Raw genomic sequence first — 72,089 nt, 5'->3', positions numbered from 1 at the left:
CACTGCAAAGGGTGGTGCGAACTGCCAGACACATCATCGGAGGTGAGCTTCCCTTCCTCCAGGACATATATTCCAGGCGGTGTGTGAAAAAAGCTCGTAGGATCATCAGAGACTCCAGCCACCCGAGCCATGGGCTGTTCTCACTGCTACCATCAGGCAGGCGGTATCGCAGCATCAGGACCCGCACCAGCCGACTTCATGATAGCTTCTTCCCCCAAGCAATCACACTTTTGAACTCTTGATCTCCCACGATCAAAGTACATCAGCACTGCACTTTATTACTCTTACTCTTATATCTCACACCGGACTGTCATAAATTATATTATTATTATATTAGATTCTCTCTTAACAACTTACTATCAATCGACAGCCTGAATGTCAATACAGTACAATACAACCTACTGTACATTCTATATATACTAATATATACTTTTTTATTGTATAATGTGTATTCTATATTGTGTGTATTGTATACTGCACAGTGTATGGTATTATGTGTATATTAGACTTTAATTGTGTTGTGTTAATCTGATATTTATTGTAAATTGGTATGTCTCATCACTGTCACGACTGCTATGTTGCTCGGAACTGCACCCAAGAATTTCACACACTATTGCACTTGTGTAAATGGTTGTTTGACAATAAAAGTGATTTGATGTTTGATTTGAAAAGAGAATATAAATATGTTACAGGCAACCTGGTCCTTGAAAATATGTAAAGACAGTAGGATTCTCGGGACTCACGCAGCTAATTCCAATGACAGCTCCAGTCAGCATAAAAGTAAATGACGCAGAAATAAAAATTCCCATTCTAATATCAGACCAAACACCTGTTAGGGAGGGATGCTATATGTATAATGAATTTACAGATATGGTGCTCTCCGGAAGGAATATACATAGACAATAGGGGAATCAAACAAATGACTGTCACAAAATTTCAAGAACCTCAAGAGCCACAAGCAAATATATATTGGCTAGGAGATTTAGGAAAGGAAGTAGAAAAAAACAGTAAACAAATGGGGAAAGTACATTAACCCTCTGGGGTCTGAGGATGTTTTGGGCCCTGGAGAAATTTTGATATGCCTTGACATTAGTGTTTTTTTTTTTTTAGTTGCTTAAAAACATATTAATGGCTAAAGTCTGATAACACTGTATTCAGCACAAACTGGGCTACAATAATACGTGAGCAACATGTATGTACATGTTTGTATTTATGAGAAAATAACGTTTATGCGTGGTTTTTGAAAAACAAAAATTTTAAGTCACTGAAATAAGGCCATACAACACATACTAAACATTTGTTCACAAGACTTTTGAGAACTGGATCTTGTAGCCTAGAGTTTTTGCTACAAAAATGATGTGAAAACCATCCTGATTACTCATTCATACAAAACAATATAGTCATTTAACTTTTGTAAGACACTTTTAGTGTTAGAAAGGCCATATGTGAGGAGGCGTGGATGATCATGAATATTGATGTGATTCACACCTGAGGAGACAAAGACCCCTCCCCTGAGAGAGAATGAATGTGAGGAGAATTAATGATTGAATGTATTGTTTGTAGCTTATTCACAAAATCAAGTTTAAGTTAAAAGAAGTAATCTGACTATACATTTTCTTTACATAAAGAACTTTAGACCTACACTACCATTTAAAAGATTTAGATCTGTAAGATTTTTTAATGTTTTTAAAAGAAGTCTCTTCTGGGGGGTTACGTGACGCCATGAGAAGCAGATGTTTAGCTGCGCATAGCGGCTAGCTATGTGCACTTTGCTGTTTTTTAAAAAAATTATTTTCATGTTATAACCGGTGAGATTCGATACACCCAGTTACATATTTGCTCTTTGAGGTAAACATGGCAAAGAAGTCAAAATCCTCAGACTCTGGAGACATTAAAAGACACTTACGTGTTCAAGCTGAGGCCTCTGACGGGACTGCAAGCTGGGGACTCGATTTGGAAGGAACGTCGGGAGATGAAATCCAGTGTCAACTGTCCAACATCTCGGTGATGCTGAGGAAGGTTGTTGCTGACTTGGAGGATCTTGCTGTAATACGTTGATTGATTACAGTGATGGAAACAAAATTCTCTGAGTTGGTCAGAAGAGTGACAGAAGTTGAGAAACGAATTGATTGTCTGGAATCATCAGAAAGGGAATTATCCACTAATCCACCCGCATCCAAAACAGACTTGTAATTTATTTTGGAAAAACTGGAAGATCTCGAAAATAGGAATCAAAGGAACAATATTCGAATTGTTGGAATTCTTGAACATGAAGAGGGCAGAGATATGGTGAAATATTTTCTTGTTCCCGGATTTTGCCAGTTCGACAAGAGAGAAACGCGATCGTTCAAGGAATGTAAGAAACTCTTACATCAATGGAAGATCGCTTTTACACTGATGTTTCTGGCCAAACTGAGAATAGACACCAAGGACGGCAGCAAAGTATTTTTATGCCCCAAAAAGGCACTGGCCTTCATACAAACTATGGGTGAGTAAACCATTGGGCTTTTCTTGTGTGAGTGGACTCACTGTTCAGGGACTCGACTATCTAAGGAAGCTGGGCGCCATTTTTTGTTTCTTTCTGATTTGGCTCTGCCTAGTGGCTGGAGTTTGTTTTGTGGCATGACACTCCAAGAAACTTTTGCATTGACGGAATATCGCTTTTACACTGAAGTTCCCGGCCAGATTGAGAATGGACACTATGGATGACCGCAAAATATCTACATGCTCACATAAAGGACGTCTTTTATAAAGTTGACGGACTGAGTAAATCATGGTGTATTTTGTTTTATGCAGCCTCCGAGTGAATTTGACTCTTGATCATCCGAGGAACCAGGATGCCTGTTTTGTTTCTTTATGTGCTGGCTCCGCCTAGCGGCTGGAATTTGTTTTGTTGAATAATACTCCTTCGGGTCAGCTGTGGATGAATCTGATCATTCTTTGTGCTTATGCCTCCTGTTGGCTGGAGTTTGTTTTGTGGAGTAATTTTTAAAGGACATTAGAATGATTACGTCATCTGCTGCACTCATAACAGCCAGCTCACTGAACAATTGTCTGTCTGTCTGAGGAAACTGAACGGCTTTATATCAGCTGGAGTTTGTTTTGTGGAGGAACACACCTTCAAGACAGTTCTGTGAATGAATCTACATGTTCTTTGTGTTTATTCTGCCTGTTGGCTGGGGTCTGTTTTACAAAGTATTTTCTTTTATGTAATTTTGCCTCACAAAACCTGTGCAGAAGCACCGGACTTGAGCAATCCGATGGCAAAGTTGTCGCGGGGGTTCTCGTATGCGTACGTGGACTCTTTGAGTTTAGAGGGATTGATGCCGGTTGGCATCATGCTCATACAGTATGCCTCATTCATCAAGAAATCCAAAGCATGAGAACTCATGGAGTTGGAAGAGAATATTAAAAGTGCAGAGGCAGAGCTGAAGTGCCGAATGTCGTCTGATGGCCTCAGAGAATTGACCCGATTGAAGTACAGATATAATACTGTTTTGTCATGGAAAGTGGAGTTTTGGTTGTTCAGGGCAAGACAGTCATACTCTGAGTCAGGGGACAAAGCAGGGAAGCTTCTGGCAAGATATATAAAACAGAGAAAGTCTTTTTCTACCATTCCCTCAGTGAAATCTGCTGGTGGTGAAATATTTACCTCAGCCATTGATATTAATAATGCTTTTAAAGAATTCTATCTTGATCTTTATAGTTCCACATCTTTGCCTAATGATGAAGATATTAGAAAATTTGTGGAACCATTAGAACTCCCTAAATTGGTAATTTTAGCAAAAAAATTCTCTTGATTCTGAAATAATCTTGGAGGAGCTTGACGAGGTATTTAAGGCCTTGCCTTCAGGCAAAGCTCCGGGGCCAGATGGTTTTGCCGCTGAATTTTTTAGATCTTATGCTGCAGAACTGGCTCCACTTTTATTAGAAGTTTATACGGAATCATTAAAGAATGGTAAGCTTCCACCAACCATGACGCAAGCCCGGATCAGTCTGATTCTTAAAAAGGACAAAGATCCAAGCGAGTGTAAGAGTTACCATCCAATTTCCCTGATCCAGCTAGATGTAAAAATATTGTCAAAACTTTTGGCTAATCGATTAATTAAAGTTATGACATCTCTTATACATATAGATCAGGTGGGGTTTATTAGGGGCCGCAGCTCTTCTGACAACATTAGGCATTTCATCAATATCATGTGGTCAGTGGAGAATGATCAGACTCCGTTTGTTGCCATCTCACTTGATGCCGAAAAGGCGTTTGATATGATAGAAAGGGATTAAAGTTTTAAGATTTTGGAAATATACGGGTTTGGGAGTATATTTATTGGTTGGTTTAAGTTACTTTATAGACACCCTGTAGCGGCGGTACAATCAAATGGATTAATTTCAGATTATTTTATTTTGAATAGGGGCACTCGGCAGGGTTGCCCTCTTTCCCCATTATTGTTCTATCTTGCCCTGGAACCATTAGCAGCTGCGATAAGAAAGGAGGAGGATTTTCCAGGGGTGGTGGCGGGAGGTGTGGTGCATAAGCTTTTGCTTTACGCAGGGGATGTTTTATTATTCGTCTCTGACCCTACTAGATCTATGCCTTGCCTCCACAGAATTATTCATTCCTTTTCTAAGTTTTCAGGATACAAAGTCAATTGGTCTAAATCCGAAGCTTTTGCTTAGACAGCATACTGCCCAGTAACGGCTTTCCAGCTGGGCGCTTTCCAGTGGCCCAAACAGGGCATTAAGTATTTGGGCATTTTATTCCCAGCAAAATTGTGTGATTTAGTTAGAGTTCATTTTGACCCCTTAATAAAACGGTTTTCGAGCAGTGTGGACAGTTGGGCTTCATTGCATTTATCTATGATCAGGAAAGTTATTGTTATTAAAATGAACTGTATTCCAAAATTCAATTACTTGCTGCAGTCTCTCCCTATAGATGTCTCCCTCTCTTATTTCAAGCAATCTGATAGCATAGCGAAGTCCTTCATTTGGAATGGTAAGCATCCCAAATTACATTTCAACAAGTTACATAGGCCGATTGACAAAGGTGGGCAAGGCCTACCCAACATTTTATTTTATTATTATGCATTTGGTCTCTGACATTTGGCTCATTGGTCACTTCCACCTGAGAGAGCCCCTCCCTGGTTCTGTATAGAACAGGAAGTTCTTGCCCCTATTTCACCATTGCAGAGCCTTTCTATCAAATTAATTGGAGAAGTTAAGTTACATCCTGTTATCTCGCATTTGAACTAGGCATGGACAAAAGTGTCTAGAGTGTTTAACTCAGACATTTATTTAAATGTTGCCTCGAGCATATGGTTGAACCCAAAATTATGCATCAACAAGTCCCCTTTTTGCTGGTTAGAATGGATTGGGAGGGGGGTTACTACATTCGGTGACCTACAGTATATGAGAGTGGAGTGTTGAGATCCTTTCAAAATTTGGTTCAGCTTTTTGGGATTCCCAGATCTCAGTTCTATAAGTATTTACAGTTGCACCACCTGCTTTGTACTGCTTTTGGAAAAGGTCATGAGGCATCTGTGTATTACTCCCTGTTAATTCAGATTCTGGGGGACAGAACTTCAGCTTCTCTTAAGAGATTGTGGGAGAAAGATCTAAATTTGGTATTGGAGGAGGGAGTGTGGGCAAAGATTGTAAAAAATGTCAAATCTGCATCTAGAGATGCAAGGGTTCACCTTATGCAATTTAAGATTTTACATAGAGTCTATTGGACCCCCTCTGGATTGCATAGGCTTGGTCTTAAAGACACACCCACCTGCTGGCGATGTCAATCAGAAGATGGAGACACAACCCATGTCTTTTGGGGATGTGTTAAGATTCAAGAGTTCTGGTTGAGGATTCAGAGTTTTATATGTGAGGTTTTGGCCTCTCAGATTTTATTCTGCCCCAGACTCTGTATTTTAGGAGATGGGTCAGTCATTAATTTGGAGAATAAACACGTGAAAAACTGGGTCCTAACTAGTATTATGATTGCCAGACAAATTATTTTAAGGAGTTGGAAGTCGGCTGGAGAGCCTCCATTTCAGGAGTGGTGTTCAGAGGTGGCTAGAGTGGCAGCTCTTGAGGAGGGGATATCCAGACTGGGGAGTCTAGACCTTTTTGGGGAGAAATTGGGCAAATATCTGTCTTTTGTTTTTGATGTGTGTGATTAGTTTATTATTTATTTTATTTTGTATTTATTTATTTATATACTTTTTTGTTTGTTTGTTGTGTGTCTGTAATTATGTGACCATAATTGATGGGGGTCGGGTGTGGAATGGGGGTAGTTAGGGTTAAATATTGATTCTGTATATATATATATATATATATATTGCTGTTTCTTTCTAATAGATGAATCAATAAAAATGTTAATCACAAAAAAAAAAAGTCTCTTCTGCCCACCAAGGCTGCATTAATTTGATCCAAAATACAGCAAAAACAGTGATATTGTGAAATATTTTTACAGTTTAAAATAACTTTTCTATTTAATATATTGTAAAATGCAATTTATTCCTGTGATCAAAGCTGAATTTTCAGCAACATTACTGCAGTCTTCAGTGTCACATGATCCTTCAGAAATCATTCTAATATGCTGATTTTCTAATATGGGCATATTTACAGCACATTTTACACATTTACACCCAAACAGATATTTGCAAGCACAAGCTTCGTTGATGATAATGAGGCAGCATAAACACTAGTTAAAATATAATCTAAACATTGATATTATTTTTTATATCAATGTAAGGGGGTTTGAGGAAAGGAGGAGGCGAGAACCGGCTTGACAACTTAAATAATAATTTAATAAACAACTTAAACAAAAACACACATCCATAAACACACAGTACAGCTGCCTGTAATTCTCTCTCTCTCTAACTGTCGTCCCCGGCCGCCTTTATCCCTTGCGTGCCCCATCAGGCTGACTGGGGACCAGGCGTGCGTCATTCCAGCCCGGCCCCGCCCTCCTCGGCTCTACACTCCTCCCGGCGTTGCCTCAGGCCGGGGAGACCCCGGCATGACGTACATCCCCCCTTTCTCTCCGGGGGGCGTGCCTTGCACCCCGACTGCCGGCAGGTCATCCCCGCCTTCCTCGACCTGGGAGGAGACAGGAGGGGAAGAACAACAACAAAACAAAATAGGCGAGGAAAAGGCCAACACGGAGCGACAGAGAGAGAGAGAGGAGAGAGAGAAAAAAAAACTCACCGGTTCTCTGATGCACCGGCGCGTGGTCCTCGATCACTCCTCCACCCTCTCAGGCGGACGGCAGCCGCTCCTCCCCGGGCGGACTGGAGTCAGACCTCCGACCCCCAGCGGACAGAACACCCCTCCATGTTCCCGGCGTCCCGCGGGGACACTCCTCCTACCCTGGCAGCAGCCCTACCACTCCAGGTGGTCGGGGAGTCACTTCCCTCCTCCCCCCACGGACAGCGGTCTTCTCTCGACCCCTCCGCGTTCCCGGGGGACGGCAGGGCACTTCTCCGGCAGCGGCTCCCTCGCTCCAGGCGGTCAGGGAGTCCCGTCCCCACTCGCCTTGTGGACGGCAGCCGTTCCCCGCATCCGGGTGGTCGGGCTACTCCGTCCCCCGTCGGATGGCAGTGGCGCTCCCCTAGGTGGACGGCAGTGTCGAGGACTCTGCAACGGGAATCCCTCCTCCTTCCCGGGTTTCAGCACCAGTGTAAGGGGGTTCAAGGAAAGGAGGAGGCGAGAACCGGCTTGACAACTTAAATAATAATTTAATAAACAACTTAAACAAAAACACACAACCATAAACACACAGTACAGCTGCCTGTAATTCTCTCTCTCTCGAACTGTCGTCCCCGGCCGCCTTTATCTCTCGCGTGCCCCATCAGGCTGATTGGGGACCGGGCGCGTGTCATTCCAGCCCGGCCCCACCCTCCTCGGCTCTACAATCATATTACATATTGTTGGGCCTCATGTATTCAGATAGAAGACAAAGGCAGGCCTAACACAGTTGTAAAAACTTAACTCAGACCCCCACATTCAAGTCATAAATTATACTGATAAAAATCACACCAAAATCAAACAAAAGGAGTCCAAAAAAGACTACAAATCCCATGAAGCCTTGTTGACTAAAGGATCAAACTCTCAACTCCTATTGGATGAAGCACACAACAGAACATCACCTCAAACCATGACATCATCAGGAGTTGAAATACCTCTGAAATGCTTTCGTGATTTGCTTCCAGCAACTTTGCTTGCAGTATGTGGACGCAGTTTATCGCTGCTCTCATGTGCAACCTCGTGGCACAAGGAAGTAACATCCGACTTGAAACTGTGGCCATACAATCTCCATCTCGCTGGACGAGTTGAGATTACTCTGTGTTCAACCGAACACTCTAACGGATCCGAAGGAGACTGCCGAGCAATTCGCATCTTCATCCATTTGCCTACAGAAGTGAAGAGATTAAAGATTTCTCTTCCATCTTCAATCAAGTTGACATTTCTGAGTTCTCTGCCAGCCCGCCGAGAATCAACAGCCGTACTGCCCGCCGACAGAGCGAGGAAACGGCCTCCCGTCATCACCCGAGCCTCAAGGAACCGGGTCAGAGTTAAAGGACGGAGGAAAACACATTCTACCTGTGTCCTCATGCAATTCAAGTAAGAGGTTTACGCCTGGGCAGAGATAGAATAGTATAGTGTGCTATTCTTGTGTTTCAAGGTTTTTGCTTGTACAGTTTACGGACCGCCATGTCATCTCATTATTAATACTCAGGGTATTAATTATCACGAATTTGTTTTGCTGTATTGTGGTCCAACCAAATTGGACTGTTGTGCAATTTCGCCACAGGTAAACTGAGTTCATCCATTAAATAGTCAAAGTATGCGGGACTGTTTACGAGCCATCCACCACGTCTCTGAGCGATGAACCAACAGCTGCTTTCTCTCCCACGATCGCAAAATCGGCTTTAGGGCTGTCACTTCTCTCTCTCTCTCTCATACTAACCGCACACACACACACACACACGCAGGCACGTGACCCCTCACAAACATTCTGGCACACATTTTGGCTCGTAGATAGCTTAAATGCTAAAGCCCAGCTTTGTCCCTAAGCTATCGTACAAGCGGATACACGCGGTAACTGGTAGACGCCAGTCGCCATTGACTGGTTTCTCTCCGCCCCCATTCGTGGTCATATTCCCTGGACGGAAGTCTCGCGTGACATACTCTCCACGAGAGTCACGTCTGCCATTTTGTGCGCGTCCCTCCTTACACACACACACACACACACACACACACACTGTCACACACACACCTTATGTGTTAAAGGATTATTTTTTTATTTCCATATCTAATCATATCACTGTTTAGTTTGTAGTTGTAAATCGGAAGTTTATTGACAGCATTGTATTAATTATAAATTGATATTACTGCATAAATAAACATTGTTTATATTGTAAGGGGGAAGTCACCCACTGGCCCAAGGACGGTGTCCAATGGCGTGGCTGAAGGTCTCTTGCGTGTTCTGTCTTATCGTGCGTGACATTAAATAATACTTTGATTATTTGATTTGAGTTCCATGTTTTTTATTAATCTTATCATTAATTCTTTTCTTTATTTCATCTGACTCCAATTACGAAAAACCTCGTTGATGTATCTATGCTCTGAATTTTAGTAATTCTCTCTTCTAGACTGCATTTGTTACTTCAATGTTATTTGGGTCCTGTGCTGGTCAGACACAGGTCCTTTTAACTACAAATTCATCAGTTTCAGATATTAGTAAGTTTTAGACTAAGTCCATATAGGTTCTCGGCTTTATCCGTTTAGTCTTATTTGGCTAAGTTCTATAATAGATTCTCGGTTCACCATTTAACCCCAGTCAATTAAGTCCTGTTTTACAGGTTTTCGGTCCTACATTTAGTACTCCCATTTAATTCTACTTGGCTAAGTTCTATTATAGATTCTCGGTTTACTGTTTAACCCCAGAAAAATATACTAGAAAACTGTCCTTCAGATGAATCATAATAACAATTTATTTACCAGGTAATAGTAATACATTCAAACAATCCAATTAAAATAATAAATCAAACTCAAAGCTACCAGTGAACCAAACATAATAATATATTTAAAGTGGTATTCCATTCAAACATTTACCAAACATAAGAAATACAAATTGCAATTACCTGGTAGTGAAAAAACTACATGCAAACGACGAAGCATGGGAGATCTGATTTGCAGATTCCTTCAAACATTTATCAATAATAAGAAATACTTGGTAGAGAAAAAACTACATGCAAACAACGAAGCATGGGAGATCTGATTTGCAGATTCCCCGAGCTTCTCTGCCATCCTTCCTTAAGTACCAAACGATTCCATTGTTATTTCAGATGTGTGTGTTTGATGTTATTTAGGATTTGGTTAACAATTTAGGGAGTTGTAGTCAAACTTTGATTGAGTAGGTTGTTTGATGTTGATCTGGTCTCTGTGTGAGACTTGGGAGGGGCATGCCCCGGATAGAATACTGTATTTTATTAAGTTCTTAAATCTTACTTGTGATTTGAATTTGCTGAAAGGGAATGAGACCGTTTTACCAGTTGCACTGAGACCTCTTGAATTATACCAAACATATATGATCAGAAAACCTTTTACATTACAGAACAGGATAAGTCATAACTTAGTTTTTAGTGTCCTTAAAGTGACCTAAGGTGAGAGAGAGAGAGAGCAGATGTGAGGGTGATTTGCGTTTTATGGTCCCCAATCAGTGGGGTGTGTTTTCTCAGGTGGAGATGCTCCTCTGTGTGAGAGTTTTATGACGTTGGTTCTTGCAGAGTTCTTTGACTTTCCCGGAAGTGATGCAGATAATTTTTGTGACAGTCTTACAATATTACAAAGAGAAGAGTTTTGGTTTGTTTTGCATATGCCTGTGTCATGCTGACGGGATGTCAGTGCCTGGATTCAAACCTTCATTCATTGTTTTTTTTCCGGAAAATCGATATTCTTCGAATGTCGACTTTCCTAAGAAAACAATCTAATATTGAGACTGTTTTACTGTTTGGTTATTAGTCCCTGATTTCAGGGTGGTGCCCCGTCAATGTTAATCCTTGTTAATATTCTATTGATTTTTGATAATTGATAATTATCTTTGATGATTGAATTTGAATGATCAATAAGCTAGTGTTCATTTTAATTAATGTTTCATCGATGTTAACAATTAACGATTATCTGTGATAATTGTTGATTTAAAGGATTTAAAAAAGCTAACATTGATTCTCATTGATGTTCTATTGATTTTAATAATTAATAATTATCTTTGATAATTATTTACTATTGCTAATAACCAAACTTGCTCCTAAACATAGCACACTACATTTACTGGAGCCCCATATGAGGTTTTAATGAGTTAGATTCAATTGATTAATTTAAATATTAATTAATAACTACAGAAATGATTATAAATTATTTCTGTAACACTGATCTAAACAACCAGTAAAGCCCTACAATATCATATTTATATCATACAGCATACAATTTAAATACCTGCTTTAGCCGAAACAACATTTAAATGTAACTAAAACTTGCCTATTAGGACATATTTAAAATTTCAATACTCTGAATCCTGGCTGGCAAGTCTGGGAATAGTCCAACTAGTAAAATGTGTACATGTTTATATAAAATAGTATGTCAACTAATGTAAGTAAAGACTTACTCATCGAAAATTCTATCCTCGGCTGGATCAAGTCGCTCTTGAAAATGCAAACGTTCCTCGTCGGACTCCCACTCTTCTTCTGAGGAAAATGTGAACTCTTCGTCACTATCCAGAACCATCTGAAGAGCTTCCTCACCTGTGTAGTGTGCCATCTTCCAAACGCACAGAAAAGTGAATGAACTTGATGTTTTTTAAGGCATTGTTGGGGGCGTTTACCATTTGCATTGATCGCCTCAGCACATTACCGTATGAATAGCGCACTCTGCTGGTGGGTGGGATCACATTAGGGATAATTAGCTGAGCCAGGAGAAACTGTACATTGCTTTGTTTCATACAGATTACATTGCAGGAGAATATTTGTTTTAAATTTGAATTGTTTTATTTAAAAGTAGACATTTTAAGCTTTCTTTAGACACATGTTTCATGTTTGTGTGATAAATATTCGTGGAGTTTCAGTTCATTTTTGTGACGTGTTTCAGAAAGATGCTCACGGAGACAGAGACGGCTGAAAGCGCACCCTGTTTATATTCTTTATTTTACAAAAGCACAAGGTTTTGTTGTTATTGTGAGTGTACACAAATAAAAGTAGACCCTTTATAGTCTCTAATGACTTAGACTTATCTGTATGCCCAAAATGACGGAGTATTTTAAATTGTTTCCACATTTATGAGGAAAAAATCCAGCAGGACGTGCCGGCCCCAGAGGGTTAAAGAACAGCTCTGTGAACCAAGCATGCCAAAAACTGAATTCCATTGTACCATAATATATGATTTAGGAAGGGACTCAAAGCTTGAAAAGAAATGGCTGAATGACACAAAAAGACAAGAAGTTCCATTGGGCTCACAATACATGATTGTAGGGCCAGAAGGAGCAGCACTACAAACTGAGAAATGTAACTTTATTGAAAAATGGTTTCAAGTATTCCAAATTCAGTTCCACATGTTACCTTATATGTAAGTAAGGGAAGTCAGGTAAAAGATTTAGGACCAATGATGAAAAGAGCAGGAAGGAAAAAGTGGGAAGCCACAGAAAATTCTTTAATCTTCGAATCAGGAGATAAAACATACCTAAAAATGTTGTTATATTGCTATGACAGGCATTCCAAGGGTTGTGGTGACTACTAAAGAAAAAGAAAAATTGGATTCAGAAACAGTTGAATTAATGTCAGAAATGGAAAAACATGTACCTGCTGAACTATGGTCTCAGCATGATACAGACGTAGGTTTAGTAAAATCTGCTAATCCAGTTAGAATTAAATTTAGACCAGGAGTGCAGCTACCAAGAAAACAACAATATCCTTTAAAACAGGAAGCTGTAGAAGGAATTAAAAAGACTATTGAGGGACTGATTAAGGCAGGGGTATTTATTGAAACAGTAAGTCATTGCAACACGCCCATATTGCCAGTTGCTAAGGCAGACCAATCAAAATGGCGCTTAGTGCATGATTTGAGAGCAGTTAATGAGGTGGTGGAAGACTGGCCTGCAGAAATTACAAATCCACATACGCTGTTGACTAATGTTCCTCCTGCTGCCAATTATTTTACTGTCATTGACCGGTGATCTGCTTTTTTCAGCATCCCTTTAGCAGAGGAAAGCAGACACCTTTTTTCATTCACCTATCAAGGTAAACAATATACATACACCAGAATGCCCCAGGGATTTAAACATTCACCACATGTGTTCAATCAAGTTTTGAAAACTGATTTGGAAGATCTTAGATTGGATAGCACATTGATACAATATGTGGATGATCTGTTGATTTGTTCAACAACATTAGAACAATGTCACCAAGATTCTATCAAAGTACTTACTAAATTAGCTGAAGGAGGCCACAAGGTCTCAAAAGAGAAACTACAGTACTGCCTACCACAGGTAGAATACTTAGGACGAATCATTGCACATAAGACTAAAGCTATATCACCAAGCCAATTGGAGGGCATAAGTAAAGCACCCCAACCACAAACACTGGGACCTTTTTAGGCATGACAGATTTTAGTGCTGTTTGGATAGAATATTATACTATTAAAACAGCTCCCTTAAGGGCACTGATGAAACAGACAGGGCATCAGAATCTCCGAGCTCGATTAACATGGGATACTGATGCATTGATAGCCTTTGAATCATTGAAAAAAGAACTTCAGACAGCTCCAGCTCTAGCAACCCCAGATTATACTAAACCATTTCATTTGTATATAGCAGACAGAAGAGATGGAATATGCATCTCTTAGGAAACCTGAAGTGTAAGAAAAAAGCAACCAAACAGCTTATTATAGCACCAAATTAGACAATGTAGCACAAGGCTACCCGCCATGCTATCAAGGGCTTGCAGCAGTGTATTTTGCTTATGATAAAGCTTCCACTGTGACAATGGGCTATCCAGTAATAATTTACACTCATCACAAAGTAACAGAGCTATTAGAGCAAGGTAGATTTGTTTTAACTCAAGCCAGGTGTTTGACATATTCAACACTGTTAACTTACCCAGACATTACCATAAAGCGATTGTACAACAAAAAACCCAGCCAATTTCATTCCTCTAGAAGGGGAGAGAACACCTCATGAATGTGTAATAGACTCTCTAGCCTTCACTTGTCTAAGACCAGATCTAGAATCAACGCCAGATCTAGAATCAACGCCAATCATTGATGCAGAAGCAGATTATTTTGTAGATGGGTCATATTTCAAAGACCATCTAGGAAATCATGCTGGGTATGCTATTGTCAAGAGAGAAGACAAAAATGTGGTTCTAATTCTGTTGCAGCATTGTGAACAGCCATGCTCGGCACAATTGGCTGAATTAAAAGCACTGACTGAGGCTTGTCTACTGGCTAAAAATCAAACTGTTAATATTTATACAGATTCTGCATATGCACATGGAGTATACAATCTATTTGGAGCAGTTTGGAAACAAAGATGGTTCAAAAAGATTGATGGGACACCAATTCAGCACAGTGACCAAATAATCAAGCTCATTTCAGCCATGATGCACCCAAAGAAATTGGCTATCATTAAATGTCAAGCACACAAAAAAGGCAAAGATTTTGTCATTCAAGGTAATAATGCTGCAGACTTACATGCTAAAAAGGCCTCAGGATGCCAAGTAGTAGTAATGGCAACTGTATCAGTTTTGCTTCAACCTCAACCCCAATTAGATGACATTGCACATATGCAACATCAAGCTGGCCCTTATGAACATGGGGTATGGCAACAAAGAGGTGCGAGCATAGATGTAAATGGCATATGGTGATCTCATGAAGGACACATGACTGCTCCAACAACACTCCTTACTATTTTAATCTCAGCTGCACATGGTTTTGACCATTGCGCAAGGTGGGAGGTGATTAGAAAAATAAAAATACAGGGATATTGGTCCCCATATCTACAGGCAATGGTAGATGAATTTTTAACTGAATGTGAAATTTGTGCCCAAAACAATGTCAGAAAAGGTACATCTGCAACAATAGGTCACATATCAGTCCCAGAAGGACCATTTAAACACCTAGTAATGTATTAGGTAGACAAGATAAAATCAGTAAGTGGAAAAAGATACATGTTGGTGATAATAGACAGATTCAGTAGATGGGTAGAGGCAGTACCACCAGCAGACCAGGGAGCGCAAACTGTGATACAATTTTTGACCAGATTTCCAATCATTCCAAGATTTGGCATACCATCTCAAATTAGCTCTGATAATAGCTCAGCATTCATTCAAAGAATAGTGAAAACAGTGATACAACAGCTGAGAATAAAACAAAGACTAGGGTGTGTCTACCATCCACAGTCACAGGGAATGGTAGAAAGAGTAAATGGAACTCTCAAAGCTAAGGTCAACAAAATTTGTGCTGATACTAGACTCAATTGGGTAGATGCTCTACCTCTTGCATTGATGACTTACCGCATGCAGACCAATAGAATCACCAATCTAACACCACATGAAATGCTAACAGGCAGACCTATGCCAATACCATATTTGAGAGGTACTTATGAAGGCCCACCGTTAGAACAGTTACAGATGGAGTTAAGGGCTTACATGAGACAATTAACTGCTATACATGTGTAGGGCTTTACTGGTTGTTTAGATCAGTGTTACTACCAGAAATAATTAATAATTATTTCTGTAGTTATTAATTAATATTTAAATTAATTAATTGGATCTAACTCATTAAAACCTCATATGGGACTCCAGTAAATGTAGTGTGCTACGTTTAGGAGCAAGTTTGGTTATTAGCAATAATTAATAATTATCAAAGATAATTATTAATTATTAAAATCAATAGAACATTGATGAGAATCAATGTTAGTTTTTTTTTTAATCCTTTAAATAAACAATTATCAAAGATAATTGTTAATTGTTAGAATCGATGAAACATTAATTAAAATTAACACTAGCTTATTGATCATTCAAATTCAACAATCATCAAAGATAATTATCAATTATCAAAAATCAATAGAATATTAATAAGGATTAACATTGACGGGGTACCACCCTGAAATCAGGGACTAATAACCGAATATTAAAACAGTCTCAATATTAGATTGTTTTCTTAGGAAAATCGGCATCCGAAGAATATCGATTTTCGGGAAAAAAACAATGAATGAAGGTTTGAATCCAAGCACTGACATCCCGTCAGCATGACACAGGTGTATGCAAAACAAACCAAAACACTTCTCTTTGTAATATAAACAAAAGTTTATTTATGCAGTAATATCAATTAATAATTAATACAATGCAGTAAATAAACTTCCGACTTACAACTACAAACTAAACAGTGATATGATTAGATATGGAAATAAAAATAATCCTATAACACATAAGGTGTGTGTGTGTGTGTGTGTGTGTGTGTGTGTGTGTGTGTGTGTGTGTGTGTGTCAGTGTGGTTAGTGAGAGAGAGAGAGAGAGAGAGAGAGATGATTAAGTGACAGCCCGAAAGCTGATTTCGCGATAGCTGGAGAGGAAGCAGCTGTGTTCATCACTCAGAGACGCGGTTTTACGAGCGGGGCTCGTAAAAGTCCTGCGTTATTTGACTCTAATGGATGAACTCAGTTTTTGTCTCACCCGTGGTGGCGAAATTGCACAATCCAATTTGGTTGGACCACAATACAGCAAAACAAATTTGTGATAATTAATACCCTGAGTATTGATAATGAGCGGACATGGCGATCCGTAAACTGTACAAGCAAAAAAACTTGAAACACAAGAATAACACGCTATAATATTCTATCTCTGCCCAGACGTGGACACAGGTAGAATGTGTTTTCCTCCGTCCTATAACTTTGACCCGGTTCCTTGAGGCTCGTGTGATGACGGGAGGCCGTTTCCTTGCTCTGTCGGCGGGCGGTACGGCTGTTGATTCTCGGCGGGCTGGTGGAGAACTCAGAAATGTCGACTTGATTGAAGATGGAAGAGAAATCTTTAATCTCTTCACTTCTGTAGGCAAACGGGTGAAGATGCGAATTGCTCGGCGGTCTCCTTCAGATCCGTTAGAGTGTTTGGTTGAACACAGAGTAATCTCAACTCGTCCAGCGAGATGGAGATTGTATGGCTACAGTTTCAAGTCGGACATTACTTCCTTATGCCACGAGGTTGCACCGGAGAGCAGCAAAAAGCTACGTCCGTATTCGGTGAACGAAGTTGCTGGAAGCGAATTCTGGACGCATTTCAGAATTATTTGAACTCCTGATGATGTCATGTTTGAGGGACGTTCTGTTGTGTGCCTCATCCAATAGGAGTTGAGAATTCAATCCTCCAGTGAGCAAGGCTTCATGGATTTGTAGTCTGTTTTGGACTCCCTTTGTTTGATTTTGGCGCGATTTTTATCAGTAAAATTTACGACTAGGAAGGTGGGGGCTTGAGTTATGTTTTTATGACTGTTAGGCCTGCCTTTGTCTTCTATCTGAATACATGAGGCCCAACATTCCCCCCTTTGTTCTGAAGAGTTGGTTGTTGTCCAGCATCTTTAGAGCAACTGAAGGGCCGAACAGTTCTTGTCGGTTCACAGTAACCTGTGGGTTACGCCATCCATGTATTCCTGATAGGAAAGAAAAATGGTTGCACAGTCCATACAGTTCATTAGAGTTCACAGAGGCTTTATCGTCTGGACAGAGATTGAGGCACATCTGGGCGTAGAACTTCTAGCTAATTCTAAAACTACATTCATCACACATAAACATTTCAAGTTATTGGAAGGCACAGCATTAACCGTAACACAATCCTTTGTTGTTCTTTGGTCATAACACAAAATCAAAGTAGAACCTGACATTGGTTACTAGGAACAAAATGTTAGAAGAAAGGAGGGTTAAAGGTTAAAAGGCTTATCCTTGGAAATGATGGGGTTAACCTGTGGGATGGGCTCAGACTGGTGTGTAAAACGCAGCTGTATGAGAAGTGAGTCCAGTCTGGCCTGTAGGTGTTGAATGTACCTGTACATGGAGTGTGCAATAATTGCGATGATGATCCAACCACTAAGGAGGAGCTAGAGGGCAACCAAACTGATAGGGTGTTCTCGGTAAGATGACGATCTGCTTATGTGACTATGAAATATAGTGGTCAAGCCAGTCGGTTTGAGACTGAACTTCACTAATTCCATCCCTTCAGCCTGAAGCTGCTGTTGAAGGGTGTCATAAACGGTGAGGCTGTGACCTCTAAATGCGTCCATGATCTCAATTTCTGCGTCATTTTTGTCGACGTTGAGATGATGGAGGACAATATCGTCAGTGTGCACGATGCCTCCTTGGGGAACCATTAAGAACACCGTTTGGTTTGGTAGCCTTAGTTTAGTGGCCTTAGCTTAGTGGCTGTATCATGGCAGTCATATGACTTCGGTGGCTGGTGTGTTAACGAGCCAGTGACTGCCTGCTCGCTCTACCTTTGTCTCTGTTCCTTCATCTTTGATGGACATGCTACCATGACACTTGTTCAGGGAGGTAGTTAGTCACCTCTCTAACAAAGGGGTTGCGTTTTGACAAACCCAATGAATGTACTTTGTCTTGGTACACATGTTTAGGTTAGAGATAAGGTAGAGCGAGGGGTCCTCATCATGGAAGGCAAGTGTTGGTGGTGTTTTGAGGTGAATGTGTGCATTACCTCTCTGAAAACCAACATTAAATACAGATTTTAGTCTATATATATATTCTGCCTATGACGGTAGATTGAGGATAAATCCTATTTTGAAGTTCTGAGGATTTACATGGATTGGAATTTCAATGCCAAAACTATATGCCATGTGTATCTGTGAAGGTTCCACAACGGAGATAGTAGCAGATCTAAGGATTTGTTCGACAAGGTCTAGGGAGACCAGGTAAGCTGGAATCCTTCCACCACTCAGACTGTTGACTGAGGAGCTAATTTCCTTGAGGTCCTGCATTAGATCTCTAACGATACACGCATAAGTTGTTTTCTCTGACAAAATCCCTAAAGTGTGCAAAGTGTTATTGATATGAACGGATTGCAAATTTACAGTGACTGTAGTACCCTGAAGGGTTTTATTCGGGCCCTGTAATTGTTCTTATTGGAGTCATCGTCTCTGCTGGATTTTTTTTTTTTTGGACGATGGCGACGTGTGTATCTGAAGCTGGCGAACTGTTTTCTGGACCAAGTGGTCTCGGTATGTCAACCTGAGCCCACATGTGTCCACGACGGCAGTCAATGAGTGGAGCCAATCAGTTCAATAGGTCCTGGTCAACTAACAGTGGTTCTGTATTAATGGGACACATGTAAACAGGGTGTACTAGCGTCACCCCTTGAAAGGTGTCAATCCAGGCCCGTTTTGTGATAGACGACCTATCTTGCGTGTAGCTTGTGATGCTTACGTTGTAGGTCTCTGTCTACAATGGTTTGCCAAGGGAGAGCTTTGCTCTAGCCACCTCTGCGAAGGTGTTGGAACCCATTAGACTATTTCGGAACCGGTGTCGAGTAGTGCATGGGAGCGGAATGACCCATGTGTCAGGCGTTGCCCTTAAGGTACAGATCACCCAAGAAGGTCAGAAAAGGAGGGTGTGGCATGTTAGGAGTGACTGTTTTGGGGAGCAACTTGGACACTGTTCCCCTTTTCCTGACCTACAAAGTAAACTTTGGCGTTAACGGGAGGGGGTACATAGTCTAGTCATACTGACGAGGTTTCAGCGCCGTGTTCCTTTGAGGAGGTCGACGGACCTGGTGAACAACGGAGCACGTCAAGCTTAGTTACTAACTCAGTCAAGCATCTCCTTATATCCTCCATTTCCTCTCTCAAATCTTGTTCTCTGAGGGGATTTGAAACGTTTTCTACCCACTCACCTTCTTGTTTGGGTTTTCGTTCGAAACGTGCATTTATTTTCGGCCGGCGAACGTTTTGTTGTTTAGGCCTGCCATGACCCTGGGGGTGTGTCTGGTCACCACCCCCTGGTTCTGTTGCATACCCTGCTGGCGGGGTGATCAGCGCCTCTGGGGTCCAGTTCTAGCATTCACCTTAACGCGAGGCATTTCGTTGCCTTCAAGCGCTAGGTTTGCATATGAGGCTTGGATCCCCAGGGCTCTGGCGTCGCCTTCGTGCCCTCGGGCAGGGCGCACGCGTGTCTCCCATGCCAGTTGTGCGTACTTTCTGATTTCCTGTATGGTGGGGTTGCCCATTCTGCAGTGCATCATGACGTCATATCGCACGCACTCGTGGAGGTTGTGAAGGAAAAGAGACTTGAAAGCTCGTTCCTCCTCCAGACATGGTTCGTTACTTCCTTGGAAGTATGTGGTTCTCAGGTGTCTATAATATTCACACGGAGGCTCGTGCCTCTTCTGGGTGATGGTGAAAGCAGCTATGGTAGCGGAGGCTTCATCGATATACAACGAATACTCCTTGCGTAGGGCTTTACACAGAGCTGAGTAGCGGTTTCGTGTATCAGTCGGTAGCGTTTCCATGAACGCATGGACACTCCTTAACATGGTCTTTCATATAAGCTTGAGTTTTTCACGCGATGAAGCATAAGGCAAATCAATCAGGCAGTGCTCAGTTTCCCTAAGATAATTGTCGATGTTTGAATCTCGATTACTTGGGTCAAAGCGTTCTATGTCCCCTGCAAGGGACTCGAGTTGTCGGATTCGCAAGCGTTGGTGTCGGTATGACCATGGGTCGTCCGAGTCATCCGAAACATCATAGTCACTTGGATCGCTATAACGATGAGGACGACTTCCTCCCCTTCGTGGTGGGGAAGGAGTCCAGTCGACGCGTGGGGGTGGACCCCGGGTTGCGTACAGCTCCCTGGCTAATGGGATCTTCGAGCCGCTTACACCACTCTGGACTTGAAAATAATTGTCCCCCCTTCGTGGTGTGGAATCAATCGGTTTGAAACGCACGGTGGCGTGACTGAAAACTGACTTGAGGGGGCAACTATAAGGAGGGGCACCTGCATCCAACCAGCGGGCCGCTGGAGGATTTTGAAAGGTGTCTTGGAGGATGAAGTCAGAGACTGTACCACTATATCACTAATAAGGGAGCCCTCTTCTATGTCAGATGTTGTGCTGTGCGTTTTAGCTGCACTTACCTCATCTGACTCTACTTTTAGCTGAGCAGCTTGAAGCTGCCTGTGCAGGGTTTCGTTTTCCTCCTGCATCTGGGCATTATCTTCCTGTGCCTGGACTTTCTCAGCTTGAGTGCACCTAATTTCTTGGTGCAGGCTGAGATTTTCATTCTGCACTGCTTGATAGCTGCTCTGCAGCTGTGCGAGCTGGGCCTGGTGCTCGGCGGTTTGCAGTTGGGTTTTGCGGTGATGAAGAAGGAACATTTGGCCCACTAGGTCCAGGATTTTGCGCATTGGCTTCCCGACCGGGTTGTTGACATAATCAACTAGTTCCTGCAATGCTTCATCACAACGACTAATATTGTAGCCATTAAGGTTATTTCTCTCCTCTATGGAGAGACAGAGGACAGCAGCAACTACATCTTGCAGTGCTGGGTCGACTAACCTCTGTGGAGCTTCAGCTCCAGTCACGCAGGGCAATTGGTGACTCATTTTACTGGGGCCGTAAAAATTCTTGTGATAGTGGCTCTGACAGCTTGTTGTTTTACAGTTGATATAATGCTAACACGAAAGCACAGTTGAGAGGCTTTGACCTGTGGCTTACGGTCTACTGTTATGTAATGTGCAAATTTCACTGTGTTCTCTCTTTGGTGGACGTCAATGAAGCGACTTGGCACCTCTCTGTAACATTTAGATGAAAGCGTTAGGAGTTAAATAACAACAACAGCAGGTTTTAAGCAGACTATAGTAAATTTTCCAACCCCTAATTCACTCTTAAGAGCACTTTCACACCACACTGGCTTATGTTTGGCAAGTTTTGAGAAGTAAATTGTCAAACAGAACCAAACTTTGAAGTAAGGATTCAAGTTATTACTTTGGATTCTTATGCATACACACTGTGACAGAACTGGCACGTAGGATGCCTCACACGGGGCACCAATCATTATGTAGGGCTTTACTGGTGGTTTAGATCAGTGTTACTATCAGAAATAATTAATAATTATTTCTGTAGTTATTAATTAATATTTAAATTAATTAATTGGATCTAACTCATTAAAACCTCATTTGGGACTCCAGTAAATGTAGTGTGCTATGTTTAGGAGCAAGTTTGGTTATTAGCAATAATTAATAATTATCAAAGATAATTATTAATTATTAAAATCAATAGAACATTGATGAGAATCAACGTTAGTTTTTTTAATCCTTTAAATCAACAATTATCACAGATAATCGTTAATTGTTAACATCGATGAAACATTAATTAAAATGAACACTAGCTTATTGATCATTCAAATTCAACAATCATCAAAGATAATTATCAATTATCAAAAATCAATAGAATATTAATAAGGATTAACATTGACGGGGCACCACCCTGAAATCAGGGACTAATAACTGAATATTAAAACAGTCTCAATATTAGATTGTTTTCTTAGGAAAATCGGCATCCGAAGAATATCGATTTTCGGGAAAAAAACAATGAATGAAGGTTTGAATCCGAGCACTGACATCCTGTCAGCATGACACAGGTGTATGCAAAACAAACCAAAACACTTCTCTTTGTAATATAAACAAAAGTTTATTTATGCAGTAATATCAATTAATAATTAATACAATGCAGTCAATAAACTTCCGACTTACAACTACAAACAAAACAGTGATATGATTAGATATGGAAATAAAAATAATCCTATAACACATAAGGTGTGTGTGTGTGTGTGTGTGTGTGTGTGTGTGTCAGTGTGGTTAGTGAGAGAGAGAGAGAGAGAGAGATGATTAAGTGACAGCCCGAAAGCTGATTTTGCGATAGCTGGAAAGGAAGCAGCTGTGTTCATCACTCAGAGACGCGGTTTTACGAGTAAAAAGTCTTGCGGGCTACATTACCAATAAATTGGAAAGGAATATGCACCAGAGTAAGACTAATGCAAGAAATAACTTTGTTAACATGGGACCCAGAATAATCTAAAGTCCAGACTGAATCTAGAAGAACTGTACAGAACAAACATAAAGTGAAAAGAGCATATCAGCCTGACCCTAATGTAAAAATAGATGCAATTGGTCAACCAAGAGGAATACCTCAGGAATTTAAAGCTAGAGATTAAATAAAATCTGGCTTTGAGTATCAGGCTATATTCGTATGGATAACATCCAACAAGAATGCAGAATGGATCAATTACATTTATTATAATCAGCAAAGATTTATTAATTACACTGATGAAGCACTAAAGGCCTTAGGTGACCAGTTAGCTGCAACAAGCAAAATGACATGGCAAAATAGACAGGCACTAAATTGGCTATTGGCAGAAAAAGGTAGTATCTGTGTAATGTTTGGAGCTGACTGTTGCACTTATATCCCAAATAATACAGCTCCTGATGGATCTTTTACTACAGCAATGAAAAAGTTGAAAAATCTACGAGAACAGGTGACTGCGAATGCAGGGAGAGATCAACATATTGGAAAATGGTTTGACAACCTATTTGGATCCTGGGGAGAATGGCTCACTAAAGTAGGAATAATAATAGCTGTAGCTGTACCTCAGATCAATGATGGCCAATGAAGCAGCCAAACAGATGGTCAATGTGTCTGTAAAGCCATCTGGAAGTGACATTGGGGCCACTTAATACGCCATAGGCCCTGGACTGAATGAGCTGGACGAATTCTAGTAAAACCCTGGAATTACACAAGAATGGAAGGGAAGGGGAGCCTTTTATTTTTAACTCTTTATTTTTACATTTCTATTGTTTTTGGATAGCAAGGGAGTCAGTATACTCATTGTATTTTCTTTTATAATAAAATTAGATAGCACTTTAGATTGGATAGAGTTGGCAGGAAGTTAGAGGGTATTATGTTTATTATTTTGGCATACACCCCATCCTGAAATTATAATTATCTCTTCCTGAAGTATTTATTTTCTATTAAATGATGTTTGTTGTTTAATCAAGACATGTGAATGAAAGGGAATGGTGAAGGTCTGAAGCAGATCATTATCCGTGTTACGAGGTAATGTAACTAGGTAATGTAACCAGAATTAAAAAGAAACGATAAGAAGGTTTACTTTGATTATATGCACTTCTTAAATATTTTAAAAGTATAATTTATTGTTTAAATCATCTCTGAAGGTATTATTAACCAAGTAAATTGCTGTAGAATGCAATATAGTATGCATTTATGAACTCTGAAAAACACTGGAAGTACCACTGGAGGGCCAGTGACATAAGACATCACAAAATGAAGAAAGGATCGACGAGCACCTCAGTGCTTAGTGGCAAGAGCAAGACTCTACTGGTGGTTTAAAAACCCGCTGTCTGCTCCAACACCGGTATCCATTGACTACAAAAAATAATAAAGGGGGCGTAGCCATGAGGTAATGCTAGATAAGAAACTGTATAAAAGATGAGAGTTTGGACCAAGGGATTCAGATCTCAGCTGAAATATCGGGTTTGTTGGTCTGCTCTATAAACTCTAACCTTTGACACCTGGAACTCCTGACTTCGAGAGTTTTCTTACTGAGAGGGAAGAACCCCATCAAGTCTTCAGAATTCAACAGAATCCCTCAACAGTGTCAGTGAAAAGGCATCTAAAGTCAGATTGTCAGATTCATCAGCCAATCAGATTGATTTATTTGTTCTTGTGGGTGTGGTCTTTAGGATATGTCCCAGTCCAGGCCCTTTAGCTGGCCTTGAGTGATGCAATCACGCTTTAAGTGATGTACGTAATTTGAAAGAGAAGAGCGCGAGACCTTGCTGAGGAGTCGGCTGTCACTGCTGGTATTGCTTTTGAGAAAGAGATCCTTATGAATTTATAAACCTGAGATGTTCTGCATGATCATGCGATTGATTAATTAACAGGAAAAGAGGGCTGATTTTCTCTTCAAGCAAATTTGTAAGTGCTTCTTGTATTGTTATAGCAACATCAGGAGTTTTCTAAGTGTAAATTAGGCTGCTTGAACATTCAGTGTCGGGTCAAGTTTTGAAAAGTAACCGTGTACCCTGGCGAAACAAAATTTATTGCAAGCAAAATTTAAATCACAAATATTATTAGAGAGTTTTTTCTTAGAATTAGACCTACTTGGTTCAGGCTTTCGTGCGTGGATGTGTTTTAAAATGTCCATTGGTATTACTAGTTGACTGCCCTGTAATATATGATGGGCATAGGGCATCTTATTAATTGTGAAACTGTGTTTTCTTAATAGCATGAATCGCACTGAAGGCCTAGACTTAAAATGCACTGGCTGCGGCTGTATATGGCCATATACCAGATTTAAATATCAGACAATGTAATAATGGCAACAGGCCTAATTATTGAATCCTCATTTGTGTTTTTAGCTTACATATTTATTGTATGTCTTTTAAACTTAGATGAGTTTTATTGCATTCTCTGAGGCAGAAAATTATAATACAAAAATAATTAAGGGTCTTTAAAAACCCACAGCTTTCATCTAAATATATGCTATTTTTGTGTGCATTTCTTTTCTTTTCTTTTTTTTTTTATTGGTTGCTAACTGCATATTCAGTTATTATGCACTAAAATATTTACATGTAATTGCATTTCAAATGTAATTAACACAATTACAGATGTATATAATGATGATTTGTGAGTTTTCACTGCAAAACAACCTCAGAAAATTCAGCAAATTGCATTGCAAAATTAGAGAAAAGCAGCAGCAAATTCAGCCATTTTGTAATTCCAGCTAGCCAAATTATGTGGCTATTTCCTAACTACACCGTAATTTGATGACCAAACTTTAGTTGTGGCAATGTAACTGATTATGTTGTGACAACCGGAAAAGTGAAATTTCTGTATTCATTGCCACAACGTAACTTTGGAAAGGTGACAAAGGACCCAAAAGCAGAGATGACGGTTCAGTGGTTTTATTAACAAAGTTCTCAATGTCAAGATAAAGCACATCTGGCGCCGGCTGCAGAAGGCTGAAATCCAGCGAGCCACAATGGGCTAGTGAAGGGTGTGTTCGTATGATAAGTGTGTGCTTTGTGGAAGTCAGGAACAATAAGAAGAGAGTCCGTTGAAGCCGGTGTGTTGCAAAGTAAAGCCCAGATGATATAGTCCCCGAGACGCAGGCAGAGACCGAGGAATCCTCCTCCACATGAACTGGGCACAGAACTGGCGAGGGTGATGGCAAACAGGAGAGTAACCGCACCTCTTACAGAGGGGCAACCAACAGACACACGAGCATGCTCCAACTACACAAGAGAGCACAGTTAACATGACAGTGAACAATAAACAGGCAAATAACAAGGTGACACACACAAGGAATAAGTAGGGAGTGCAATAAGAGTGAAGCAGATGGTAATGGGCGAGTAAATCATTGCTGTGATCAGCATCTCCCCGTGTGCCAGCTCCACCTGTGAGACACGAGGGAGAGAGAAAAACAAACAACAGTATGAGCCGGCACAAATGCCGGAACCATGACAAATAGTTGTTTGTTGGTAACCAGTTGATAATTTATACTTTGAATAATTATTCTATGGGCGAACATGCAGTATTCTAACCTAATTTATGTCCTCATTTGCCCTACATTCATTTAGATTTAAACAGTTGTGCGTATGAATAACAAATGCAGACTCAAAGTTAAAATACATTTATTTTGACAGTGCACAGAGAAAAAAATGCAACAACAGAATTGCAACAAAATAACAAGCCTATATGACTTCTGTGCTCATATTAAAATCTATTTAGACTATCTTAACACCTAATGCCAAGAATTACGTTTGCTAATTTAATTTAAAGCTGGTTTATGGATAAATAAAAATTGTAAATAAATTCATTACAATATAATCTTTAGATCTACACATTTTTTCAATAAATAATTATATTAAATTATAGCAAAAATGTCAAATTAATCAGTTAGCAAAAAATGTAAAATTACAATTAAAAATAGATAGATAGATAGACTAGATAGATAGATAGATAGATTGATTCTCTGAATGGTGATTCATGAGACTGTCACCACATTTAGACAACATTATGCCAAGACATCAAAGATGCTAAATTGAAAACAGATTTTTAAATATCGAATGGTGTTGCCAGGGCGATTCACTAAATTAATGGCAAAAATAGGGAAACAGGAAGTGTCTCATATCTTCTGCGTGCATTGTGTGATTTAGATTAAAATTGAGTTGTATGTTTTTCTTTGGGGGCTAATCACATGGACGTGGCTATTGTGGGTCATGGTCATAGCGCCACCAACTGGCAGCAGGAAGTGTGGCACTTACAACAGACTTTGAAAAAGTTCTCTTACATTTACCCAAATTGCTTAAATTGTTTAGACACTGCTGATGGAAAATTTTGTGAAGTTGTAGTCAAACTGGAATTGTGGCATATATCTATTACTCATTGTATGATTAGGGTCCAAGTTTACATTAATGTTGAGTTGTTGCTGTGTTCACCATGAATCGAGTGGAAATGGACCCATGGTGCTTGGGCCCATCATTGCTGCTTGCAGCTATATTTATTTTGATTTTGATTTTGATTCTTATTTTCAAGGTTTTCGGTACTTTTGGGGTACATAACATGCGTGAAAACTCTTTAAAGTTTGCACACATATCAGAATCATTGGCCATTAGGGCTTGGCAAAATTGTGGGGGGGGTGCAGGGGGGCTCTGTGGCACCACTTAGAACATAGGCATGTTCAGGTGGCTCTGTAGCACATCTCTTTTGAGCTACAGTCACCAAACGATGTACACCTATAGATCTCATCAAGCTGGACAACTTTCGTGCTGAAAGTCATAAGCTCTGCCCAAAAGGAAGTTGGCCATTTTGGATTTAAAACCATATTTATGTACTTCTCCACTGACGTACAATATCTCATGACCGACAATAGCACACATAGAGATGAAGTTATCAAATGTATTATGTTATTATGGGAATCCCATCCCTTTACTTTGTTTGACGGTGGCAAAACAAATGCTTAAAGTCTGAAGCAGTCGCAACATTTCCAAATGTACAGCAGCTGTTTGTATAATCTACATATTAACGATGTATCCTTCTAAACATTCGCAGCACCGCAGACAGCACACATACATCACAGCTCACGTTTAATCTTCACCCTGCGTGCTGAGAATGAGACACAAAAACCCGCATTTATACAAAGAATCCCTAACATTCACTTAAAATCCCCATTAGTTGTGTAATAAAATGTGATTAGAATTTGAAGTGTTATTAATACAGTAGGAGAGAGCGGGGCACAAACTAACACTTTTTGGTTTTCTTACATTTGTGTAAATGTACTTGGGGTTCGATGTATTTTTCTTTGTTCACATTAATTTCACACGTGTCTATTACACATATGTGGTCTTGTTTCATGAATGCTGTGTGCACTTTTTTTGCAATCTACTTCGAAAAAAAGAAAGTGGAATGGCGGGGCATGTTGAAACAAGGGGCACATTGTAAAAAGACCATATAACAGCTTAAAACCTCCCTCTAACAGCTGTATCTGATCTAATTAAAAAGCCTAGAAGATAAACTAAATTTTCATGTCAATAAAAGCCATTTATTAACTTTACAATTATTTTGACACTTGACAATAAATACACAACAAAGCCACAGCACTGACCAAAATACTGCATGGATTGATGACAAAACACACACACACACATTAAGGGGAATTATGTAAATGACATATCTGACTGCATGGAATTGCATATAGTTTTTTGGAATTGGGGCACATTGTAATGCAGTTTTACAGTGTGCCCCGTCGGCGCAACTGGGATTTAAACCTGGCTGGTCACTTCTGCTGGCTATCTGAGAATTAAAAGACTATGTAAGATGCTAGCTAAAAGATTGGAGATTAAAATTATACCAAGTTTGCCTCATTTTAAATAAACAGTCATAACAGAGATGAAAATTGACTGATGTGAATTTTTACTTTTGCTACCTTAAAATGAACTTTTGGCGATATCTTCCAAAGTTTTTTTAATTTTTCCACAACTTTTTTTTATCTAGACAGTGTTGATATGGCAACAAGTAAACAAATGAAGTTTCCTCTCACCATGTGTGTGACAACAAACCCCACGTGCTCATACATGATTTACTGATAAAAAATGTCAATTATATACAGTAGATATATGCAATATACAGAATGACAATATGACAAAAATGACAATTTTCATATATGTATCTTGTTTTTTTTAAACACTTGTGGAATTTAAAAGTGTACATACAGGTGCATCTCAATAAATTAGAATGTCGTGGAAAAGTTCATTTATTTCAGTAATTCAACTCAAATTGTGAAACTCGTGTATTAAATAAATTCAATGCACACAGACTGAAGTAGTTTAAGTCTTTGGTTCTTTTAATTGTGATGATTTTGGCTCACATTTAACAAAAACCCACCAATTCACTATCTCAAAAAATTAGAATATTTTGACATGCCAATCAGCTAATCAACTCAAAACACCTGCAAAGGTTTCCTGAGCCTTCAAAATGGTCTCTCAGTTTGGTTCACTAGGCTACACAATCATGGGGAAGACTGCTGATCTGACAGTTGTCCAGAAGACAATCATTGACACACTTCACAAGGAGGGTAAGCCACAAACATTCATTGCCAAAGAAGCTGGCTGTTCACAGAGTGCTATATCCAAGCATGTTAACAGAAAGTTGAGTGGAAGGAAAAAGTGTTGAAGAAAAAGATGCACAACCAACCGAGAGAACCGCAGCCTTATGATTGTCCAGCAAAATCGATTCAAGAATTTGGATGAACTTCACAAGGAATGGACTGAGGCTGGGGTCAAGGCATCAAGAGCCACCACACACAGACATGTCAAGGAATTTGGCTACAGTTGTCGTATTCCTCTTGTTAAGCCACTCCTGAACCACAGACAACGTCAGAGGCATCTTACCTGGGCTAAGGAGAAGAAGAACTGGACTGTTGCCCAGTGTTCCAAAGTCCTCTTTTCAGATGAGAGCAAGTTTTGTATTTCATTTGGAAACCAAGGTCCTAGAGTCTGGAGGAAGGGTGGAGAAGCTCATAGCCCAAGTTGCTTGAAGTCCAGTGTTAAGTTTCCACAGTCTGTGATGATTTGGGGTGCAATGTCATCTGCTGGTGTTGGTCCATTGTGTTTTTTGAAAACCAAAGTCACTGCACCCGTTTACCAAGAAATTTTGGAGCACTTCATGCTTCCTTCTGCTGACCAGCTTTTTAAAGATGCTGATTTCATTTTCCAGCAGGATTTGGCACCTGCCCACACTGCCAAAAGCACCAAAAGTTGGTTAAATGACCATGGTGTTGGTGTGCTTGACTGGCCAGCAAACTCACCAGACCTGAACCCCATAGAGAATCTATGGGGTATTGTCAAGAGGAAAATGAGAAACAAGAGACCAAAAAATGCAGATGAGCTGAAGGCCACTGTCGAAGAAACCTGGGCTTCAATACCACCACAGCAGTGCCACAAACTGATCACCTCCATGCCACGCCGAATTGAGGCAGTAATTAAAGCAAAAGGAGCCCCTACCAAGTATTGAGTACATATACAGTAAATGAACATACTTTCCAGAAGGCCAACAATTCACTAAAAATGTTTTTTTTATTGGTCTTATGATGTATTCTAATTTTTTGAGATAGTGAATTGGTGGGTTTTTGTTAAATGTGAGCCAAAATCATCACAATAAAAAGAACCAAAGACTTAAACTACTTCAGTCTGTGTGCATTGAATTTATTTAATACACGAGTTTCACAATTTGAGTTGAATTACTGAAATAAATGAACTTTTCCACGGCATTCTAATTTATTGAGATGCACCTGTAAATGCTCAAATATATGAACTCAATAATTGTATTTGTTCGTATATGGCCAGTGGAAATTTCTCAGTGCCAGCAGTCTTCTCTGCTGCCATAACTTGCCTAATAAATAAATATTTTTTCATCCTTTCATTCTCATTGACCTTTTTGCTTTCCACTCATAATTCATCTACAAATGAATAGCATAAAATGTCAGAATTCATTCCTTTTATTCCTTTTTTTCTCCTAATTTTGGATTGCCCAATTCCCAGTGTGCTCTAAGTCCTCGTGATTGTGTAGTGACTTGCCTCAATCTGGGTGGCGGAGGATGAATCCCACCTGCCTCTGTGTCTGAGACCGTCAACCTGCACATCTTATCACGTGGCTTGTTGAGCATGTTTCTGCGGAGATATAGCACGTCTCCAACAAGCCACGTGATAAGATGCGTGGATTGATGGTCTCAGACGTGGAGGCACTCTGCCACCCGGACTGAGGCAAATCACTATAAGACCATGAGGACCAAGAAAGATTTCAGAAGAATTGTTCAGGATACAAAGAAAAACCCACAGGTAACCTCAGGAGAAAAACAGGCTGCTCTGGAAAAAAATGGTGTGGTTGTTTCAAGGAGCACAATACGACGATACTTGAACAAAAATGAGCTGCATGGTTGAGTTGCCAGAAAGAAGCCAATGCCACAAATAAGCCCGGTTACAATATGCCCGACAACACCTTGACACGCGTCACAACTTCTGGCACACTGTAATTTGGAGTGACGAGACCAAAATAGAGCTTTATGGTCACAACCATAAGGGCTATGTTTGGAGAGGTGTCAACAAGTATTGTGCTCCTTGAAATTACCACACCATCTTTTTCCAGAGCAGCCTGTATTTTTCGTGAGGTTACCTGTGGGTTTTTCTTTGTATCCTGAACAATTCTTCTGGCAGTTATGGCTGAAATCTTTCTTGGTCTACCTGACCTTGACTTAGTATCAAGAGATCCCTGAATTTTCCACTTCTTAAGTGATTGAACAGTACTGACTGGCATTTTCAAGGCTTTGGATATCTTTTTATATCCTTTTCCATCTTTATAAAGTTCCATTACCTTGTTACGCAGGTCTTTTGACAGTTCTTTTCTGCTCCCCATGGCTCAGTATCTAGCCTGCTCAGTGCATCCACATGAGAGCTTCTTCTTCTAATGATGTTTAATGGCGGTTGGCAAACCAACTTCCGGTGCGTTACCGCCACTGACTGGACTGGAGTGTGGAGCACTAATAAGCAGCTAAAAAACAAAAAAAAACAAATAAATACTAAATTCTTCCATCTAATCCTATTTCTTTAATACATTTTAAAATAGCACTATATATTTTACATTGTTCTGCATGCTCTTTGCATATTAAATGATACAACATCCAAGTTTCTTACTTCCTTAATGAGTTTTAACCTTTCTTTTCCATATTTTGTACATTTTATTAAAACATGCTCTATTGTTTCTGCCTGATCACAATAATTGCATTGACCTGTTTCATGTTTTCCTATTTTAAACATAGAATGATTTAGTCTAGTATGCCCTATTTGGATGCAAGTAATAATTGTATCTTCTTTCCTATTCCTCAGAACACTTCTTCCATTTCCTACTTGCTGCTGAATATTATACATATGTCTGCCCTTGCTATAACAGTTCCATACTTCCTGCCATTCATTGTTTATGAATTCCTTAATTTTCCCTTTAACCTCTTTCTTGCTAAGAGTAACTTGAATATCTATCTCTGTGTGCTATAGAGCTTGCTTAGCTAGCTTATCAACCACTTCATTAGCCTCCACTCCCACATGAGCAGGAATTAAGCTTACACTACTTATTCTTAACAAGCTTGCAAGAATCTCATATATAATGTCTTGCCTTGATGATTTTTTCTCCACTAGCAAGTCTTGAGACTACTGCATGAGAGTCAGAACATATTACTACTAGTCTTGGTTTTACATCCTCTACCCAATGGAGTGCTACCATCATGGCAATTAATTCTGCTGCATACACAGATACATGATCAATTATTCTTTTCTTAATACTGGTTTGAAACTCGAAAGCAGCAAATCAAATCAAATCACTTTTATTGTCACACAACCATATACACAAGTGCAATAGTGTGTGAAATTCTTGGGTGCAGTTCCGAGCAACATAGCAGTAGTGACAGTGATGAGACATATACCAATTTACAATAAACTTCAGATTTACACAACACAATTTAAAATCTAATATTCACATAATTACACACAACACAATACAAATAATAACATACAATGTACATTATACAATACACACAATATACAATACGAATTATACAATAAAAAATAGTATATATAGTATATATAAAATGTACAGTTGGTTGTATTGTACTGTATTGACATTCAGGCTGTCGGTTGATAGTCAGTTGCCAGTGTGTTGTTAAGAGAGATATAATTATGACAGTCCAGTGTGAGATAATAAGAATAATAAAGTGCAGTGCTGATGTATATTGATCGTGAGAGATCAAGAGTTCAGAAGTCTGATTGCTTGGGGGAAGAAGCTGTCATGAAGTCGGCTGGTGCGGGTCCTAATGCTGCGATAACGCCTGCCTGATGATAGCAGTGAGAGCAGCCCATGGCTCGGGTGGCTGGAGTCTCTGATGATCCTCCGAGCTTTTTTCACACACTGCCTGGTATAAATGTCCTGGAGGGAGGGAAGCTCACCTCCGTTGATGTGTCTGGCAGTTCGCACCACCCTTTTCAGGGCTTTGCGGTTGTGGGTGGTGCTATTGCCATACCAGGCGGAGATGCAGCCAGTCAGGATGCTCTCTACAGTGCTGGTGTAGAACCGTGTGAGGATGTGGCAGTTCATTCCAAACTTCCTCAGCCGTCTCAGGAAGAAGAGGCGCTGATGAGCCTTCTTCACAACGGCCTCAGTGTGGACGGACCATGTGAGTTCCTCAGTGATGTGGACACCCAGGAACTTGAAGCTGCTGACTCTCTCCACTGGTGCTCCATTGATGGTGATGGTTCTGTGTTCTCTTTCTCTTCTCCTGAAGTCCACCACAAGCTCCTTTGTCTTACTGATGTTAAGGGAGAGATTGTGCTCCTGACACCAGTGTGTCAGATTGTGCACCTCCTCTCTGTAGGCTGTTTCATCATTGTCAGTGATAAGACCTACCACCGTCGTATCATCAGCAAACTTAATGATGGCATTGGAGCTGTGTGTTGCCACACAGTCATGTGTGTACAGGGAATACAGGAGTGGGCTGAGAACACAGCCCTGTGGGGCTCCAGTGTTGAGGGTCAGTGATGAGGAGATGATACTGCCCATTCTAACCACCTGGCATCTGCTTGACAGGAAGTCCAGGATCCAGCTGCACAGCAAGCTGTTTAGGCCCAGAGCCTGGAGTTTCTCATCAAGCTTGGAGGGCACTATGGTGCTGAATGCTGAGCTGTAGTCTACACACAGCATTCTCACATAAGTGTTCCTTTTTTCCAGGTTGGAGAGAGCAGTGTGTATTGTAGATGCAATAGCATCATCAGTGGAGCAGTTGTTGCGGTAAGCAAACTGCAATGCGTCCAGTTTTGGAGGCAGCACAGAGCAGATGTTATCTCTGATTAGTCTCTCAAAGCATTTGCTGATGATGGGGGTCAGAGCAACAGGATGCCAGTCATTTAAGCAAGTGATTTTGGATTGCTTTGGTACAGGCACAATGGTGTATGTTTTAAAGCATGTGAGGACTACAGACAAAGAGAGGGAAAGATTGAAAATGTCAGTAAAAACACCAGCCAGTTGGTTCACGCACGCTCTGATGACATGGCCCGGAATGCCGTCTGGACCCGTGGCTTTACGGATATTCACCCATCTGAAGGATCGGTTTACATCCGCTACAGAGATGGAGAGTGAACTAACCTCTGTAGCTTCGGCCGCGAGAGCTCTCTCCGCGAGGGCGGTGCTATTTCCCTCAAAACGTGCATAAAAAGTATTTAGCTCATCCGGGAGAGAGGCAGCAGTGTTCACAGTGGAGTTTGTTTTCCCATAAAAGTCCATGATGATGTTAATTCCCTGCCACCTGCTTCTAGAGTTGGTGGTGTTAAACTGTCCTTCAGTCTTGTTCCTGTACTGGCGTTTTGCTGCTCTGATAGTTTTTCAGAGGGCATAACTGTCTTGTTTATGCTCCTCCATGTTCCCGGAATTCAAAGCGGAGGTCTGCACATTAAGTGCCATGCGAACATCGCTATTGATCCAAGGTTTCTGGTTCGGGTAGATCTATATTGTTTTGGACGGAACAACATCCTCTATGCACTTTCTGATGAAACACGTGACGCTATCAGCATGAAGCTCAATGTCATCATCAGAGGTGGACCAGAACATCTCCCAGTCTGCGTGATCAAAACAGTCTTGTAGCACAGATTCTGACTGGTCCGACCAGCACTAGATCGTTCTGAGGGTGGGTGCTTCCTGTTTCAGTTTCTGCCTGTAAGCGGGCAGAAGCAGAATGGAAGAGTGGTCCAATTTGCCAAATGGTGGGCGGGGGAGGGATTTGTAGCCATCCCGGAGGGAGAGTAGCAGTGGTCCAAAACCCGGTCCCCTCGTGTGTTAAAACTGATGTGTTGGTGGTATTTTGGTGTGATTGATTTGAGATTGGCTTTGTTAAAGTCCCCGGTCACAATGAACGGGGCCTCAGGGTGCGCGGTTTCCTGCTTGCTTATAATCCCATACAGTTCCTTGAGTGCCCAGTCTGTGTCGGCTTGTGGCATGATGTACACAGCTGTGATAATGACCACTGTGAATTCCCTCGGTAGCCAGAATGGTCGACATAGAAGCATGAGAAATTCCAGATCAGGAGAGCAGAAAGACTTGATACATTCCTCTGATCACACCAGGATCTGTTGATCATAAAACATACACCACCACCTCTGCTTTTACCTGAGAGGTCTTTCGCTCTGTCCGCTCGGTGCACGGAGAACCCTGCGGGTTCAATGGCTGAGTCTGGAATCTCTGCAGACATCCAAGTTTCGGTTAGGCAGATAATGCAGCAGTCCCTTGTCTCTCGTTGGAAAGAGATCTGCGCTCTCAACTCGCAGAGCTTGTCCAGAGACTGAACATTTGCCAGTAGAATACTGGGTAGCGGGGGTCGATTTGCGCGACGTCTTACTCTGATGAGAACGCTGGCTCTGTTTCCCCTTTTCCTTCTGCATTTCCGCGGCTGGGCTGCCCAGACAAAGGGCTCTGCTGGCATGTTTGTAAACAGCGGGTCGGCATTGAGGAATTTGAAGTCCGGTTTACGGTGTGTAATTGCAGAACCAATGTCCAAAAGTGTTTGCCTGTCGTAGAAAATAAGGCAGACAACATCCAAGACAAAAAACATAAGAATTGTAAACAAAACAAATAAAAAACTACAATGTTGTGTCGGAGCTCGCAACGCAGCAGCCATACTCTGCGCCATCTTGAGTCCAGCAGCTGTTCTTCCAGAGATAGGATCTTTAGAACCATCAGTATATTTATGTAACCACGATGAATAAGTCTGATCTAAATACTGCTGTACAATAATGTTCTTATGGGTATCTTTCTCATTCTTAATTTGTATTTGTATTTGAAAGTCTACTATTGGCATTGGAAATATCCTCGGTGGAATGCTGGATAATATCACAGTTGGGCTAACATCACAGTCTGCAATACCAACTGCTTGTGCTTCCCTGTTAGCAATCCATCCAAAGCTTTTAATGTTTTTGTTTCCATGTTTCCAGCATTCTTCTATCACTCCCTTTACTGGATGACTCTCTTTATGACCTTTTATATTAACCCAATAATTCATTCTTAGTTTATACCTACGATGGTATAAAGGAGCTTCCCCAACTTCTACCTGCATGGCTGCAATGGGAGATGTTCTGAACGCACCACAGCATATTCTTAAAGCTTGATTCTGTATTGCTTCAATCTTTTTGAGTAAGGTTTCAGATGCAAATCCGAAAATTATACTTCCATAATCCAAACTTGATCTGATTAATGTGCAGTATATTCTTTTCAATGATAATCTACAAGCTCGCCATTCAACCCCAGATAAACATCGTAAAATATTTATTCCTGTTTTACATTTATTGATTCGTTTTTTAGCATGCATTGCAAATGTCAGTCTAGGTTCCATCCATACACCGAGATATTTAACTACTGAGACTTGCTCCAGCTCTTGTTTGTATAATTTCAACTTAATCTCTGGTACATTTTTCCTTTTTGTAAAACATATAACTTGAGTTTTAGCCACTGATAATCTGAAGCTCCAATTATTTGCCCATAGCTCCACTTCATCTACTGCTTTTTGTAATCTTTGTGATACACATGTAATATTATGTCCTCTTTTCCATATTGCCCTGTCATCTGCAAATAATGCCCTTCCTATGTCACCTTTAAAATTACTAAAAATATCATTTATCATAATATTAAAAAATACTGGGCTGCATACACTTCCTTGAGCAGTTCCATTATCTATCTTGTATGTCTTAGAATACTCAACTCCTACCCTAACTTGTATTGTTCTTTCAAGAAGGAAATCCATAATCCAGTTGTACAACATTCCTCCAATTCCCATACATTTAAGTTTTATAAGAAGTCCCTCTTTCCAAAGCATATCATATGCTTTCTCAATATCGAATCAAACTGCTACCAGTACTTCTTTATTTGCTTGAGCTTTCCTGATATCGGCTTCTAGGCATAAAACAGCATCCATTGTATTCCGACGCACCCCCCCCCCCCCCATTCCACTCTGGTATGGCAATATAGGTCCTTTTATTTCCAATATATAGTTTAGTCTATGTATAATCATTTTTTCTAATCACAAATTAGAAGTTAATGCAATTGGCCTATAATTAATTGGAATGGATTTGTCCTTTCCAGGTTTGCCTACTGGTACTATTGTTCCATGCTTCCATGAAGAAGTGAGTGTTCCTGCATTCCATATCTTGTTGAAGAGATTTAAAATAATTTTTAAAGATCTATCTGATAAATGTTGGATCATTGCATAACATATATCATCTCTTCCAGGAGATGTATGTGTAATAGCCATCTTTAATTCATATATACTAAAATCTGCATCTAAAGTGTCTCCAGAAGGATTTCTTTTTGTCATCACATCTGGGTGCTGATTCTTATTCTGATTTCTATACTGATCAGTATATTCTATACTGATTTCCCCCTAGAGCCATCTTTAATTCATATATAGTCAAATCTGCATCTAAAGTGTCTCCAGAAGGATTTCTTTTTGTCATCACATCTGGGTGCTGATTCTTATTCTGATTTTTATACTTTTTAATATTCTCTGATACATTATCATCACTATGGACTTTAACAAATACTTCAGCCAGCATTTCAGCTTTTTCATTATCTGTCATAGCCATTCTTCCTTCATCATTTTTAAAAACTGGTAAAGTTTGATTTCTATATATTCCTCCCATTTTTCTTATTGAACCCCATGATTCACTTATGTCGATATCTTCTCCTATTGTATTACACCAATCTCTCCAGTACTTTTTAGCTGCTCGGACTATTCTTCTTACTTCAACATGTGCTTTCTTATATTTAATAAAATCTTCAAATAAATATGTCTTTTTGATTTTTCTAAATGCTTTATTCCTATTTTGTACAGCATTACTACATTGTTCTGTCCACCAAGGAACTGCTTTCCTCTTTTTACATTGTCCCTTTTTTCCTATAACAGTATCTGTTACATCATACAATACTTTACATATTTTCCCATTGCATTCATCTATGTCCTCCATCGTATTTAGTTTACTGCTGTTAGTTCTACCTCACTTAGATATTTGTATGCTTCCCAGTTTTCTTTATTAAATCTCCATCTTGGAGATAAAATCACATTATGCTCCAATACACTCATCCCTACCTTACATAAAATTATATAGTGATCACTACCCATATTATTATCTTCCCAAACGTCCCATACACATATACTTGCTAGCTCTTCAGAAACCAGTGTTAAATCTATAGCTGACACGATTCCACGTACCAAATCTATTCTTGTTTCTACCATCATTTAAACATACTATCCCATTACTGTCTATTATTTCTTCTACAACATCCCCATTATGATCATCATTACTGCTTCCCCATAAAGTGCTATGTGCATTAAAATCTCCACACCAAATTATTTTGATTTCCTGACCCAATAACCTTTTCTAATTCTTTACTTAGTCTACTACAAGGATTATAATAATTTATTACTCTGATATTTTGTTTTTCTGCATATACAGGTGCATCTCAATAAATTAGAATGTCGTGGAAAAGTTCATTTATTTCAGTAATTCAACTCAAATTGTGAAACTCGTGTATTAAATAAATTCAGTGCACACAGACTGAAGTAGTTTAAGTCTTTGGTTCTTTTAATTGTGATGATTTTGGCTCACATTTAACAAAAACCCACCAATTCACTATGTCAAAAAATTAGAATACATCATAAGACCAATAAAAAAAAACATTTTTAGTGAATTGTTGGCCTTCTAGAAAGTATGTTCATTTACTGTATATGTACTCAACACTTGGTAGGGGCTCCTTTTGCTTTAATTACTGCCTCAATTCGGCGTGGCATGGAGGTGATCAGTTTGTGGCACTGCTGAGGTGGTATGGAAGCCCAGGTTTCTTTGAAAGTGGCCTTCAGCTCATCTGCATTTTTTGGTCTCTTGTTTCTCATTTTCCTCTTGACAATACCCCATAGATTCTCTATGGGGTTCAGGTCTGATGCGTTTGCTGGCCAGTCAAGCACACCAACACCAAGGTCATTTAACCAACTTTTGGTGCTTTTGGCAGTGTGGGCAGGTGCCAAATCCTGCTGGAAAATGAAATCAGCATCTTTAAAAAGCTGGTCAGCAGAAAGAGGCATGAAGTGCTCCAAAATTTCTTGGTAAACGGGTGCAGTGACTTTGGTTTTCAAAAAACACAATGGACCAACACCAGCAGATGACATTGCACCCCAAATCATCACAGACTGTGGAAACTTAACACTGGACTTCAAGCAACTTGGGCTATGAGCTTCTCCACCCTTCCTCCAGACTCTAGGACCTTGGTTTCCAAATGAAATACAAAACTTGCTCTCATCTGAAAAGAGGACTTTGGACCACTGGGCAACAGTCCGGTTCTTCTTCTCCTTAGCCCAGGTAAGACGCCTCTGATGTTGTCTGTGGTTCAGGAAGTACGTATGGTCTTACTGGGTAACTTACATAGCCAATTCTTACTCTCTCTGGCATTCATTCTTCATCAAACTGAAGCATAACTGATAGACTATCCATCCTTTCTTTATTTTTAACATATTGAAGCCGTTTTGCTCCAATTATCTTCCCCCCTTCAGTGCAGCTTTTAATTTTGTCAGCAGGTACATCTGTAGGAATTCCAGTTATTACACCTCTTACCCAAGGCTTCCTATTCATCAATGTGCATGATACCAAGAATCCAAGCATCGAATTTATACTCAGTGCCTTCTTTTGTTGTTTTTCGTCTTTACACATGATGATCAAATTTCCATCTCTCAGAGTCTTAGCACTATTTATTTCTCCTTATGCTTTTTTCAGAGCTTTGGCCAGTTTAATTGGGTTAATCATCATGCCCGGTTCTGCGAATTTCAACATTACTTTAAATTCTTCTGTATTTTTCCTACTCACATGATCCTCCTTTCCACTATCCATATATGATCCTTGAATACTAGTTTTCTTTCTTTTCCGATTAACTATTTTCCACCATTCATTCCCTCCAGCACTCCCGCTACACGATTCATCCTCCATTTCTGGATCGCTGCCAGAGCTACCTTCATTTCCTGCCATCGGTGCTCCAGTCACAGTCCAGTGCTGCCAACCAACCACCTTCCGCTGCTCCTCGCCGTAGTCTGTCTCACGCTGTCAGTCGGTCTGGGCGTGCAGCATCAAACTGTATGTAGCATGTTTTTTAAACACTTGTGGAATTTAAATGTGTACATAAATGCTCAAATATATGAACTCTAATTGTATTTGTTCGTATATGGCCAGTGGCGATTCCTCAGGGCCAGCAAAGCCTTCTCTGCTGGCGTAACATGCCTAATAAATTCATTTGTGATTTGTGCTGTTAAATGAAACATCATAACACATTCATTTCTTTGTATTTAACAAGATAGCTTTTGGGGTCCATGTACTTTTGCGTCCATTCCTTTTTCTTTTTTTAACCCAAAAATGAAAAACAAAAAATTTGTGTTTTTCTTTATTGGTTTTAACACTGATTATTAAAATAAGCAGATACAAACTAATTTCCTGTTGACCATTTAATTTTCAATTTAAAAAGGAATAAAGAGATTGGGGGAAAAGGCTTAAAAAAATTCCTTCAGTGTTTAAAAATTAGTTTACGCCTTGAATATTTGATATGCATATGTGAGAGACACTGAAACACGCCTTTCATCTGATTGGTCAACTTGCCCCGTCATCTGTAACCTACTGCCGTAATCCTATCAGCTAGAATTAGATTTGGGAACGCTCTGCAAATTTGTCTCAATTTTCATAAAATATTGTCCCGAACCACCACTAAACAGTAAACTATGCATGCCATATGTATTAGAATATTGCTGCTTGGCACATCATGGTGTTGTTGCGAGGTATTGCCTCTAATGGACGACGCATGAGAGATCGCAAGCCACATCACTTGGCATGCTGACTGGGAGTTGGTCTATTATATATTACTTTTATTTTTAATAACATTGTATGATTTTGTAGTGAATGTAGTGCCACGTCCCATTGATAAATATAATTAAAAAAGTTTGTATAAAAGCCCCACAAGTTAATATGAGTTAACACAAGTTTATATTTGACATTTAATAATATATTTACTAAATGTTCATCCAGGCTGAGGCAATTACATCGGCATCACACTCTATCAGCAATCTATGGCTTTCAGAAATTAACATTGCACTTATGGAGATAGGGTGACTAGATGTCCCAATAACAGGGACAGTCCTGATTTTACACGCCGTGTCCCACGTTCCAATGGACTTACAGTCGGGACGCCTTGTGTCCGAATCTTAGCTATTCGAATTTTATGTCCACTCCAATCCATGTTCATGATGCCTAAACATTAATTAGGGGTCCAAGCACCGAAGGTGCAGGAACCCTACTGTATTTGTTCTGATTTTCTTATTATTTTTCTTATTAGGGGTCAAGCCCCGAAGTGGCGAAAGACCCCTATTGTTTTCGTTAGTTTTCTTATTATTATTATTATTAGGGTTCAAGCCCCGAAGGAGTGAAAGACCCCTATTGTTTTTGTTAGTTTTCTTCTTATTATTATTATTCTTCCACTTCTTCTTCTTCTTCTTCTTCTTTTTCTTCTTCGTCTTCCGCTCGACTCTATGGCAACCCATAGAACCGCTTATGGGAAAGTTATGAAATTTGGTACACAGATAGAAGACAGTAACTGAACTGTAATCACAGCAGATTTGGCGTCTCTACCTCAAACCCTCTAGCGCCACCAACTGCCCAAATTTGCACTCACGTTTATGTTAATAACTTTTGAACAGTGAGTCCTAGAAATGACATTTTTTCCTCTGATTCCTTAGCACAAGATGATTCATTTTAAATGTTCTGAAAAACCTACTTTTTCAATCTCGTCCTAGGCCATTTGTCCGATTTAGAGGCACTCATGACAAAAAGTATTTCACAGAATTTTGATAAACCATACCGTTTTCGAATGCCGCTTCAATGAATAGGGGCAGTGGTAGCTCAGCGGTTAAGGCTCTGGGTTACTGATCAGAAGGTCGGGGGTTGAAGCACCAGCACCGCCAAGATGCCACTGTTGGGCCCTTGAGCAAGGCCCTTGACCCTATCTGCTCCAGGGGTGCCGTATCATGGCTGACCCTGCACTCTGACCCCAGCCTAGCTGGGATATGTGAAAAAAAGAATTTCACTGTATATGTGCAAATGTGTGATAAATAAAATTAAAATTCAATTAAATTGGATGAAGAGCACACCAAAATGGACATGAAGGTATATTTCCGTAACGCTTTAGCGTATTCATACCAAACTTATTATTTGTCATAGGCACCATGACTCGAGGGTGCCTGCTCAGTTTCGGAACAGTTCCACCTAGTGGTCACGGGATATGAAAAAAGCAAATTTTGCTTATAACTTCTGAACAGTTTGTCATAAAATCATCAAATTGGTCTCATTAGATTCAGTGGGGTATAGCGAGTGAAACGATATGAAAAATTCCTATGTCGGCCATTTTGGATGTCGGCCATTTTGAATGTAGTAAAAAAATGCTGTATTTTATGAACGACTTGCCGTATCATTACGAAACTCAGTATGTGTCTTTGGCACCATGCTCTAAAGGGACTCGCCACCTTGTGGTCCTTGGATTTTTCATAAAACCTACTTTTGCGAACTAATCCTAGGTTTTTTTTTAACCTTCGACTCGAGCTAGCTACGGTATGCAAAAACATCAGAAGTAGGAGTGGCCAATTTTATGTAAATGGCTATAACTCTTGAAGGAAATAAGATATCTTCACCAAACTTGGCATGCTTATGTAAGAGGTCAATCTTTGGTAGCCCAGAAAAGTTGGCATGGTTTTGCCACATGGTGGCACTATAAAACCAAAAAACATGAAATTGGCTGTAATTATGAAACCATTAATCCTATTGACTTCAACATTTGCATACATTATCTTTGTCTCAGCTGCCATCATTGTCTATATGGACATTCACGTATGTTGAAAAATATGGCCGCCATCGGCCAATCAAATTTCAGCAGCTATTACACAAGGTTAACAATGACCGATTGGAACGAAACTTGGTGGACCTGTTTGACTCTTGGTCTGAGAGGGTTGTGCAAAGTTTTTAAATTAAAAAAAAAAAAATCAGCCACTAGGTGGTGCTATCACGATTTTTGTGGGTGTTAATGGTTGTATATAATGCAGTGTTGTGAAAAAACACAAGTAATATATATCACCTGATAGCTCTTCTTATTCTAAACAACTTTGCCTCAAGAAGCATTGGTGTCTGTCAAACCGTTTGGTAAATATTTCAGATAATGTAAAAAACCTACTTTTGTGAACTAGTCCTAGGTTTTTCGCCCGATCGGAACCAAATCAGTGATTAAATATTACAATTATAAATATACAATTAAATATTTTCACCATGGTCCATTTCTGTATATAATAAAGAGTATAAACCACATATATAATCGCATCTTAGTAAGATATGTCAACATTTGAACCACTTTAAAGGTTTTTTTTTTTTTTACATTTGTATCATTAGATATTTGAGTAAGTTGAAACCCAATACTTATGTTTAAAAGGGTAATTCGGCAATTTCTCTAATAAAAATCCTGTCATCACTGGCGCGCAATGAATTCTGGGGTAGGCAAGGCCACGAAGGATCGATTTGTTGTATCCTTCATTTCACGGGAAACGAAGGACGCATTTGGAGGCTGCATTTGAAGGAGCCTTCGAATTGGGACAGCCTTTATTGTGCAGCAGTGACGCAATCGGCCTTCGAATGTGACCTTTGAAGGATGCAGCCTCTGAATTGGGACACAGCTATAAATTCATATCATTTGTTAGATCTCCTCATACTGAACAACTTTGCCTCAAGAACCACTGCTGTCAATCAAATCGTTCATTAAATATTCACGATTATGTAAAAAACCTACTTTTGTGAACTAGTCCTAGGTTTTTCGCTCAACCTCAATAAAACCAATGCAATACAATTCTCTGGACTCTCTAGGTCAATAATTATCAATTTATTATTTTTTAACTTTACCCTTTGGGTAGCTATAACAGTGTCATTTAGAAAATGGCCGTGGTCAAGTGTACAAATAAGCCCATAATTCCTAAACAAAAACTCAGAACTTCACATGTGACATATGATTCTAAACAAGCATGCAGACTTTTATAGAGATCGGACCATAGGTGGCACTATGAGCTTTAAAAGGCTTTAAAAACTATGTATTTCCTTAGTAAATTGCCTGTATTGGCTGTAAATGGTCTATTCCATCTATGATCTAGGTGGTTACATGCTTGCTAAATAAAACATAATACATTTTTACACATGTGCTTAAAGGCCTTAAACCGCTTGAACCCCGTTAATTGCTGCTCACAGCTATATTTCTTCTTATTAATATTAATTAAAAAAAAATTCTGCCCTAAAAGTGTTTGGGCGTCAGAGACCATAAGTTGTAGAGAAGCCAAACTTGGCAGGATGGTTCCAAATCCCCCCACTACTCAGGCATACATCCGTCAGACACTAGGTGCCACTGTTGTGAACAAAACAAACAAAAATCACATTTTGGGCCATAAATCTTGGGCCTTGAGGGCTAGAAGCAAAATTCTTTTTTTCCTCTGATTCCTTGCGTCATGCCGAAGTGTTTTATTTTTTGAAAAAAATTCAAAACGAACTTGTCATAAGCCATTTGCCTGATCGGAACCAAACCAAGACAGGGGCCGTGGAAAAATAGTTTATGAGCACAGTCGCATATCTATAAAATCATCGACCAATCAGCTTTCAGCAGCTTTTATATAGGGTTAAATAAGGCCGATCGGAACTAAACTTGGTATGCCCATTTGTCTCTTGGGCCAAGAGGTCTGTGCAAAACTCTAATTCTAGTTTATGTGATTAAGGCAGTAGGTTACAGATGACAGGGCAAGTTGACCAATCAGATGAAAGGCACATTTCAGTGTTGCTCACGTGCATATCAAATATTCAAGCCATAAATAAAAAAATGTAAACAGTGAAAGAAATTTAAAATTGAGCCATTTCCCCCTTTCTCTTGATACCATTTTAAATAGAAAATGAAATAATCAACAGAAAATGAGTTTGTATCTGCTTATTCTATTCATCAGTGTTAAAATCAATAAAGAAGAAACCGCATTTTTCATTTTTGGGTTTAAAAAGTAAAAAAGAATGGACGCAAAAGTACACAGACCTTTTGGGAGCCGTGAAATTGTTCCAAGTTTTTTGCAAGAGAACAAATAGAGTATTCAGCTCTGAATACGTTTATTAGTTTTAATTCTGCTAGAAGCTGGTGCGACTTGTGTTGACGGTGTTTGTGTAATTGCATAGACCTATATATTAGCTAATATTCAAAATATTTGTTTGAAATTTCAGCGCAATGTTTGAAATCATGTTACGTGCCATTCATACATGCTTGAATGTGTTTGTTGTTGCACTAAAATTACACGCAGCGCCACAAAAGAGCAAAACGTATGTGTCTCGACTCGAGACGATTAACAGTTTAGATTCTTTTTAACTTGACATGGCATCTAAAAACACGAACAGGCCATCAAAGACGTCTATCTAGCACACGTTTACATTGAAATCATTTATAACTTGTGCAATAGTAGTATATTTAGATGACATTTTCTTGTACACATGATCAATCAATGTTCCATTTTCAGTGGTAGGTTCTTTGACACACTGAACATAGCCTAGGTTTGCCATCAGTGGAATTTCATTTCATCATGGTTCCAGTCACCAATTAAAAAGATATTATCTGACATATTGTTTAATGTATTGCAGAGTTTGGTAATATATTTTTGAAAAAAAGCGATATTGTGGTGGCCTGTAAATAACAACTATGATTATATCAAGTTTGTTGATTGACATATTATGCACTCTATGTTAACATTGGGAATGTCCAAAATATTGTAATCATTATTAGTTCTATAGCATATGCCAACACCAGCATGTTTTTGGTGTCGAATTGAGTTTAATAGAGGGTTGTCTGTACTGTAAGCAAAACAACATGGAGCACTGTGAAAGTGGTAGCCTTCAGTGCAAGTGGATTCACTTGATATGTTTGCAGGCAGCCATGTCTCTGTTACAGCTATAATTATAGGATTGGATTGAAGCCGTTAAATCTAGCAAATGGCAGTGTAAACCCTGAACATTCATTAGGAAATTTGAAAAAGATTTGTCGGTGTTATGTGGTGAAATATTAGCATATTGTGTTGATACATTCTTGGATGTTTCTTTTGCAATAAATTGCTTTATCAGCTAAATTTTGAATGATCAACCCACTTAAGGTCTTGACTCGTCTTAAAGCAACATATGCCTGTCCAGCTGCAAAAATCTTTTTTAGTGATATGACTGCTTCATTGACAGTTAATCCTTGTACTTTGTGTACAGTGCAAGCACATGCCAACTTTAATGGGAACTGCTTACGCAACCCACCCTTGCTGTTAACTCGCTCTTCCTCTAAATTAATTGGAATGGAATTCATGAGGTTTCTAGGTGGTGGTGTACGCTTTCTAGTGGTATTGTGATGAGACAGGAGAGGAATGAGGATCTAAATGCAGCCTTTTTTAATAAAACAAAAGTAAACCAGGTAACTCAGAACATAATGAAACAAAACACAGGGAATAAAGCACAGCATAACACAGATGAAGACTGACAAAGAAACCAGGGTAAACAAGGGCTTAAATACACAAGGGAAAACAAAGAAATGAGGAACACCTGGGGAAACAATCAGGGGAAAACCAATCATGAAAAGAAACTACAAAGGACTACAAAACTAACAGGAAACAGGAACAGGGAACTAAACCAGAATTTCAACATAAAAGTAAAGACAAAAAACAGGGAATATGTGACAGAACCTCCCTTTTAAGGAGCGGATTCCAGACGCTCCAAAAAACAAAACAAAAACAAATTGTCCATGGGGTGTGGGGGAAAACAGGTAGTTCAAGGGGCAGAGCAGATCAGGCGGATGGCCAGGAGACAAAGGAGATGACCTCGAGGTGGGGACTGGGTCAGGAATTCTGGGAGGTGGCCGCAGGGCCGAGACAGGGTCAGGAGGCCTGGGAGGCGGCCGCAGGGCCGAGACAGGGTCAGATGGTGGAGCCGCTGTAGGAGGAGTCTCTGGGGGAGCGGGCGGAGAGCAGAGGGAATAGTCTCTGAGGGAGCTGGCGGAGCCGCAGGTGGAATAGTCTCTGGGGGAGCGGGCAAAGCCACAGGGGAAATAGTCTCTGGGAGAGCGGGCGGAGCCATGGAAGATGAAGCCATGGGAGGCTTGAGGGGCCAAGCCATGGAAGGCGGAGCCATGGGAGGCTCGAGACAAAGAGTCCTGGATGAATGGGAAATTACCTCCATGGTTGCGAACATGGGATGAGACTCGGAAACGACCTCCATGGTCGTGAACATGGGATGAGACTCGGGAATGACCTCCGTAGTCGTGGGCATGGACAGAGACTTGGAAACGACCTCCTTGGTCGTGTACAGAGTCCCGAGATGGGCATGGCGCCACAGGACACATCGCGTGGCCATCACGCCGGTCTGTCACCGTCTTTTCAGCCCTTGGACCAACCTCTCGTTTCTAAGGGCAGGTGTTCCTTTAGAACTGGTCTCCAGGCGCGTCGTGGTCATGACAGATGCCTCCAAAATGGGCTGGGGTGCTGTTTGCAACGGGCACGCAGCCACCGGCCTCTGGACGGGTCCGTGACTGCATTGGCACATCAACTGCCTCGAGTTGTTGGCAATTCTGCTCGCCCTGCGGAGGTTCTGGCCATTGATCCAGGGCTAGCAAGTGTTAGTTCAGACAGACAACATGGCAATGATAGCATATGTCGACCGCCAGGGTGGTCTGCGCTCACGTTGTATGTCACAACTCGCCCGCCGTCTCCTCCTCTGGAGTCAGCAGCACTTCAAGTCGCTGTGAGCCACTCACATCCTGGGCAACCTCAACACTACAGCGGACGCGCTGTCACAGCAGGTTACCCTCAGGGGAGAGTGGAGACTCCACCCTCAGGTGGTCCAGCTGATTTGGAGTCGATTCGGACGGGCACAGGTGGACCTATTCGCCTCCCAAGAATCCTCCCACTGCCCACTCTGGTACGCCCTCACCAAGGCTCCCCTCGGCATAGACGTGCTGGCACACAGCTGGCCCCCTGGCCTACGCAAATATGCCTTTCCCCCAGTGAGCCTGCTTGCACAGACCCTGTGCAAGGTCAGGGAGGACGAGGAGCAGGTCGTCCTGGTAGCACCCTACTGGCCCACCCAGTCATGGTTCTCGGACCTCACGCTCCTCGCGACAGCTCCCCCCTGGCGAAGAAGGAAGGACCTTCTTGCTCAGGGACGGAGCACCCTCTGGCACCCACGCCCAGACCTCTGGAATCTCCATGTCTGGCCCCTGGATGGGACGCAGAAGACCTAAGCGTTCTACCACCTGCAGTGGTTGACACGATCACTCAGGCTAATTAATTGAATCTAACTCATTAAAACCTCATATGGGGCTCCAGTAAATGTAGTGTGCTACGTTTAGGAGAAAGTTTGGTTATTAGCAATAATGAATAATTATAATGGATAATTATTAATTGTTAAAATCAATAGAACATTGATGAGAATCAATGTTAGCTTTTTTAATCCTTTAAATCAACAATTATCAAAGATAATCGTTAATTGTTAACATCAATGAAACGTTAATTAAAACACTAGTTTATTGATCATTCAAATTCAACAATCATCAGAGATAATTATCAATTATAAAAAATCAATAGAATATTAATAAGGATTAACATTGACGGAGCACCACCCAACAGTCTCAATATTAGATTGTTTTCTTAGGAAAATTGACATCCGAAGAATATCGATTTTCGGGAAAAAAAACAATGAATGAAGGTTTGAATCCGAGCACTGACATCCCGTCAGCATGACACAGGCATATGCAAAACAAACCAAAACACTTCTCTTTGTAATATAAACAAAGTTTATTTATGCAGTAATATCAATTAATAATTAATACAATGCAGTCAATAAACTTCCGACTTACAACTACAAAATAAACAGTGATATGATTAGATATGGAAATCAAAATAATCCTATAACACATGAGGGTGTGTGTGTGAGAGTGAGTGTGTGTGTGTGTGTGTGTGTGTGTAAGGAGAGACGCGCACAAAATGGCGGACGTGACTCTCGTGGAGAGTATGTCACGCGAGACTTCCGGCCAGGGAATATGGCCGCGAATGTGGGTGGAGAGAAACCAGTCAATGGCGTCTACCAGTTACCGCGTGTATTCGCTTGTACGATAGCTTAGGGACAAAGCTGGGCTTTAGCATTTAAGCTATCTACAAGCCTAAATGTGTGCCACAATGTTTGTGAGGGGTCGCATGCCTGCGTGTGTGTGTATGTGTGGTTTGTACGAGAGAGAGAGAGAAGTGACAGTCCTAAAGCCGATTTCGCGATCGTGGGAGAGAAAGCAGCTGTTGGTTCATCGCTCAGAGACGTGGTGGATGGCTCGTAAACAGTCCCGCATACTTTGACTATTTAATGGATGAACTCAGTTTACCTGTGGCGAAATTGCACAACAGTCCAATTTGGTTGGACCACAATACAGCAAAACAAAATCGTGATAATTAATACCCTGAGTATTAATAATGAGCGGACATGGTGGTCCGTAAACTGTACAAGCAAAAACCTTGAAACACAAGAATAACACACTATAATATTCTATTTCTGCCCAGACGTAAACCTCTTACTTGAATCGCATGAGGACACAGGTAGAATGTGTTTTCCTCCGTCCTTTAACTCTGACCCGGTTCCTTGAGGCTCGGGTGATGACGGGAAGCCGTTTCCTCGCTCTGTCGGCGGGCGGTACAGCTGTTGATTCTTGGCGGGCTGGCGGAGAACTCAGAAATGTCAACTTGATTGAAGATGGAAGAGAAATCTTTAATCTCTTCACTTCTGTAGGCAAACGGATGAAGATGCGAATTGCTCGGCGGTCTTCTTTGGATCCATTAGAGTGTTCGGTTGAACACAGAGTAATCTCAACTCGTCCAGCGAGATGGAGATTGTATGGCCACAGTTTCAAGTCGGACACTACTTCCTTGTGCCACGAGGTTGCACCTGAGAGCAGCAATAATCTATGTCTATACTCGGTGAACAAAGTTGCTGGAAGCAAATCCCGGAAGCATTTCAGAGGTATTTCAACTCCTGATGATGTCATGGTTTGAGGTGCGTTCTGTTGTGTGCCTCATCCAATAGGAGTTGAGAGTTCGATCCTTTAGTGAGCAAGGCTTCATGGGATTTGTAGTCTGTTTTGGACTCCCTTTGTTTGATTTTGGCGCAATTTTTATCAGTAAGATTTACGACTTGGAATGTGGGGGCTTGAGTTAGGTTTTTACGATTGTGTTAGGCCTGCCTTTGTCTTCTATCTGAATACATGAGGCCCAACAAAGCCAGGCAACTTCATGCTGACAGTCATAAGCTCTGCCCAAAAGGAAGTTGGCCATTTTGGATTGTTTGAAAAATGCATGCTCTGGAATTTTATATACTCCTCAGAGGGATTTCATGTTATAGGTACCAAATGTGGACGACATCATGCCAAGACACTGATGATGCTAAATTGCGAAAGGATTTTTGATATATCGAATGGTGTAGCCATGGCGAAGCAATAAATTAATGTCAAAAAATTGGAATAAGGAAATGTCTCATATCTTCTGCATGCATGGAGAGATTTACATGAAAATTGAGCCAAATGTTTGTCCTTGCAGGCTGATCACATTGATGTGGCTATTGTGGATCACAGCTATAGCGCCACCAACTGGCAGAAGGAAGTGTGTCACTTTTAACAGACTTTGAAATATCTCTGTTTTTACCTGAATTGCTTCAAAAAGTTTTAGAATAATGTCAAGACAGTGCAGATTTAAAAAGGGATTCTTGATACCTTAAATACTGTTGCCTTGGCAACGCATTAGCTGTCATCATTCCTTTTTGTGAATATTCACATGTTTTGAGGTATTTGGCATAATTGAATTTTAAAGTTTATTGTTTATAAACATATTTCTTATTTTTTATAAATAAAATATAATAAAAATATCAACTGAAACCCAAGCTATGTCTAAACCAGTGTGTTGCCAGAAATGTCCAATAGAGGGCATCCAAGCTCCATTGATGAATGATTCCCAAACTAACACTGAGAAGATTTTTCGTGTTGTCTCTAGAAGGGAACCCTCTTTCGTACATTATGAATATGAAGTATGTGCAACTACGTTCTTCAGTTAATTACAGTATATTTCTCATTTCATGTGTTAAACATCTCCAGTTCTTGAGTTGAGTTTCTGTTTCATCTGATCTGTGTATGTTTTGATTGCCGATCCGGTGCTGGAATGTGTTATTTTGAATTTATGATAAATGTTTGTTCTGGCTGTTATCAGAGTCGTTTAATGTCAGCAGTTTTTTTTTTTTGCAGCTCACGCTCTTTTCCAGGTGTCAAGCAAATGAGTAGGGAGTTTTCTATTAAACTTTGTATGACCCAAAAGGAGGTGCACATGGGTAAATTAAAAGGAAAATTTTATAAGCAGATCTGGTGCTGATAACGCCAAGGCACTGAGATGAAACAGCAAGTTGGGTTGGGATGACCAGCTGGAAGGGAGATGGTGATGACGAAACTAGGGGGCATAAGATGATTTTATTGGATGAAGAGGCCATCACTCGAGAGAGGGTGGGACAGAAACTGTATAAAGGATGCATGATTCTGAAGTGTAATTTCAGATGCTAGGTGATCAACTGACATCTCGTCTTTGTTGCTTTGTTCAATAAAGTCTAATCTTTGATACCTGGAACCCCTGGATTTTGAGAGTTTTCTTGCTAAGAGGGAAAGAGACTCCAATACTCCAAAACATAATTTGCCACCCAACATGGGGCTGGGAAAGGGGCCAAGAGAGCACTGCTGTGGGTTTGCTGACACGGACTACACAAAATCACTGGCGCCAAAAAAATGTAGGTAAGCGATTTTGCTTAAAAGGTGTTTTGTGTAGTCTGTTGTAAGTTTGACCTGGGCAGTGATAAATCAATGAACCTCTCCAGTCTCAAACTTAATTAAATTATTAATTGGATAAAATAGAGAACTGCATTCCAGGTTTCAAAAACTGTACATGCAAATGTAAATATGTCTTGTAAATAAGTTGAAGTGCGCAAATCCTACGGATACTGTACCTCTAGGCAAGTGTAGGGGTAAGCAGCTCTGGTAGGTCACACAAGAGGCATGCAAATCCTACGGATACTTCACTTCTAGGCAGCACGGAAGTGAGCAGCACTGGTAGGTCACCCAGAAGAGGGGTGTTTTGAATTCTGTGAATAACGCTGAATGCAGTGACACCAGTAAATGATAAGGAGCCCACATGGATGGTTGGCCTTTGACCTGGCTGAGAAACAGGGAGCCCACATGGATGGTTTGCCTTGTTCTCAAAATAGCACTGCATTTAGGGAAATTGGCAGGCGCTCAAAAGGTGTGGTCGCCCAAGAGGGGCATAGTGATAGTTAAAATGTTTTGATATTTTAAATTACGTGCTGAATAGTGTAAATATGGTAAATGTTGAATAAGTTGATGTAAATAAGCATTTTGGTTGTGTTGTGTACAAAAGTAATTGCATTGCTGTTGTATGTTGGCTGCGTTGGTTGATGTGATGTGCATTGTGCTTATGCTGGCTGCAATGTGCTATGCTGTATGTGTGTGGGTGTGTGTCGATGTGAAATAAGATTGTAAATGTGTGGTTGAGTGTGCTGGTATATGTCCATGTAATTGTTTTTCACATGAGAATTGTGTTGTAATGAAATAGAAATATTAGGTTTAGTATTTTTTATAAAATGAGTAATGAAAAAAGTGTGAAAGAAGTTAGAAAAATAATTTTAAGAACTAAAAGCATTCCCAGATATTGGCTTTGTCGATTATTTGGACATCATCCAAATTGTAGTCGGTGTGATCCAGATAAAGAAACACAATTGTTAATAAGGAAACAAAATTAAAAGTAAGACAGAGCACCTGTTTCTCTCTCTCTCTCTCTCTCTCTCTCTCTCTCTCTCTCTCTCATGCAGCGAAAGTGAAGACTGCAAGGCTGATTGTGTGAGTGCGAGGAACTGTGACAGAACAGACAGAGGGAGTGAGAGAGGGATGGCTGGTGACTGAAGGCAGAAGGAGCAAGAAAGGGAGGGCTAAGTGAGCAGGCAGAGAAAAAAGAGAAGCCTTTTCTTTCTCATCTCTGTTTTCCTCCTCAAACAGAAATCCTAATGTGGAGACAGGCCGTTACCAAATTTGAAAGGAGACTAATCGAAAAAAGAAAAGAAATAGAATTAGTAAGATTATTAATAGAAACAAGGGGAATTAGTAATAATTTTTGGAGAGAATCATTAATAAAGAAACAAAATAAAAAAATAAGAAGAGCACCTGTTTCTCTTTTCCACAGTGGGAGTAAATGAGTACAGGATTGAGAGTGTGTGACTGAGAGAAGGAGAGCGAATTGGAACAACATTTTTGTCATCTCTTTTGGGCTGAAGTCATAGTTTTGTTTTAGGATTTTATTGTATTTTTGAGAGCTCTGTGTTTACAAAGGCCTTATGTTTGTAAAAAGTGTGAGTTTCTGTGTTTGTGAAAATGTTTGTATCTGTGTCTGAAAGTGTGTGTGAAGTGACTGTGAAGTGCAATTGTTTGTAAAAGTGTGAGTGAAAGCAAAAAGTTAACTCTTAGCTGGCTGGATAAGATTCAGCCTTGGGCTGTTCTTGTTCATGCCATGAAGGAAGCGTAATATAAGATTAACTAAACTGAGAAAGAGCAAGTGATATATCTGTGCTTAGAGTTAAAGATTGTATCACATTATCTGGACAAACAATAAAGTTTTGAGTCCAGTGTATTACTTTAAACTAAAGTCAACTAAATAATTGGATTTTAAAACAAAAGTTGTATTGAAGATAAGTTAGTGTAGTCACATTACAATAAGGTATAATTATGGCAAACACTCCAGTGGAAATACCAACATCTAGAAATCCACTGTGTAAAAAATTGATTAATAAAATCTTAAAGAAATGGGAAAGAGGAAAGAAAAAAAAAGGTGAAACTGACTAAGAAAATTTTTCCAAAACCAAATTCTACTTTGTAACTTGAGTATGAGAAGCAAACCTTACATGTGAAAACTTTGCATTCATGTGTCTGTTTTACATTCTGTCTGGTCCAGTTTATGAGAGAATAAAATTTTGAACAATATTAAAATAAACATTGTAAAGTCTTGATATTTAAATGTAAGAACCCATGATTATATGTTTTGTTTTTGATTTTCTATGTGTTTGAGTATGTCTGGAGAACAAATTTTTATGTGAGTTGCAGCTTTATCGGTGTAAACTTTATCAACCAAAAAAAAAATAAGATAGGTAGAGTTTATTATTTTGTTAGGGATTGTTTGATGGGGAGATTGGGTGAGACGCTGCTCTGAATGGGAGAGCTCGTCTCTCTTGATGTCTCCACTTGGACAGGGGCGCCCCAAATTTAGAAAAGATAAGTTAGCAGATTCTTATAGTTAAGATTAGATATTTTTTCTTTTATTTTCTTGTTTTATATGCACAGTGTAGGCATTGGTTGATCATGGGTACACTGAGAAGCTGTCTTTCGGACTAAAATTAAAGGAAAATAAATTTAAGAATGATTTGGATCATTTAATGTTCTCTGCAGTTCCAATCTGCTGAAGTTGTGCTCTTAATACCTGGTTTTCACATTTTTATGTGTGGCAGTCTTGCCAACATTGTGATGCTTTTTCCTTGGGTTTGATCTGTGACCAATCATGCCAGATAAAATGGAAAATAAAGTTCCAACCTCCAATAAGGAGGAAGAGCTAAACAAACATTGTAAACAGTTTTGCTCAGATGTTTTGATGTCTAATAAAATAGAGGATTTCTTCTTTTGAAAGTGCATATAATGGAAAATGTTATTTGTGCTAGAAGTTCTGATTTTAAGAATTAAGAAATATCTTTGATGTATTTGATTGTAAAAATTATTGATAATGCTATGGGCAAAATTGGTCGGTGGTGGCGGGTGAAACCCATGGAGAAACATTAAGATTAAATTGAACATCATAACATGAATGTTAATAACTTCATATTCATGAGTCTTTTCTATGTGTGTCTTTAATATTAACTATGTTTTACCCTTATTTTGTCATTATTATGTGTATTTTGTTTAACTAACTCATTCTGGAACTAGTTTCTCACCATTGCAGTTGGCTGGGCCAGATGATTTATTGAAGTTACTAATACTGCAAGTGAAAATCCGGAGAAAAAGAATACTGAAAATGATGTGGGCTATTATCTGATTGGTCCTCCTGCTCTCGTTACTGCTGGTAATCATTACTGATTTGCTATTTCTAATATGTACTAAAATTTCTCTGGATAAGTTGATTTCAGTCTTATATGACTAACCAGATTGCCATCAATGGGTTCAAACCCCATGTCTAAATTGTTCTGATGGTCTAAATTTAAATCCAGCATCTAACCACTGATTTATTGATTTGAAGAGTAAATATTACAAACTTGATGTCAAAACTAGAGTTACCTATTGGATTGGTTACTCCCCCAAATTTTCCAGAGAGTACCCTCACTTACAAAAAAGGGTTAGTAGATGCTACAAAGAAGGATTGAGTGTTTTTTTCTATTACTACTATTTTTATTTGCCATAGTTAATCCATGAAAGTATCATTTTAGAGGCATACAGTTTCTGCACTGTGAAATTAGGTTCTGCTATTTAACTGAATAATTTGTTAAGAGATGCTGATAAAAGAGAATAATAACTGAAAAATCTTATTGTTAAATTATGCTGAAATATTTGTGTGTGTGTGTGTGTGTATATATATATATATATATATATATATATATATATATATATATATATATATATATATATATAAGTAAGAGTCATGAGAATTTAAAAGGACGTAGTGTAATGAGCAATTATTTCAAAAAGTTGTTTGAATTTCCATTGTGCCTCTTTAATACTTCATCCTGTTTAAATTTTTACTTACTTTTCTGTTAGTTTAAAAATTTGATTTATGTTATTTTATTAGATAGAATGGAAGTTCCTTCTCCTGAGAGAGTAAGGAAAGGGAGAAAGTAAATATAAGAGTGTTAGTATTACTATTTTCACTGTTGAAGAATAACTTAAATATATTATTGTGAGATACTAAAATAAAAATGTATTTACCTTTGTTGAAGTTTTGGAATTGCCTATTCCCCTAAGACTGAATTGTGCCTTTGTATCTCCTGTTGGATTACTTTTTGCGTTCAGTAAAGACAGCCTTTGAACTACACACTGTCTCCAGCCTTGTGTCTGCATTTGGGTACAAATACAAAAGTGTTTCCAGCAGCTCAGGGGATAAGACTGTAATCCTTCTACACTAGAGACCTGCGTTTGAGCCCTGACTCAGGCACCCATTATAACACTCTCTCAGTCTAAGTTTGATAAGTGCTTGAAATAGAAACACAAGTAGATTTTGAAGGCACATCTCTAGTTGTTTTATTTTATTTATTTCGATTTTATTTTATTTTTATATGTAAAATGATGTGATTTGACAAAAATGTTAGATACAGTGATATGAAGGAGAGGTTCAAACAGCTTTCCACATCATGATTAAAGATTTTATATATTCAGAGGGCAATTTAAAGTTAAGGGTTAATACTAAAGACAAGAGTCTTTTGTGAATTGGAATATATGGAAATTAGTGATCTGTAGATGAGCTCAATTTTAGCATTCTTTTAATTTGGACAATTTTAATAGATTCATGAATTTTGAATAATGTTTTTTTATATATATTTAACCATGTTATGAATTGTCTCCATATTTAAGCAGTTGTAGATTGTTCCATTGGCTGTGACGGTTCTCAGGTGAAAAGTGGATGGATGCTTTTAGGTCAGAAGCATCAAAAGGGAGGTCATGAAGAAACCTGCCTGAAAATTGTGAGTTCCACTCAGCCCGACTGCATTTTAATAACTGCTTTACTAAAACAACTTATCACAGTGTTAAATACCAAGCATTCTGTCACTGTGCCATCAGAGGATCATACCCTGTGTAGAAGATTATTTATAGATTGGTTTTGGGGGTAAAGTTTTGAGAGCCGTTGCAGACAAGGGAGCGCCTGACTTATTAAAGAAGTATGAAACAAACATGGGAATGTTTGTATGATAATTAATTTAGATTGGAAGATGATTTATTACTTATGCTTTTATTGAACTCACGCACATTTTAATAGTAATGAAGAATGGAAAAAACATGGTGGTGACTAAAGATTAAGATTGCTTGTCTTGTTTGTTTATAACAATCTAAATGGAATTGTTTAAGAAATAGGGTGCATGGTTGGCTAAAATTGGTATAATGATTGAAACAACAATTCTGGTGTTGATACAATATGTAGATGATCTGTTGATTTGTTCAACAACATTAGAGCAATGTCACCAAGATTCTATCAAAGTGCTCACTAAATTAGCTGAAGGGGGCCACAAAGTCTCAAAAGAAAAACTGCAGTACTGCTTACCACAGGTAGAGTACTTAGGACGAATCATTGCGCATAACACTAAAGCTATATCACCAAGCCAATTGGAAGGCATAAGTAAAGCACCCCAACCACAAACAGTGGGACAGATGATGACCTTTTTGGGCATGACAGGTTTTAGTGCTGATTGGATCAAAAATTATGCTATTAAAATAGCTCCCTTAAGAGCACTGATGAAACAGACAGGGCATCAGAATCTCCAAGCTCGACTGACATGGGATACTTATGCATTGGTAGCATTTGAATAATTGAAAAAAGAGCTTCAGACAGCTCCAGCTCTAGCAACCCCGGACTATACTAAACCATTTCATCTGTATGTAGCAAATAGAAGGGATGGATATGCATCAGCAGTCTTAATGCAAGAGACTTGTAGTGGAAGAAAGAAGCAACTAATTGCTTATTATAGCACCAAATTGGATAATGTAGTACAAGGCTACCCGCCATGCTATCAAGGACTTGCAGCAGTGTATTTTGCTTATGATAAAGCTTCCACTGTGACAATGGCTATCCAATGATACTTTATATTATCACAAAGTAACAGAGTTATTAGAGCAAGGTAGATTTGTTTTAACGCAAGCCAGGTGTTTGACACATTCAACACTGTTAACTTATCCAGATATTTCCATAAAATGATGTACAACAAGAAATCCAGCCAATTTCATTCCTCTAGAAGGGGAGGGAACACCTCATGAATGCGTAATAGACTCTCAAGCTTTTACTCATTTAAGACCAGATCTAGAATCAACACCAATCATTGATGCAGAAGCAGATTATTTGTTAGATGGGTCATGTTTCAGAGACCATCTAGGAAATCATGTTGGATACGCTGTGGTCAAAAGAGATGACAATAATGTTGTTCCAGTTGTGATGCAGCATTGTGAGCAGCCATGCTCAGCACAATTGGCTGAATTTAAAGCACTAACTGAGGCTTGTTTGTTGGCTAAAAATCAAACTGTTAATATTTATACAGATTCCGCATATGCACATGGAGTATGCCATTTATTTGGAGGAGTCTGGAAACAAAGAGGGTTCAAAAAGACTGAAGGGACACCAATTCAGCATGGTGACCAAATAATTAAACTTATCTCAGCCATGAGGTATCCAAAGAAATTGGCTATCATCAAATGCCAAGCACACAAAAAAGGCAATGACTTTGTCATTCAAGATAATAATGCTGCAGACTTACATGCTAAAAAGGCCTCAGGATGCCAAGTAGCAATAATGGCAAATGTATCAGTTCTGCTTCAGCCTCAACCCCAATTAGATGACATTGCACGTATGCAACATCAAGCTGACCCATATGAACATAGAGTATGGCAACAAAGAGGTGCGAGCAGAGATGTAAATGGTATATGGCAATCTCATGATGACTTATGATTGCTCCAACAGCGCTCCTTACTTATTCTAATCTCAGATGCGCATGGTTTTGACCATTGCGCAAGGAGGGAGGTAATTAGGAAAATAAAAAGACAGGGATATTGGTCCCCATATCTACAGGCCATGGTAGATGAATTTTTGGCTGAATGTGAAATTTGTGCCCAAAACAATGTCAGAAAGGGTACATCAGCACCAATAGGTCACATACCAGTCCTAGAAGGACCATTTAAACATCTGGTAATGGACTATGTGGACATGGCAAAATCAATAAGAGGAAAAAGATACATGTTGGTGATAATAGACAGATTCAGCAGATGGGTAGAGGCAGTACCATCTGCAGACCAGGGAGCTCAAACTGTGATAACATTTTTGACAAGAGATGTCATTCCAAGATTTGGCATACCATCTCAAATAGAAGCTACAAGGTGTATGGGCAAACTCACGGGAAACTGCCTTATAAACTGTGAGAACCAAACCCATGTCTCCCTTGTAATAAAAATATATGAGGAACAAACAGCGGGCACAGCAGATTACTTTTGGATTTGTGGAGGAAGCCGGTTGAGAGCTATATTACCTAAAAATTGGGAAGGAATATGTACTAGAGTAAGACTAGTGCAAGAAATAACCATGTTAACATGGGACCCCCAAGAATCTGAAACCCAGACTGAACCAAGAAAAACTGTCCCAAACAAATGCAGAGTAAAGAGAGCATACAAACCAGACCTTAATGTTTATTTAGATGCAGTTGGTCAACCAAGAGAAATACCACAAGAATTTAAGGCCAGAGATGAAATAAAATCAGGCTTTGAGTCTATATTTGTATGGATAACACCCAATAAAAATGCAGAATGGATCAGTTACATTTATTATAATCAGCAGAGATTTGTTAATTACACTGATGAAGCATTGAAGGCCTTAGGTGAATAGTTAGCTGCAACCAGCAAAATGACATGGCAAAATAGACAGGCCCTAGACTGGCTACTGGCAGAAAAAGGCGGAGTTTGTGTAATGTTTGGAGCTGACTGTTGTAATTATATCCAAAATGATACAGCTCCTGATGGATCCTTTACCATAGCCATGAGAAAATTGAAAAGCTTATGCTGGGAGAAATCAACATATTGGCAAATAGTTTGACAAACTATTTGGATCCTGGAAAGAATGGCTTACTAAATTGGGAGTAATAATAGCCATAGCTGTTGTTATTTTTGTGTTGATGTTTTGTTGTGTTGTGCCTCTCCTCAGATCAGTGATGGCCAGTTCTGCAGCCAAACAGATGCTCAATGTATCTGTAAAACCATCTGGAACTGATATTGAGTTGACAATAGGCCCTGGATTGAATGAGCTGGATGAATTCTAGAAAAACCCTGAAATGACACAAGAACGGTAGGGAAGGGGAGCCTTTTTTTGTTTTAACACATTTTCAATTTTCTCTTGTTTTTGGATAGCAAGAGAGTCAGTATACTCATTGTATTTTCTTTTATAACAAAATTAGGTAGTACTTTAGATTGGATAGAGTAGGCAGGAAGATAGAGGGTGTTATGTTAATTATTTTGGCATATACCCCTTCCTGAAGAGATTATTTTCTTTAAAATGATGTTTGTTGTCTAATCAAGCCATGAGAACGAAAGGGGATGATGAGGGTCTGAAGCAGATCATTATCCATGTTACGAGGTAATGTAACCAGAATTAAAAGGAAATGATAAGAGGGTTTATTTTGATTATATATGAACTTCTTAAATGTTTTAAAAGTATTATTTATTGTTCGAATCATCTCTGAAGGTACTATTAACCAAGTAAATTACTGTAGAGTGAAAAATAGTATGCATTAATGAACTCTGAAAACACACTGGAAGTGCCACTGGAGGGCCAGAGAATTGAACATCGTAAAGAGAGGATCGACGAGCACCTCAGTGCTTAGCAGCAAGAGCAAGACTCTACTGGAGGTTTAAAAACCCACTGTCTGCTCCAACACCACCAGATAGCGCTCCAGGCTACCAGAAATGTCTGTGAGTTCCTCTGGCACCATGGGACATATCATATGCTGAAGTAGTCTACTGATATTGTCTAATCACTGTAGTATGTTAACCTACTGAAATAAGTCTAATCACTGGTGTATTCTACATAACGCAAGGCCAACTTTGCATGCACATGCTTTATACAAGAATTTGATTGCTGTTACCTTCCAGAAAGAACTGAGCTAGAGAGATGAGATCTTTTACTTCCTTCTAGTCAAATGTGGAGGGAGATGTTTGGTTTTATTTCTACTCCAGAGTGCAGTTCCATAAGAGCAGTCATTGTTAGAGGAATGAGTGACTTATATTAGTCACTTGATAGGAATGAAGGAGACTGACTTGTGAGGTTGCACTCTGGGAAAGGGCGATAGAGGTGAGACTTTTAATAAGTCTCAAAGGAGGGAATATATAGTACATTTTTATAAATTTTAGTGTATTTTTATATATCAAACAAAGAAAAAGTACTTAGTTAATCATTCAGTTAATAATTGAATGAGTATGTATGCAATTTGCAGTGATCTAAAAATGACAATGTGTAATCATTGTACAATGAATAACTGTATTATCAATGTTATTCAATATGTTACATATTTAATTATTATTTTATTGATTTAATACTCTGATTTACTCTAATGCAGTTTGAAACTATGGAAAACAGCTTAGCTTGCAGTCTCTTTCTGTGTAAGGCCTTTCTGGATCAAGGGAAAATTAGTTGATGTGATACAGACAGTGAGAGACCTTGGGAAACAGGTGAAGGGATGCAGGTGTCAAGCAAATGAGTAGGGAGTTTTCTATTAAACTTTGTATGACCCAAAGGGAGGTGCACATGGGTAAATTAAAAGGAAAATTTAATGAGCAGAGCTGGTGCTGATAACGCCAAGGCACTGAGATGAAACAGCAAGTTGGGTCGGGATGACCAGCTGGAAGGGAGATGGTGATGACGAAACTAGGGGGCATAAGATGATTTTATTGGATGAAGAGGCCATCACTAGAGAGAGGGTGGAACAGAAGCTGTATAAAGGATGCATGATTCTGAAGTGTAATTTCAGATGCTAGGTGATCAACTGGCATCTTGGCTTTGTTGCTTTGTTCAATAAAGTCTAATCTTTGATACCTGGAACCCCGGGACTTTGAGAGTTTTCTTGCTAAGAGGGAAAGAGACTCCAATACTCCACAACAGTGCTTACAAGCAAAGTGTGACAACTGTTTCACAAATTGCATGCCCAAAGCAGCACGTGAGTTTGAGCTCCACCCCGTTAGGCCTTCAGAATTCCACAGAATCCCTCAACACTGCAGTGAATAGGCATCTAAAGTCAGATTGTCAGATTCATCAGCCAATCAGATTGTTCCAGTCCACTTGCCTTCTGACTCACCTTGAGTGACACAGTCACGCTTTAAGTGATGTAGGTAATTTGAAATCGAAGAATGCGAGATCTTGCTGACGAGTCTGTCACTCACTGCTGGTATTGTTGTTGAGAAAGAGGAAAAGTGAAATTCCTGTATTCGTTACTTTGGAAGGGTGCCAGTCTGTCATGACGACGTTGTGGCAACATCGAAGAACAATAGTTGGTTACCAGTTGGTAATCTTTGATTTTAATGATTATTCTATAGATGGACACACAGTAGTCTAACCTCATTTATGTCCTTATTTTCCCAACATAGTTTAAATGTGTAACACCTAATGATGAGAAAGGAGGAAGCTGGGATGGGCTTGACAAACAAATAGACATTTTAATAACACTTTTCAACGTCCAAAGAAACAAAAACACGCACTGCTTTTCAGCCAGCTGCGTCAAATCATAACGATATTCAGACATGCGGACAAGCTTCATACATCTCTCTCCCGTCTGGCGCTTAGGGATGGGTCGTTCATGAACGATTCGTTAATTTTGAACGAATCTTTTATGTGACTCAGAAGAACGAGTACTCTCAGAGTGATTCATTCATTTTGTGTTGGCCACTCATGCGCATTGCGCAACCTCAGTTCATTTGTTACGTGAAAACCGCATTGGCACTGTACAGGAAACAGAAATTATTAGTTCCCATTTCAATTCTTTTGGTCCGAGTCGTTCATTCTTTTGTCACGTGACAGCCGTATACAGATTCCAGAGGTGAACTAATCTTTCTGTTTCTCATAATTTGTCCTTGGCTGCATTAAAATTTTCCCTTTTGGGACTATAATCAAAGTTTGCGTAAGTAGACGTGTTGGGGGGGATTTGGCTATTGAAAATGTAACATTTTAATTTAATTCTGCTCAAATGAACGAAGTGACTTGAATAAAAGATTCGTTCATTTTGCTGAACGAGACTCAAAGATCCAAGTCAGTAAAATGATCTGATCTTCCCATCACTACTGGCGCTGTCTCTTCTCCTTAAATACTCCTGCCTCCCCTTGCTGGAACGCGAGGCCGGTGTGGTGCGCAGGTGGAAGTAATTCGCCACTTATCTTCCCGGCCTCGCTCTGCCCAGACGCCACTCGGCTCCACCCTGCTCACCACAAAAGGCTATTTAAACAGAAACAAATCATTTATTTTGAAAGAGAACAGAGAAAAAAATGCAACAATAAAAGAAACTGAGACCTATTGCCACATAATTGCAACAAAATTACAAGGCTAAATGACTTCTGTGCTAAACTCTACCTAGACCAACTTAATACCTAATGCATTGAATTACATTTGTTAATTTAATTTAAAGCAATTTTAGGGATATATATAAAAATGGTAAATGACTTCATTACAATATAATCTTCAGATCTACATATTTTTCAATGAATAATTATATTAAATTATAGAAAAAAATGTAACATTAATCAGTTAGCAATAAAATAAAAAATTAACAATTAAAAATGAATATATATATATACTGTGGTTGTGTGTGTGAGATATATATGGCAGACCTCTGCCTGTCCTATGGAGGGAGTGGGAGCCAGGTGAACAATCCAAGAATTTAATGCCACACTTTTCAGTGTACATCAAAACATAAACATGCTTTTCTGCACAATAAACAAACACATTCATCAACACTCAACAGCCTTGCTTTTCAGTAGTCACTGTGGCACAGTCACACACAGCTCCATGCTTCTGTCTCTCCCCATTTGCTGCTGTCTTCTCTCCTTAAAAACTCCCGCCGCTCCTCCCTGGAATGCGAGACCGGTGTGCAAACGGGTGGAAATCATTTACCACTTATCTCTCCAGCCTCGCTCTGCCCTGACATCGCTCGGCCATGCCCTGCTTGCCACAATATAGATAGATAGATAGATAGATAGATAGATAGTAGAGGTGTAACACTTCAAATTTCTCACGATTCTGTTTGTATCACAGTTTTAGGGTCACTGTTTCGGTACGGTTCGGTATTTGTTATGATCAGAAAAAGAAATATTACTGCCAAACCCAAAATAAATATATTCTATTTGGTAACGGACACTTCCAAGAGATTTGCCCTCACTACAAATCACTATGGTTTTACAACAGTAAATGGTATTTGTAGTAAAATCATAGTAACCACAAAATTAACATTGTTACTGTACATGTATACAATACTATAGTAAAATCAAGGTTACTATATGGAAATTACAGTTACTTTTGTAAAACAATGGTTAATTGTATCAAAACTATGATTTCTGACAAGAAAATAATGGTGACAGCAATCATTGTTACTTCAGTCATGGCTACTACAGTATTACTGAATAAAACCATGGTTAAATTTCGTTAGTGTCCTTAACTAACAAAAAATGCTCTAATTACTAACTCAACATTTAACTTAATACCTGCATTTATGCATCAACATAATGGGTATTTCATATTCAACTCAACTCAACATATATTCAGAAGTTGTACATCACTATAGAATGAATAACCTTGCTGTAAAAATGTATGTTAGAAGAGATGTCATAATGCAACATGAGTGTTTTAATCATACGTGGAAATCCCACATCTTCATCAACAGAGTTAGGGCAACATAAATTTGGCAATGAACACCCCAAGCACTTTAGTTTTTGTTTCATGTCTGTCTGAACTAACAGCGAGTGCCTGTTTAAAGACGGAGGGAATTGTGTCTGTGTGCCATTTCGGGCTCACCTGCGGCTCTGTGCGCACCGCTTGCTATATATTCCCAGGTGATGTCAGCATCAATAAATAATCAAACATCGATGTATTACCAGTATACGGCACCTGTGTCAAGCAATGTCTGCAAACAGTGCCTGTTTTGTAAAGGTTTTTTGACCATTGCTCTTTTGATTGACCGCAAAATGAAAAAGTTCCCAAACAGGAGACTTGAATGACACAGGGGCTTTTATCTTGCAGCTTGTTTTCTCAGCTTGCCATTTTCAACTTCACACTAATGCGTGCAGAACTGTGAATCATCAACTGATTTAACAAACTTACAGTTTATAGGACAACTTCTCCCTGTAGAAAGTTAACCCACGTGAAACACAGGCGAAGTGTGTCCATCTACAGAGCCATACAGGTGCATTAGCGGAGGTTACAACTGCGCATGTCTATTTGGTGCTTTATTTTCTTTGCCAAAGTGTGTGATCCAGATGCGTTATTAAACTAAAGATGAACCATGGAGCAAATGCTAACCAAACCGTGGTTGGTGAACCGTGCAGTTTTTTTTTGTACCGAGAACCATTACACCCCTGATAGATAGATAGATTCACATTTATATTATGTATAAATGTATTTTAACAAATAGCATCAAACATATTTACATATATAAAAGCTTATCCTGTATAATAAACTTCCGTTTAAAACTATTGGCATAATGTTAGTGGACATTTCAGGTGAATAAAGCTGCTAAAATCACAGATTCAAAAATATTAAGAGAATTTAAACTAGAAGGTAATAATATTACTTAGCCAATCTGATGTGGTTGTTGCATTTTCATCAGTGGACCCTCACAATGAAATGCATGCTGTTTTTTCTTCAATCATTGGATTGGATCATAAGCAGAGAACATGAAACATACAGTGCATCTGGAAAGTATTCACAGCGCTTCACTTTTTCTACATTTTGTTATGTTACAGCCTTATTCCAAAATGGATTAAATTCATTATTTTCCTCAAAATTCTACAAACAATACCCCATAATGACAATGTGAAAGAAGTTTGTTTGAAATCTTTGCAAATTTATTAAAAGTAAAAAAGAAAAAAAAAATCACATGTACATAAATATTCACAGCCTTTGCTCAATACTTTGTTGAAGCACCTTTGGCACTAATTACAGCCTCAAGTCTTTTTGAGTATGATGCTACAAGCTTGGCACACCTATTTTTGGGCAGTTTCTCCCATTCTTCTTTGCAGGACCTCTCAAGCTCCATCAGGTTGGATGGGGAGCGTACAACCATTTTCAGATCTCTCCAGAGATGTTCAATCGGGTTCAAGTCTGGGCTCTGGCTGGGCCACTCAAGGACATTCACAGAGTTGTCCTGGAACCACTCCTTTGTTATCTTGTCTTTGTGCTTAGGGCCGTTGTCCTATTGGAAGATGAACCTTCGCCCCAGTCTGAGGTCCAGAGCGGTCCGGAGCAGGTTTTCATCAAGGATGTCTCTGTACATTGCTGCATTCATCTTTCCCTCGATCCTGACTAGTCTCCCAGTTCCTGCCACTGAAAAACATCCCCACAGCATGATGCTGCCACCGCCATGCTTCACTGTAGGGATAATATTGGCCAGGTGATGAGCGGTGCCTGGTTTCTTCCAGGCATGACGCTTGCCATTCCGGCCAAAGAGTTCAATCTTTGTTTCTTATGGTCTGAGAGTCCTTCAGGTGCCTTTTGGCAAACTCCAGGTGGGTTGTCATGTGCCTTTTACTGAGGAGTGGCTTCCACCTGGCCACTTTACCATACAGGCCTGTTTGGTGGAGTGCTGCAGAGATGGTTATTCTTCTGGAAGGTTCTCCTCTCTCCACAGAGGAACGCTGGAGCTCTGTCAGAGTGACCATCGGGTTCTTGGTCACCTCCCTGACTAAGGCCCTTCTCCCCCGATCGCTCAGTTTGGCCGGGCGGCCAGCTCTAGTGAGAAACTTCTTCCATTTACTGATGATGGAGGTCACTGTACTCATTGGGACCTTCAATGCTGCAGAAGTTTTTCTGTAACCTTCCCCAGATCTGTGCCTCGATACAATCCTGTCTCGGAGGTCTACAGACAATTCCTTGGACTTCATGGCTTGGTTTGTGCTCTGACATGCACTGTTAACTGTGGGACCTTATATAGACAGGTGTGTGCCTTTCCAAATAATGTCCAATCATCTGAATTTACCACAGGTGGACTCCAATCAAGTTGTAGAAACATCTCAAGGGTAATCAGTGGAAACAGAATGCACCTGAGCTCAATTTTGAGTGTCATGGCAAAGGCTGTGAATACTTATGAACATGATTTTTTCGTTTTTTATTTTTAATAAATTTGCAAAGATTTCAAACAAACTTCTTTCATGTTTTTATTATGGGGTATTGTTTGAAGAATTTTGAGGAAATTTAATCCATTTTGGAATAAGGCTGTAAAATAACAAAATGTGGAAAAAGTGAAGCACTGTGAATACTTTCCGGATGCACTGTAGATAGATAGATGGATAGATAGATAGATAGATTCTCTGAATGGTTATTCATGAGACTGCCACCACATTTAGACAACATTATGCCAAGACATTGAAGATATCAAACAGTGTTAATTTTTTTTAGTGATTAAACTAAATTAATGGCAAAAATAGGCAAACAGGAAGTGTCTTATATCTTCTGCATGCATTGTGTGATTTAGATTAAAATTGAGTTGTATGTTTTTTTTCTTGGGGGCTAATCACATGGATGTGGCTATTGTGGGTCATGGTCATAGCACTACCAACTGGCAGCAGGAAGTGTGGCACTTACAACAGACTTTGAAAAAGTTCTCTTACATTTACCCAAATTGCTTAAATTGTTTAGACACTGCTAATGGACAATTTTGTGAAGTTGTAATCAAACTATAATAATAATAATAATAATAATAATATGTTTAATTTATAAAGCGCCTTTCCAGAGCTCAAGGACGCTTCACAATAAAGAACAGAAACATAACAAACATTTAGACAATCATATGGACAGTGGAGAGTTGCCCAGTCTGGAATAGAAAGCAAATGCAGTTGCATATAGCAGATAACAGATCATACAACAATTAGACACTTCAATCCAGTTCAAGTAAGCATACAAATACAATGAGCAGTACATGATGCATATACACATTATAACTGATAATACTGAGAGAACAAATATGTTTTGAGCTTAGTTTTGAATTCAGTGATGGAGGTAGTAGTTCGGATTGCAAGGGGAACTGAGTTCCATGTCTTAGGTGCCACAACAGAAAAAGACCTGCCACCCATTGACGAAAGACGGAATCTAGGAACAAGAAGAAGATCGCACCCAGAAGATTGGAGTGAGCAAATAGGAGTATAGAGAGAAAGTAAATCAGAAAGTTAAGAAGGAGCTAGACCGTGGAGTGACTTAAACGTAAGCAGTAGAATTTTGTTTGCAATAAGGGATGCGACAGGTAGCCAGTGAAGGTTAAATAGGATGGGAGTAATATGTGCAGATCGTTTAGTGTAAGTTAGTACTCTCACAGCAGAATTTTGAATATATTGCAAACTCTATCTCCCGTTTGCAATATATTCAAAATTCTGCCAGTAGTCCAGAAAAAAGGGCGTTACAGTATTCAAGGCGAGATGTAATAAATGCATGGACTAATGATTCAGCATCTTTCGTGCTAACGTAGAAATGGTGGCATATATCTATTACTCATTGTATGATTAGGGTCCAAGTTTATATTAATGCTGAGTTGGTGCTGTGTCCACCTTGCATTGTTTTCCGAAAGCCAACGGGTGGAAATGGACCCATGGTGCTTGGGCCTGTCATTGCTGCTCGCAGCTATATTTATTATTATTATTATTATTTTTAATGCATTCACCCATTTATAAGGCATTCATCATGCTTAAAAACTCAAGAAACTTGGCACACACATCAGACCTGCATAAAATCAAAAAGTTATGTAATGTTTAGGCTTGGGTGTGGTCGAGGAGCTCTACAGCACCTCCAAATGCAGGCAATGGTTGGGATGAAGTTGCTCAGATGTGCACAAGATTTGGTATGGTTACTGCTCTCATCATGTTAGACAAAGTTCACTTGGTTGTATTTGACTCCGCCCAACAGGAAGTCAGCCATGTTGGATGGAATGTGGGATTTTCAAATATTCCCGCGGTGCTTTGAGGGGCTTACGATGGCTGAAAACGTATGAAAGTTTACACATACATTTGTCTTAGGACATCTTTTGATTTGATATTGCAATTCAGCATAGACATGCCTCATTGGTTCCACAGAGCCCCCTAGTTTGTAAATGCATGTTACATGTTTCAAAACTATTGAAACTTGGCACACCTGTCAAAGTTTGGCAAGATTTTAGAATTCTTTTGTAATTTGTCTTGGATGTGGACAGTGGACTCCATAGCACCCCCTAACATTTCAAATGAGTTTATCACTGTTGTTGCCACAGAGTTTGTCTGATATTCACAAGTTTTGGTGAGGACATTGTTCTCACCATGACAGACATATCTCCCATTGGCTTGTATTAGTTCCACCCAACACTAAGTTGGCCATTTTGGTTTGTTTGTAAAATGCATGCTCTGGAATTTGAAATACTCCTCTTAGGGGATATATGTGACAGGCACCAAATGTGGCCAACCTCATGCTAAGACATTGAAGATACTAAATTATGAATGGATTTTTGATATATCGATGGTGATGCCATGGCAATACATTTATGGTGAAAAATTAGAAACAGGAGTGCTCGGGGACCTGGGTAGCTCAGTGTTAAAGACGCTGGTTATCACCCCTAGAGTTTGCTAGTTTGCTAGTTCGAATCCCAGGGTGTGCTGAGTGACTCCAGCCAGGTCTCCTAAGCAACCAAATTGGCCCGGTTGCTAGGGAGGGTAGAGTCACATGGGGTAACCTCCTCATGGTTGCTATAATGTGGTTCGTTCTTGGTGGGGTGTGTGGTGAGTTGACCGTGGTTGCCGCGGTGGATGGCATGAAGCCTCCACACGCACTATGTCTCAGTGGCAACGCGCTCAACAAGCCACGTGATAAGATGCGCGGGTTGACTATCTCAGACGCGGAGGCAACTGGGATTCGTCCTCCACCACCCGGACTGAGGCGAATCACTACGCGACCACAAGGACTTAAAAGCACACTGGGAATTAGGAATTCCAAATTGGGAGAAAAAGGGGGGAAAAAATCCCCTTTTTTTTAAATAAATAAAAAAGAAACAGGAAGTGAAACAGGAATCTTCGGCGTGCATTGTGTGATTTAGATCAAAATTGAGATTTATATTTTGTATTGGGGGCTGATCACATGGATGTGATTATTGTGGGTCACGGTCATAGTGCTATCAACTGGCAGCAAGAAGTGTGGCACTTTTTACAGCCTTTGGAATAGCACTCACATTTTTACCTGAATTGCTTCAAACTTGTTTAAAATAATGTCAGGACAATGCTGATGTGAAATTGGTAAGGATTTATTGATATCTTTTATAATGTTGCTATGGCAACACATTGAATTCCTTTCTTTATATATTAGGTGTGTTTTGAGGCACTTGGAATACTTAAATTTATATGACATTGGCAAACACATCACAGTTGTTAACCATTAGGGCTGGGCAAAGGTTAACATTGGGGGTCATGGGGGGCTCTGTTTTGCCCCCTTTAAAATATGCATTTTTGGGATGCTCTCTAGCACACCTTTTTTCAACTACAGTCTCTAAACTCTGTACATATATAGATCTCATCAAGCCGGACAACTTTGCACTGACAGTCTTAAGCTCTGCCCAACAGGAAGTCGACCAGGAAGTGGGTATAATTTGGTCATGCTTGGTCTGATCAGCTTCAAATTGTGCATGGTTACCAATGGGCCATTCCTGATTACACAAACATGGCAATTATGAGGCAGATGCTGTATACAGTTACACAGTTTTATATGTTTAGAAACAAGGTTATGTTTTTAAAAATGTACAATAAATTGCTTAATGTGTACTGAAATTTACTGGCATAACTTGTGCAATGGTAGTATATTTAGATGTCATATTCTTGTACACATGATCAATCAGTGTTCCATTTTCAGTGGTAGGTTCTTGGACACACTGATCATAGCCTAGGTTTGTCATCAATGTAGACATTGTGTGTGTTTTCAATTCATCATGATTCCAATCACCAATTAAAAAGATATTATCTGACATATTGTTTAATGTATTGCAGAGTGTGGTAATATATTTTTGAAACAAAGATAAGCGATACTGTGTCCTGTATACGGTGGCCTGTAAATAACAACTATGATTATATCAAGTTTTTTGAGTTGACATATTATACACTCTATGTTACCATTGGGAATGTCTAAAATATTGCAATCATTATTAGTTCTACAGTATAGAAAGGCTCTGGGTTTTTACATCTAACTTTCTCTAAGCACCAATATCTTACTTGATAGAAAACATA

At 39.5% G+C, this 72,089-nt stretch overlaps 1 long non-coding RNA gene across 2 annotated transcripts; it reads left to right on the top strand.

Annotated features, from left to right (window-relative positions):
* Positions 1-39,417: 39,417 nt before the first annotated feature.
* Positions 39,418-62,699, top strand: LOC127428357 (uncharacterized). Of its 2 annotated transcripts, none has more exons than XR_007895095.1 (4): positions 39,418-40,819; positions 55,876-55,995; positions 57,498-57,604; positions 60,817-62,699. It is a non-coding gene; the product is annotated as an uncharacterized LOC127428357 (long non-coding RNA). The 2 variants fall into 2 exon arrangements; XR_007895094.1 differs by having other exon boundaries at positions 57,495-57,604.
* Positions 62,700-72,089: the final 9,390 nt, after the last annotated feature.

The sequence above is a fragment of the Myxocyprinus asiaticus genome, chromosome 37, assembly GCF_019703515.2.
Source record: "Myxocyprinus asiaticus isolate MX2 ecotype Aquarium Trade chromosome 37, UBuf_Myxa_2, whole genome shotgun sequence".
NCBI classification, from domain to species: domain Eukaryota; kingdom Metazoa; phylum Chordata; class Actinopteri; order Cypriniformes; family Catostomidae; genus Myxocyprinus; species Myxocyprinus asiaticus.
This window is presented reverse-complemented; position numbering and strand designations above follow the sequence as displayed.